General features: G+C 47.3%; 2 protein-coding genes across 7 annotated transcripts; both read left to right on the top strand.

Annotated features, from left to right (window-relative positions):
• Positions 1-7,308: 7,308 nt before the first annotated feature.
• Positions 7,309-20,500, top strand: A4GNT (alpha-1,4-N-acetylglucosaminyltransferase). Of its 3 annotated transcripts, XM_070577555.1 has the most exons (4): positions 7,309-7,462; positions 8,765-9,197; positions 14,576-14,896; positions 17,812-20,500. In XM_070577555.1, exons 1-4 carry the CDS (start codon positions 7,341-7,343, stop codon positions 17,872-17,874), a joined length of 939 nt encoding a protein of 312 aa, XP_070433656.1. In that variant the 5' UTR covers positions 7,309-7,340; the 3' UTR covers positions 17,875-20,500. The 3 variants fall into 3 exon arrangements, with proteins under 3 accessions (XP_070433656.1, XP_070433655.1, XP_008517766.2); XM_070577554.1 differs by lacking the exon at positions 17,812-20,500 and having other exon boundaries at positions 14,576-17,337; XM_008519544.2 differs by lacking the exons at positions 7,309-7,462; positions 17,812-20,500 and adding an exon at positions 7,599-7,758 and having other exon boundaries at positions 14,576-17,337.
• Positions 20,501-21,607: 1,107 nt separating this feature from the next.
• DZIP1L (DAZ interacting zinc finger protein 1 like) lies at positions 21,608-64,068 on the top strand. 4 transcript variants are annotated; one of them, XM_070577551.1, is made up of 17 exons: positions 21,858-22,085; positions 24,124-24,200; positions 30,057-30,638; positions 33,927-34,020; positions 36,744-36,865; positions 37,555-37,716; positions 40,601-40,729; positions 47,133-47,195; positions 48,410-48,550; positions 51,182-51,212; positions 52,365-52,418; positions 54,747-54,880; positions 56,222-56,414; positions 59,195-59,411; positions 59,838-60,019; positions 61,123-61,262; positions 62,907-64,068. In XM_070577551.1, the coding sequence occupies exons 3-17, from the start codon at positions 30,138-30,140 to the stop codon at positions 63,066-63,068; spliced, it is 2,325 nt and encodes a 774-aa protein (XP_070433652.1). In that variant the 5' UTR covers positions 21,858-22,085; positions 24,124-24,200; positions 30,057-30,137; the 3' UTR covers positions 63,069-64,068. The 4 variants fall into 4 exon arrangements, with proteins under 4 accessions (XP_008517762.1, XP_070433652.1, XP_070433653.1 ...); XM_008519540.2 differs by lacking the exons at positions 21,858-22,085; positions 24,124-24,200 and adding an exon at positions 21,608-21,736; XM_070577552.1 differs by lacking the exon at positions 24,124-24,200 and having other exon boundaries at positions 21,865-22,085.
• Positions 64,069-66,337: the final 2,269 nt, after the last annotated feature.

Genomic DNA, 66,337 nt, shown 5'->3' with positions numbered 1-66,337 from the left:
TCTCTTCATAAGTCTGTGTTCATCAGTCATTGTGGGGATACTCAATTGTTGTCTTTTAAATTTTATTTTTTGAATTGCTTACATATTCACGTAATGAAGAATTCCAATAGTACAAGGTGCACGCTATGAAGATCTCTCTCCCATCTCCGTCTCCCAGTCACTCAGTTCCTCTGCCTAGAGTCAACCAACATTATCAGTAGAATTTCTCTTTATATCCTCTCTTTTGAGAAAGATAGTAGTAATCCACACATTCTCTTTTTTACCGTGCTTTTTTTCACTTAAAGTATGTATCTTGGAGGTCATTCTATGTCCACATATAAAAATCTTCCTTGTTTTTTAATGGGTGCATATCATTTCATTGTAATGTATAATGGATCCATTGTAATGTATAATGTAATCCAATGGATGTAATCTTAATTTATTAAGCCTGGCCCTTCTGATGGACATTATGTTGTTTCTAATTGTTTGGAAATAAAAACAATGAGAATGAAAATATATGTCATTTTGCTCATTGCAACTAGATCTCTAGGATAAACTTCTGGTAATAGGATTGCTAGACACAGGGTATATTGGTTTATAATTTTGATAAGTATAGCTTAACTGTCCTTTGCAGAGGTTGTACGAATTTATGTTCCCAGCAATGTGTGACAGTGATTGTTTCCCCACACCTTTTCCAACACCTTATATGATTAAACTTTATAGGCATTTGCTCACCTGGGAGATGAAAAATCGTATCTCAGGGCAGCTTTAGTTATCTGATGTATAAGGTTCAATGTCTTCCCTATATTTAAATCTATTTGTATTTCTTTTACTGTGGACTGCCTGGTCATAGCTTTTGCCTAATTTTTTACTAGATTGAAGTTTAATTTATTACTGATTTATAGGAGTTCTTATGTAATAGGGAATTAATAACTTTGCTTTTTGAGTAAGTCTCTGAGTTACTATTAAGGAGTCTGTAATCACTGGATCTTTATGTCTTTTTATAAAATAAAATTGGAAAATAAAATAAAACACAGAATGAGAACACCCCACAAAGCAAACGTATAGTTACTGAATTATTCTAAGGTGAACACCCTTGTAGCTACCACCCAGGTCACCAGGTGGCTAGAACTTTGCCATTCACCCCAGAAGTCCCTCCACGTGCCCTATCCTGATAGCAACACCCTCCCTTCCTCCTGGGGCTGTCAGTGTGGGAGGTTCTGATCCCAACTAGAGCAGATTTTTGCCAGGTGATACTGCAAGAGTCTTATTGAATTACGAATTGCCACAGGCCACATTGGATTCCTTGTGCCCAGGGACCAGCAAGTAAAAGGAGCAGTTACACTGGCACAGGTAATTGACCCTTATCAACAGGAGGAGGTCAGACGGCTTTTACACAATAGCAGCAGGGAGGCATATGCATGGAACCTAGGAGATCCACTGTGGGGCCTCCTGGTACCTCCTTGCCCTGTTATAACTGGGAACAGACCTGTGTGGCAACCCTGAACTGAGAAAGGGTGTGATTCCCAGGGTTCAGGAATTTCAGGGAGATGAGTTAAACAACCAGCTGTGCTACCAACACCTGATGAGGTGACCTCTGAGGGCGAGGTGAACTCAGAATGGATATTGGAAGAGGGAGTGAATGAATTGCGGCCCTGAGATCAACTATTGTGACAGGGGCTGTAGTTCATCCTTTTAACCTCCTTATTAGTTTCCTCTTGGGATGAAAGGTCCGTGGGAACCATGGAAGCCCTACTCCCCAAAACTATGTGGAGAATTAGGTCCATGCAGCTCAAGGGATGCACTGTGATGGCCATGACAATGTGCCTCACGGACCTTCAACTTGAGTGAGCATACTGACCAATGGCCCAGCTACTGCATCGCTGAATTGTGCTGAGGCCATCCCTCCCCTGGGCTCCTCCTAGTAATGACTGTGGGTAGCAAGAATACTGAGGTAGACCCGTTCCTGGGAGACACAGGACTCCTCTAGTGGCTGGCTTTGGTTTGAGGACTCCTTGATGACTTTGCTGAACCTTCCTTAGACAAGGCTAGCCTGAGCAAGGCAGCCTAGGACACTGCCACCCAAGCGTCTCTCAGATGTGCACTGTGAGGCTGACAGCTGTCCCAGTCTTACGCAGCTCCCTTCCTATTTTCTCACACAGGCATTTCCCCTAATAAAATCCTTGCACAGGTAATCTCATCTTGGTGTCTGTTTCTTAGAGGACCTAAACTAACATAGCTTGCATGTGGGGAGTAAAGAGAAAGAAGAGTCAAGAATGACTCCCTGATTTCTGACTTGGGTACTGGGTGCACGGTGATTGTCAGGCACTGCGATAAGGGAGACCAGGGATCTCAGTCTGAAGAGAAAAGAGGTAACAAGAGGATAGATTGAGGGGTGTGTGGAAGGACAGAAGGAAGGGAAGGCTGAGAGATCGCAGGCAAGGAGGACAGCTCCACCTGTAACAGGTTTCTCTTGCAGATGAAATTGCCTCTAATCCACTGGAGGCTTGGTCTCAACTCTCTAAATCTGAAGAGCAGCTCCAACCTCATCCAGGGCTCGAAAACAGACTCTCATGAAAACATATGGAAGGAGATGAGAGAGAACCGTGGGGTTCTCTGCGGTGGGGTTTCTATCTTAGTCAGCTTGCGCTGCTATTACAAAATACTGAAGACTGGTGGCTTAATCAACAGATATTTATTGGTCACGGTTCTGGAGGCTGGGAAGTCCAAGATCAAGACGCAGCTGGGTTTCTGGTGAGGACCCTCTTTCCTGGCAGACAGCCCCTTCTTGCTGTGTCCTCACATCACCTTTCCTTGTGAGATGTATGCTCCTGGAGAGACAGAGATCTCTCTGTCTTCCTCTTCTTAGAAGGGTCCCACTCTCCTGACATCATCTAAACCCAATTATCTCTGAAACATCCCACTTCCAAATACCATCACACTGGGGTTAGGGCTTTGACATAAGAATTTTGGTGGTGGTGGGGGGGGGGGGAACGACATAAACTTTCAGTCCATAACAGTTTCTTTCACCATACGGGGAAGTGCTCATTCTCACAGCCACTCAGTCTTTATAAAGGTCCCGTGTCATGTGGACACTTGGCATAGGTGGCTCTAAGATGGTTCCAATTCCTTACAGGAAGGGGAAACTAAACCCTAACTTATTATAGAACTTAATGCAAAGCCCCTCAGACAGCCCTCCACTCTCTGGCTGGTTCCACTGTTTTCCATAGGCTTCTGGCAGATCCTGTTCTCCAGCCGGAAGGAGCGGTGTCTGGGGCACAACTGCTTCACTGAGAATGATTATTCTCCCTTATCTTCCTGCCCTAACCCCTGAGTCCTTCTTTTATCTACCAGTAAATTTAAAAAGGGGGGAAATTACATGAGTAAGCATAGCAATTTCTAGAACAAACTGAGGAACACATTCTTGATAGCTCTGCAAGGTTTTATAAGCAGGAGCATGTTTGATGGGTATGGCCAAGTGGAGAACGAAAAGCATTATCTCCAGAAACGCAAGGCTAGAACCATTTTCTTAGAAATGCAGAACTCTAAAATATTGACATGGGATGAGGGGATTTTACTCTGGCACAAATTCACTGATTTTTAGTAAAAAATTTTCTTCAAGACTTGCTGTTGATAATGTCACTCCTTAATGCGCTTCCATGGTTCTCCCATGGGTCCCCCAGTGTTAAGCTCTGGTGATTTCTCCGTCTGCAGCGACCTGCCTCTGTCCAAGCCATCTCCTCTCCATTCATGCAAACCCAATACTCCAGTCTTTGTTCCTGCTTCAGAGCAGCGGTGAAAGGAATTGACAATGTTGATAAGATATCACTCTGAGTATTGGTTTTGCCTTGTTAATAGCTGAATGCTTTAACACGTTTATCGGTCCCACTCGCTTAATAAATACGTTAAAAACCGGAACTGTGGTTCTAAAGCCTCCAAAGTAAAGAAGACAAGTATTGTTGGCTTGAGTATCTCCTTTTTGCAATAAACTGGAATTCAAAGAAGCTACAGAACTAAAGGGTGTGCTTTTCACGTGTAATTCAACTCAACAAACATTTCTTGTTAACAATTCCTTTAACTTTTCCGTCTTGACACAGTAAATCCTTTATAGCCGAGGGAGCCTAGGACCAAACACTGAGCTGCCTGCAGTTGAGGTTATCACCGGAACTGTGGTTCTAAAGCCTCCAAAGTAAATAAGACAAGTATTGTTGGCTTGAGTATTTCCTTTTTGCAATAAACTGGAGTTCAAAGAAGCTACAGAACTAAGGGGTGTGCTTTTCACGTGTAATTCAACTCAACAAACATTTCTTGTTAACAATTCCTTTAACTTTTCCGTCTTGACACAGTAAATCCTTTATAGCAGAGGGAGTCTAGGCCCAAACACTGAGCTGCCTGCAGTTGAGGTTATCAGAGGTTATCCATAGGGCTGGAGAGCTGGGGAAATTTCTGCTCTGGTTCTGTGGTTTACCTTCCTGTGTTGCATTTCCTTTGCACTAGCTACAAATATCTGAAGAACAGCATTGTAAAATAGAAAGAACACTAGATTCGGAGTTTTTTGCCATCCTGTTCATTTATTTGCGGCTACATCAATCTACATTTCCTAAGGCCTCATCACTCAGCGACAACAACCCTAATCCATTGGATTGACCAAGTCTGACCTACATTACAAAGGAGGAGGTAAGATCTCTCTCACAACAGGCAGAAACTCCTAAGAAAGTAGACAGTATCTGGATGCATATGTGACTGTCACCAATGTATTCAGATCCATCCATTGCTTAAAGATAAATCACTACTCAGATACCTACAGTGGGTTCCTAGGAGTTGCTTGGCTGGTTGGAGAAGGCCTGAGATTGTGTGGTGAAGATGTTTGGAGGAATTTTGAACAGAGTTAATGTCACAGAGGGTCAAAGAGCAGGGACACTCCTTAGGTGATATGTAGGAGAAGCTGTGGGTAAGGGGCACCCAGAGTGAAGGTACTGATACAAGCTGTGGCCTATCCTTGGAGCCTCTGGGGATCCATGGAGTCCAGGTTAGGAGGTGCTGCTGTGGGATCTGCCCACACAGAGAGAGAGTTAGTGTGGCACCCAGTAGACAAGGCAGAAAGGGGAGCGGAAGGAAGGAAATTCAGTTCTGCTCATCACACCAGAGGGAAGGCTCAATGGATGGATCTGGGCATCCTGGGAAGCTCCTGGCAGAGTGGCCCAGATGACAGAAGGCCTCCTCGGAATGACTTGGGAAGGACATCAGTTGTGGTCCTAAAAATGCCCTAGGGATCAGTGACTGACTACTGGCTTCTGCGCATATCTCATCAACTCTCACATGTGGCTGAGTATTCCCTTTTTGAAAGTTCACTGGGAAACAGATATCATTCATCTGAAAACAGCGACAACAACAACAACAACAACAACAACAACAACAACAACTTAATGTTTGTCGTCAGGGAGTCCAAATACCATCTACAGTAATAGTGTTCCATTTTTCTCCTCTTTTCCTGGGTGGAAAGTGTGAACTGCTTCTTTGGTTTACAGGGTCCTTTCATCCTCACCACGAGCCTGGGCTCAGTTATTTTTGCACTCTACAAAGGAGCTGAAGATCCAGGCAGCTTAGGGACTTGCTCTGGTGCCCTCAGCCTGCATGGGTAGAGGCATGACTCCAAACTCAGTGCTCTTTCCATCCTACCCTCTACTTGGTTCTTGGTCGGACAGGTCCTACTTCTTGTGCTTGGGGTTTCACTGCATCATGAATGCTCCCTTTCATCCCTGTGACAAAGACCACCAACTATTTCACTGTTCTCTGCCTTGACCACTTGTTCAGTGGTTTTGGCCACTGTGCCAGCAGTTGGAAGGCACCAGAGCACGTGACCCACCTTAGACGCAGGCATGAGGAAGGTACCCCTCCCACAAAGGGAGCGCTCCAGTTACCCCAGTGCAAGGGCAGAACACTGCCTCCCCTCGCCTCTGTAATGAAAGAACAACCAATCTATCCAACGACAGGGGACTTTGGAATGATGCCAAGGTACCTGAGCCTAGAACTGATGAGGTCCAGAGAAGAAATTCAGCTCTGAAAGGAAGAGGTGTGTGAGACCCTATGAGCTATTCTTGGGCAGCCTCAGCCACGTAGAAAACGAGAAGCCATCTGTTGCTTCCCAACCTTCTTGGGAGCTTCTCAGTTGTAATCTGAAACTGGCCCCCGAATGTGGAGGGCAGGGAGGGACAGAACAAACAGGCAGAGCACTCCAGATTGGTAGGTGGCAAGTTTAATAAGCAAGGGAACTTACATCGTTTCTCTTGGCTGGCTGCAAGACAATGTACTCACCCACTTGCCAAATCTGACAAGTTTATATAGAGGCCTTAACAGGGCTTAGTCACATATGCCATCCAGATGGTCTCAACACCACATTTCTATGTCAAGGCTGTATCCTTGGGGTGGCTTCTGGGAATGGGGAAGGCAAACGGAACGCACATTCCTAGGACGTGGGAGGAGATGGGGAGCCTCCAATTGCCTGGGTCCAGCTCAAGTGTCAACCAGTGGTCATGTCTTCTCGATGACTTCCCCCAACACCATCAATGAGCGGGAAGGTTTAATTCCCTTGATGTAGGACTTGCTATGTCAGGATCCAAAGTTGCTCAGGAGGGGAACTCTCTGTTCACACAAGAACATCCAGGGGGAACCGGGATACCTGTTTATGGACAAAAGAAGGCTCTGGACTGAAGTTAGGTGGTTCCCTGAGCAGAGGATGGCTCCAAAGAGAATTACTAAGTGCTCATGTAAGGAGCAATGAGGAGCAGACCACAGGAGAATGCTACCCTGGGAGATGTAGGGACTGCCACATCAGTGGAGGGCGATGAAACTGACCTTGTGAGACTGGGAGGAAACTCATACCCCACAAGAGGGAACTTGGGGCAAAAGGACCCTTCCTGAAGCCACTGTAATGGACACTGGGGAATCAGTTCTTGTTCCAGATCACCAGGCCTTTGAACTACTGGGTTTTGTCCGCTGCTTATTTGTGGTGATGGATTTTCTTTTCTTTTAATCAAACCTTGCGCAACATTTGGACTAACTTACAGGGTTGTCTGGTGAAGAAACCTCCCCAAGTCTTTGCTATGATTTTGATTGAAGCTAAGTCTCTCAGGGGCACATTCTGTTGGTTCTAGGGTTGTACTATGACACAATTTTCTCCAGGTGTGAAATCATTGCTTTATAACCCTCCTGATAGATCCGTGAACAGGCAGGATTAGTGTGTGAGTCACCTCAAATATCATGTGAATCCCTTCTTGTCCCCAAGTCCCTGTGTTTAGAGTAATTTAGGAGAGGGAGGAGCTTCCTGGGAAAGTCTTGTGTTTAGCGTTGACCATCTGCCAATGATTTCCTTCCCAGTGTTGAATTGGGAGATTAGCTGGTGGTTTATCAGAAAGTATAGCAGGAAAAACTTATCATTGCTAAGACCTCAGATATTAACTAACTGCAAGTTTCTGGCTAGAAGGTAAGCTCTGATTCGTTGGTTTTGTATTTTCTAAAAGAGTTACATGCCATGCAAAAAACAGACCACTGAAGAACTGAGATCCCTGCTCTCCTGGAGTTATGGAGAGGGAGGTCCCGCAGGTGAAGGCTCAGAGCCTGGGCTGTGGTGACAGGTGACCCACGTTAGAGTCCCTGCTCTGCTCCTGGTTACCTGTGTGGTCTTGGCAAGTTATTTAACTCCCACCTTCGGATTGCTTCCTTGGTTAATTTTCATCTTAGTTCTATTAGTTTTTCAGTAAATTATCTTGGATTTTCTAGGTAGGTAATCCTATATTCTACAACTTGTGATATTTTTGCCTCTTCCTTTCTAATATTCATAGTAGAAATACCTGTCTCTTGTTTCATTGCATTGCTTAGACTTATCAGAACGATGTTGAATACTAACAGTGACAATGGACTTCTATATCATACTCCTGGTCTTAATGGGGATGTTTGAAATGCTTCATATTAAGTGTGATGATTACTGTGTGTTCTGGCAGACATCGTTTGTCAGCTTAAGAAAGTTTCCTGGTGCTTTTTAAAAACCATGAATGGATGTCAGATTTTATCCTTTTCTTGGCATCTATTGAGTCAAAATGACCATATGGCTTTTCTTCTTTAATCTGTTAAGATAATGCATTTCATTAATAGTTTACCTATTAACTAATTAACTATTTTTGTATTTTGAATCATCCTTAAATTCCTCAGATAAACTCTAGTTAATGCATTTTTCTTTTCCATATTAAAGGACTTGATTTGATTGTATTTTATTTTGTTGTTATTCGTGCTGTCGAGTCAATCCCCATCCTAGCGACTCTGTGTACAGAGTCTGTACAGAGTCTGTGAAGAGTACAGACTGCCGGGTCTTCCCGCGCCACTCTCTCACCTTCTGGTGCTCTATCAGACAATGCTCCGCTGCTCTTCACAGCGTCTTCATGGACCATTTATTCGGAAATGGGTGGGCAGGTCCTTCTTCTTAGTCTGTCTTAGTCTGGAAGCACCACTAAAGCCTGTCCACCGTGGGTGACCCTGCTGGTATTTGAAACACCTAGAGCACAGCTTTCAGCATCACAGCAATACCCAGCCGCCACAGTATGACAACCCACAGACGGGTGGTCCAGTTCCCTGACTGGAAAATGAACCTGGGCTGTAGCAGTGAGAGAACAGAATCCACCACTTCTTTTAAAAATCTAAGCTTATAAGTGATATTTATGTATCATCTTCTGTGCGCTGTCTTGATCAGGTTTTGTGAATATCATTTTTAATTATCTGTGTTGATTCGAAGGAACAGGCTGAGAGAGGAGGACATGCTGAAGGAGCTCCAGCTCTCCCTGTGGGTCGTCCTGCTGCTTGCCTGTGGCTTCCTCTACCAGCTCACCCTGAAGTCCAGCTGCCTCTTCTCCTGCCTGCCTCCTTCCAAGGCCCTGCGGGATCCAGAAGCCCTCCTGGGCCAGGGACGCAGCATCGTGTTTCTGGAGACCTCGGAGAGAATGGAGCCATCCCCGCTGGTCTCCTGTGCTGTGGAGTCAGCTGCCAGGATTTACCCTGAGCAGCCTGTGGTGTTCCTTATGAAGGGTCTCAACGATTCCACACAGCTGCCCCCAAACTCCACTGCCTCGGCCTTTTCCCTCCTCTCAGCGATAGACAATGTTTTCCTCTTCCCTTTGGATATGAAAAGGCTGTTTGAAGACACGCCATTGTCTTCATGGTACGCTCAAGTAAGTGCTCAGAGAATCTTAGAATGTCAGTGTTGGGAGGGACCATAGAAAATGAATCCAACCTACTCATTTGATAGATGGGTAAACAGGGTAAGGACTCAGTGTTGGAGATGAGACTAGAACCCAGATCCTTTGACTCTTGCCTGCCTTCTTTCTACCATGTTGAGTCCTGATTCAAGTAAACAGGAGAGATTGACATCAGGCTTATCTGTAGCCTGATGTCTTTTGTTTCCAGCCTTATTTCTTAAGATCTAGGTTATTTTTGAGACCATTTTTTTCTTTTCATTCTTTAGAGGGCAGGCAGGGTATGGAGTGGGCAGCTCTTTTTTTTTTTTTATTGGTGAAGAAGAATGGCACTGAGCTAACATTCGTTGCCAATCTTCCTCTTTCTTTTTTCTCCCCAAAGCCCTAGTATGTATGTTGTATATCTTAGTTGTAAGTCCTTCTAGTTCTTCTATGTGGGATGCCGCCACGTCATGGCTTGATGAGCGGTGTGTAGGTCCACGCCCAGGATCCAAACTGGTGAACTCTGGGCTGCAGAAGCAGAGGGTGTGAACTTGACTGCTACACCATGGCATCAGCCCTGAGACTATTTTTTTTTTTTTAAAGATTTTATTTTTTCCTTTTTCTCCCCAAAGCCCCTCCAGTACATAGGTGTATATTCTTCGATGTGGGTCCTTCTAGTTGTGGCATGTGGGATGCTGCCTCAGCGTGGTTTGATAAGCAGTGTCATGTCCACACCCAGGATTTGAACCAACGAAACACTGGGCCGCCTGCAGCAGAGCGCGCGAACTTAACCGCTCGGCCACGGGGCCAGCCCCAGCCCTGAGACTATTTTTAATGGAATGAGTCTCTATGTCTTTTCCAGGTGTACAGAACATCTATTTTGTCAGTTTAAACTGACAATTTTAAACCCATCTATGCTGGACTATTTTGCACCTGAACGGGCACTAGGCAATATTTAACTTGAAAATGATGTAAATAGAAAATTCATGAAGGATCAGGTGGAGTGTTGCTATGTGAGATTGGGTTATGTTAAGATATGATCAAGAAACTCCTGGAGCTCTTAGGAATTTTGCAATCTTCATCTTGGTAACATCGCATAATAAGGAAATAATATTTCAATTACATATTTCTCTCACAGAGGACCCACAACAAGGTAAAACTTAAGGAAGTAATAGCCCAAGCACTCAATGATTCCATAATGTGGGCTTTAAGCATGGCTTCTTATAAAGACTACCACACAATATGGAATTAAATACTCTTACATTATAACGTAATTAGAATTATTTTAGCTATGCAACCCTGGCCCCTGCCACATCTATATGGAAAAAAAAGACCTGAAGAAAATACACAACACACAGTGCTAGTAGGTGTTTCAGGGTGACTGGATTAGAAGTGAATTTAGTGACGAGAATATGTTAATTTTATAAATAAAATTATTAAAAAAATAAAAAGTAATTTTAAAATTGACATCAAAATAATACCATTTGCTTGCCATGTAAAGTCCTGTCTAAGTTCTAATCACAGGCTGGACCAAATGCCAGCAAACTCTTTCTCTGTAAGGGGCCGGATGGTAAATATTTTAGGCTTTGCAGGCCAAGAGGCAAAATTGAGGCCATTAGGAAGGCACATGTATTAGTTTCCTGGGGCTGCTGTAACAAATCACCACAAACTTAGTGACCTAAAACCACAGAAAGTTGTTCTCTCACAGTTATGGACGCCAGAAGTCCCAAATCAGTCTCACGGGGAGCAGATAGCAAGGTGCTGGCAGAGCCCCATTCCCCAGGGAGGCTCTGGGGCAGAGTCTCCACTCCCTGCCTCCACTTTTACTTCCCCCTTTCCTCGTGTGTGTGTGTGTGTGTATGTGAACTTTCCCTCTGCCTCTCTTTCTCTCTCTCTTTTTTTTTGCTGAGGAAGATTTGCTCTGAGCTAACATCTGTGCCAATCTCCCTCTACTTTGTATGTGGGATGCCTCCACAGCATGGCTGATGAGTGGAGTAGGTCCACACCCAGGATCTGGCCTCTGGAACCTGGGCTGCTGACACAGAGCGCGCAGAACTTTAACTACTCGGCCACAGCTGGTCCCTGTCTCTCTCTTTAAAGGACACTTGTGATAGCATTTAGGGCCCATCAGGATAATCTCCCAATCTCAACATCCTTAATTTAATCACATTTGCAAAGACCCTTTTTCCAGAGGTAACATTTACAGGTTCCAGGACTTAGGACCTGGTATTTTTGAGTGGCCATTATTCAGTCCACTACCATATTTATATATAAAAAGGATAGCTGTGGTCCCATCCCGCCTCATTCACTTGGGGACCAGGCAGGCTGTCCTGGGTGGAGGACACACTTGCATCTAGTTGCTGTCAACTGGAGACATTTTCTGGACTAAGCGACAGCCTGAGTGTGTGTGTTGGCGGCAGTGGTCAGTTTTGCTCTTGGCCCTGTTTCATTTCTAGATCCTAGTGTGCCCATCTCTTCTCTGAAGAGCCTGAAATCTCAAATTGGGACCCATCAGGAGGAGGTGGAGTGACCTGCCGGGTGGAGATTTCACCTGCAGTTGTCAGCAAGGGTTCCCAGCAAATAGGTGGTGACCAGTGTGGCTCTGGGCAGCGGCAGAGCAGGCCGAGGGCCAGGGGGGCAGGCGCTGGCAGTGAAGAGGGACCGGGTGGAGGGGACATGCAGGCTGGGTCCCTGTGGCTCTCAGTGCTAGCCTGCTAGACGGCGCTCTAGGACTGCACAGGAACAGGCGTGTGCTGGCTCCAGGCCTGGTTTCCCGCACGCCTGGGCTACATTAACTTTACCTGCACTGGGTTTTGCTCCTTGGAAAAAGAAATCTCTACTCAAATTGTTTTGGGAGATGTTGCACACCGCATCCTTTTCTCACAGACTAATCACGCACATGAGGAGACGGTAGGCTCTGTGTAGTTCTGAACTAAAGAAACTTTAATTTGATTCAACCCAGGATTTTCCAAATTTATTTGAGCATGGAACCCTCTTTCAGCATGACATAAATATTTCCTTGGAGCTAATGTTGTGTGGAGCACAGTTTGATTTGCTCTGAGCTGTGCCTCATTTTGGGTCTTAGGAACAAGGTGGGCCCTGGGACACAGAGTGTCTGCCCCATCCGAGCCTGCAGGGACCACATCAGGCCATGTATCCACAGCGGTCACACCAGCATACCCTTGGGGGGCTGGGCTGTGGCATGCTCTGCCCCATTGAGGCCACCTCAGGATAGCTGGGGACCAGCTGTTAGGGATGACCCAATGTGCCATCACCTGCTGGTGACCCCTGGGTTTGCTGCACTGGTTTGGCAACTGTAGGCCTTGAAGATGCCCAGGGAGGAGTACTGTGGGGTGCTGAGGGGATAAGCATCCAGACCCTAATCCCCTTTCTGGTGCTCCACCCCATGGGGTCTCTTGTATTTTAGGTTGATGGTAGCCCAATGCCCATATCAAGCCGGGCTCCCTTCTCCTCTGATTCTATGTGGCTTTTGATATCCTTCATCTCTGGGTCTGTTCATTAACAATCACCAATTGACCAAATAATCAACTTTACTTATTTTTACCAAAACCTTGTTTCTTTTGAATGATTGGATCTCTGGAGCCAGACTGCCTGGGTTCAAATCCATCCTCTTCCTCTTTTACCTTGGACAAATTATTCAACTTCTTAGTCCTTTTAGTTTTTCACTTGAAAAATGGGATTAATCATAATACTGATCTTTGAGGATTTGCGTAGCTTATAAAGAGCTTGGAACAGTTTTTCATAAAATTTAGCTATTATTTTTTATGAGGTTTTCAGCAATTGTATGCAGCACGATGATGTTAACAACTTGTGGGAAGGTTCCTGCAAAGTATTAGTTGACCTGCTCTCATTTGGCTTCATCGCAGAATTTTAAAGAATGTTCATTTTGTGATAAGCCAAGGATTGTTGTTTAATCTTTTAATCAACCTATTTCAATTCAGAAAAATCTATTTTGCTTTCTGTATTCAAAATTTTAGCATCCCACTTGGGAACAATGCCATTTTCTAATGATTTATTTTTATTCTTTTAAAAGTCATTTTCTGTTTTGCTCACATTTTAGCATCTGCAGCCATCCTTGACTCCTCTCTCCCACTCCACGTCCCGCCCATCAAAATCTGGACGGGCTTTGTCTTTATCGTGTACCCAGCATCTGACCACTTCTCTCACCTCCTCTATCATCCTCCTTCTCCACCGTAATCTCTTGCCTGGATTATTTCAACAGCCTCCTAACTTGCTTCTCTGCTTCTGCCATGGCCACCTCCCAACCACCCTCCCCCACCCACCATCTGTTTTCCACACAGTGGCCAGTGTGACCCTTTTAAGACTAATTCAGATCACATCACTCCTTTCTTTTGAGCCTTACAAATCATTTCGGGCTTCACCCCAGCCTACGTGATCTGCCCTCCCTCCCCACCCCAGCCCTCTCTGATCTCATCTCCCATCCCTCTCCCGTCACCACTCCGTTTTGGCCACATTGCCTCCTTCCCGTTCCTGTAAAGAGTGAGCGTGCTTCTGTCTCAGGGCCCTTGAACTGGCTGTTCCCTCTACCTAGAACCCACTTCTCTAAGATGTCAGCAGTGTTCACCCACCCACTTCACTCAAGTTTCTGCTGGAACTCAAGATAAGATAGAGCTCTACCTCGCTACCTTAATAGCCCCTTCACTCAACTTTTTTCCCGTCATATCCCTTATGAACACCCAATATAATATATTATATACTTATTTGTTTATGGACTATCTCTTCCCAGTTGGAATTTTGTCTGTTTGTTCACTGCTGTGTCCTTAGTAATTATAATAGAGCTTGGCACATAGTAAGCAGCCCCTCAATGAACGTTATTAAAGAAATTAATTAGTGAACAAAGGCATGCATGCATGCATTTTAAGATTCTTTTACCAATTTCTCAAAGAGCATACATATTGACCCATTCTATAGTTTCCTAGCTTATTTTTCTTTATAGTTTTTAGCATTTTTAGGATGTTAAGAGTTCTTTCTTCAGAGTTTCATGTTTGTGGTTAATGTATACCCTGCTGAAAATGACTCACACAGTTCATTGTGAAATCCCCCCGGGGTTCTTCTTTCCCCTTCCATTGCTTTAATTATTTTTATTATATTTTTAACAATTTCATGAAATCTTTAAAAGCTGCTAAAACCTTCCCATCGATACTGATTGCTATAAACTTTTTACTTAAAGGCAACTTTTTTGGGTGGAGGTGAGTTTGGTAAATTTGCAAAATTCGGCATTCGGGAGGCTGGCTTGCTTCCTCCTCCCCAGCTACCCTGGGGCTGCCCTCGGCTGTGAGCGCCTCCCTCTGCCCCTGCTGCTGGCGGCTGATTTGCACTTGCTCCTGCAGGTCAACAGCAGTACAGAGAGACACTGGCTCTACGTCAGCTCAGATGCGTGCCGCCTGGCGGTCATCTGGAAGTACGGCGGCGTCTACATGGACACCGACGTCATCTCCATCAGGCCCATCCCTGACGAGAACTTTTTGGCTGCGCAGTCTTCTAAGATCTCTAGTAACGGGGTGTTTGGATTCCTCCCCCGCCACCCCTTCCTGTGGGGGTGCATGGAAAACTTTGTTGAACACTACAATTCAGCCATTTGGGGCCACCAGGGTCCCCATTTGATGACGAGGATGTTGAGAGTATGGTGCAAACTCGGAGACTTCCAAGAGGTGAGCGACCTCAGGTGTTTGAACCTGTCCTTCTTACACCCCCAAAGATTTTACCCCATCCCCTTTCGACAGTGGAGGCGCTACTATGAAGTCTGGGACACAGACCCGAGCTTCAACGACTCCTACGCCCTGCATCTGTGGAACTACATGAACAAGGAAGGGAGGACCGTGGTTCAAGGAAGCAACACGCTGGCGGAGAATCTCTACCGGAAGCACTGTCCCAGGACGCACAGGGTCCTGATTCAAGGCTCAGAGGGGTCGGTCACCCAGGAGCTGGGTCCAGGTGATACGTAGAGCCGAGGCTGGGTTGCTCCTGCTACGTCGTGGAACTGGGCAATTTCTGGAGTGCCAGGCTCTCACTGGATCTCCACTTCCCCAGGGGTGTGGGGGTTTACTCACGATATCAGTTAGGATTAGCTTTCTCTGTCTATAATAGAAAAGTCCCAAAGACCATTGGTATATAACATATGGAGGTTTATTTCTCTCTCATGTAGAAGAAGTCTGAAGGCAGGCAATTCAGGGCAGGTGTGGTCACTACAGTGCTCAGGGATCTAGGCTTCTTGCATCTTTCTGTTTATCATCCTTCATGTCCACAGCCCGTGGTCCATATGGCTGCTTGATCTCCAGCCCTTCATGTCTGCATTTCAGGCAGCAGGATGAAAGAAGGAGGAAGGGAATACCTCCTCTGTTTTATGAAGACTTCCTGCACCTACCATACAGCACTTCCCTTTACATCTCACTGGTCAGAATGTAGCTGCAAGAGAGGCTGGGAAGTTTAAGGAGGAAGAAGAAATGGGGTGTTGGGATAGGCAGCTACATGTTACATTTACTTCTGCAAGATTAATTCCAGCACCTGTTAGAGAACTGACTGAGGAAAAAAGAGACTTGATTTCTAGTACTGATTTTGACAGTCATTAATGCATTCAGTCAATAAATATTACTTGAGCCTCTTCTGTGTGCCAAGTGCTAACTTAAGAGCTGAACATACAGCTGGATCAAGCAGACAAGGTCCTGTCTTAGTTCTGGCTGCAATAACAAAGTACCATAGACCAGGTGGCTTATAAACAACAGAAATTTATTTCTCACAGTTGTGGACGCTGGAAGTCCAACATTAGGCTGCCATGATGGTCTTATTCTAGTGAGGATCCTCTGCTGGGTGACAGCACACTTCTTGTTGAATCTTCTTATGGTGAAAGGAGTCAGGGGAGCTCTCTAGGGTCCCTTTTATAGGAGAACTAATCCCACACGTAACGACTCCACCCTCATGACCTAATTTCCTTCCCAAAGACCCTGCCTCCTAGTATCATCACATCAAGAGTTAGGATTTCAACACGGGGAGTTTTGGGGACACAAACATTCAGTCCATTGCAGGTCTCTAGTACTTATATTCTGTGACTGTCCACATCCCCCTGGGATAGTCTCCTCCCCTCCTCAGGGGGTCTGCTATTCCCTACCACACCCCAACTGGCTCAAAAAAACAAATTACAAATTCAAAAATTTAAAAACTGCTGCCCCTTTTACAGTCACATAAAACTTCACCTCCTCTTTCCAGGAGGTATGAGAATTAATATTTCTTCTACAAATACTCATCAGCCAAGATTTTCTAGAACTTTCCTTTTGGTAGTTTGCTTTATGGGAAAAAATAGTTTATATTTTTTTCCAAATATAAAATTATGATGCTTTTTCAAGCTATAGCCACCCATCCCCTTTCATTCTGGTATTTCCCCCTTTGAGAATCACTGCTCTGACAGTCTTTGTAAAAATACTCACAAATCATGTCTCCTGCCCCAGCTTTATTTATTCCCAGCTGCTGGCTCTGGATTCTTAGCTATCTGACACCACAGTTAGGTTTTGAGGCCTGCTGCTACTCCCCATGGCTGCCCTCTGAGTTGTGTCACCAGAAACCCTGCTGGTTTTCAGCTCTCCAATGGTCTCCCCAGGGGAGCATTCCTAGGGCTAGCCCTCTCGAGGAGGGGTAGGGTCCCACACACTGGATCTCATTTCCCCATCTGGAGAACGCACGACAAGGGGTTCTCCAACTAACGTTCCCAACCCCTAGGGTCCTGAAGCATTTGGTTAGAAATATTTCAATATTTCAAAAGTGTATCAACTGTTTCATGATGGGAGCAACTAGGTCAACCTGAATGTCCCATTTCTATGTGCTGGGCTGTGATTATATGAATTCAGTATTGATAATTTGACATTTATAGGGAGCTTTAACTGTCAGCAAAATGTTTTTGATTAATAAAATATAGGAAATAATGATGCATTAATTAATAAATGTAGTTTATTTAGTAGAAAAGAATACTCAAAACACGGCGATGAGGGGGGATTGGGCAAAGTAAGGAGCAGAGGTGGTAGAAGGATGGGATTTCTGGGGCTCTGGATGAGCCTGGATTCCTTCTGGCCTTTTGTGTGTCTGGGCCGCTTGTTTATGTCATGATACATTTTGAAAATAGGCCATGCTGGTGTTTCCCCCATATTAATTTTTTTCAAATCCTGCATTCCTTCTTTGACTTTCAAACTAACAAGATTTTACGGAGAAAAAAATTGGCTATAGAATGTTTCATTGTAGGGTATGTCATAAACTATTTGAATCAATACCCAACTGGTGGAAATTTAAGTTGATTCTAATTTTAATAGTACATGTAATGCTGTAGCAAAAGTCCTGGTTACCACATTTTTGAAGACTTTAGGTTTTGATATGTGCTGCCAAATTGTTTTAAAAAAGGCTATTTGAAATTGCCCATTTCCCATCCTTCACCAATGCCAAAAATCTATTTAATTTTGACCAATATAATAGTTTAAAAAGTGTATCTCATTGTCATGTTAATTTTGGTGGGGTTGAGTGTTTCACATGTTTAATTGGTAATTTATATTTTCTTTCTTTCTTTCTTTTTTTTTTTTTGAGGAAGGTTAGCCCTGAACTAACATCTGCCGCCAATCCTTCTCTTTTTGCTGAGGAAGCCTGGCCCTGAGCTAACATCATTCCCATCTTCCTCTACTTTATATGTGGACGCCTGCCACAGCATGGCTTGATGAGAACGGTGCATACATCCGCACCTGGGATCCGAACTGGTGAACCCTGGGCCACTGAAGCAGAACGTGTGAACTTAACCACTGTGCCCCCCGGTGGCCCCTATATTTTCTTATTCTGTGAATTGCCCAGTACCTTTTGTCCACTTTTCTGATGGGTTGTTTTTCTATTTCTTGATTTGTAACCACTTTTTCTGTACCAAGGACACAAACGTTTCATTATTTTGTTGCAGTTTTGCAGTCTGTCCTAGCCCGCCAGGCCTTGGGTTTGTTTCCAGACCGAGAGAGCAGGTCCTGGTTCTGCTGACTCTGCGTTTTCATTTTGCAGGTGAGGAGATCGTTTTCCTGAGAAACATCTCTTCTTTAAGTGCACAGACTTCCTCGGAAGTGAGTTTTTCAGGGACTGGGCTAGAGCGTAGGCTCTGCTTACAGAAGAGGTCCCCCATCAGCTCCAGCCTTTTTTTTTTTTAAAGATTGGCACCTGAGCTAACGTCTGTTGCCAATCTTCTTTGTTTTCTTCTTCTTTTCCCCAAGTCCCTGCCCGCCCCAGTACACAGTTGTGTATTCTAGTTGTAGGTCCTTCTGGTTGTGCTATGTGGGACGCCACCTCAGCATGGCCTGATGAGCGGTGCCATGTCCGTGCCCAGGATCCAAACCAGCAAAACCCTGGGCCGCTGCAGCTGAGCACACGAACTTAACTACTTGGCCCCGGGGCCGGCCCCCAGCCCATTTTTTGATATGTGAGAGGGCAAGCCTTCTTCTGTTGCCAGATCCTCAGATTTTTCCAAAGAAACCAGCAAAACGGATTTTTATGTAAAATCCCCCTCTGCCTATATGCCTATGTATACATCAAAGCTGTGAAAACCCAACAATATACCCTTGACCTAACCTCACCTCAGGGACCGTTAGTGGCCAGCATCCTAGCCCTGGGGGACCTGTCTGTACACCTCAGATGCCCTTCAGGAAAGTGGGATCCGGAGCTGGCTTCCAAGGTGTGATGCCAGCAGTTGACAGCAGAGGGCACTCCTGCTGTGGGCTGCCTAGAGTCCCGAGTCCACCTCTAGTCAGCAGACATGTCTCACTGTTTCCTGATAGTCCCTAAATGTAGGAGGGAGACCAGCCGTGCCGGGCCTGTGCTGGGTCAGAGAGCAAGGGTCTGGCCCTGGCCTGAGGGAGGGGTGAGGGGCTACGGGGCAAGATGGAAACTGCAGGTATTGGGAAGTCACCCTCCTGCCCTCCCACCCAATAGATTCTGCCCAGACGCTTAGGGCGAAAGGACTGTCTCCTGGACTAGCCATCTAGGGCCAGTCTCCTTTGGCCTGTTCCTGTGTTACGGGCTAGATGCCTGCCCCCATTGGTGCCAAATCTTGTGTGTGCTGTAGCAGAGGTGGCGCAGCACAGGGTGACAGCTTCCCAGTGTCCTCCAAAAACGCTTGGTATCCTCGGGCCCTAGAACAGAGCCTGGTGCATAGAAGGCACTCTGCAAGCCTTGGCTGTATTGCAAGTTGAATTGCGGCCCAGAAAGGGAGGGTGTGAGGGCTCTGCCCATAGGAGGTCTTGGTCAGCCGAAGATGGAGTCGTTCGCTTTTGGCATTAGCAACAAGGTGGGTGCAGGTCAAGTCCACTTTCTCACAACCACCCCGGAAAGAGGGCACCCCATTTACATATGGGGAAATTGAGGTGAGTGGAAATGACACAGATAAACACATACGGGTCCCTCAGAGCTGCTTTCTGTACACTTCAGGGACACGGTGGGAAGAGAGCTGACGAGCGCATGCTCCAAGCCCCCACAGCTTTCACACTTGACTGAGCTCTAGAGGACACCCCACTGACAGCCGGGCCCCAGGCTGAGCCTGGAGATGCTTTAGCTAATTTGGTTCTCATAATGACCCTGCTAGGTACAGTTTCTTTTTCCCATTTTACGGAGAGGTTAAGTGACTTTCCCAGGGTTACACAGCTTGGGAATGTGGAATGTAAATGTGTCTTTGACTCCAAAACTTGGACTCTTCTCTCCCTTCCAGTGGGCAGCAGGAACCCCTGGAGTGAAAAGGGTGCCCTGACCAGGAGAGGAGAGGGGGAACAAGGTTCCCCATCAGGGTGGATGCTCACAGACATCCTTACTTGATCCTGGTTACTGTCCCAGCCACTTTTATTTTAAATTTTAAAAATTGTGGAAAAATATACATACCATAAAATTTACCACGTCAACCATTTTCAAGTGTACAATTCAGTGGCATTAAATACATTCGCATTGTTGTACAACCAATACCCCTAGCTATCTCTGGGAACTTTTCACCATCCCAAATTGAAACTCTGTATCCCTTAAACAATAACTCTCTATTCCCTAAACCAGCTCTCCCACTCCTCCCACCCCCAGCCCCAGGGTAAACACTATTATACTTTCTGGAACATCTCTATGAATTTGACTATTCTAGGTACCTTGTATAAGTGGAATCATATAATATTTGCCCTTTTGTGTCTGGTTTACTTTACTTAGTGTAATATTTTCAAGGTTTCTTCATGTTGTAGCATGCATGCATCAGAATTTCATTCCTTTTTAAGGCTGAGTAATATTCTTTTGTATGTATGCACCACATTTTTTTTATCCATTCAGATGTTGATGGACACTTAGGTTGGGGTGTTTCCACCTTTTGGCTATTGTGAATAATGCTGTTATGAACATGTGTGTACAGACATGTGTTTGAGTCCCTGCTTTCAGTTCCTTTGAGAATATACCCAGAAATGGAATTGCTGGATCATATGGTAATTCTATGTTTAAGTTTGTGTGGAATCACCACTCTCTTTTCCACAGCAGCTGTACCATTTTATATTCCCACCAGCAATGCACAGTTTCTCCACATCCTTGCCATCACTTGTTCCCATACGCTTTTGCTTTGGCTGCCCCAAGATACAGAGTTTGGCAGATTGAGGCTGGGGTGGGAGGAAGACCTTAAAAAAATTTCCCAGAAATCTGAATCTAATGAAAGCCTTGACTGGCTATAGGAAGGGATCAGGGACTGATTATCAGGGAAGAATTCTCTGGTCCTGGGTTTCACAGCTGGATCCACAGGGCAAGCCAGAAGGTTAGGGGGTCGGAGGGTGGTTACCATTTGACCAGGCCTGGGACTCACCCAAAGGACTAGCTCTGGCTGGGTTGGAAACCAAGAATCTCCGTTCAGTTTAAGGCAGGTGGGCTGGGCTGTCTGCCTGGGAGGCTGCAGCTTCCCCAGCTTTCAGCAGGCCAGCGGCTGAACTGCGGGCAGTGTGTGTGTTTTGTGTGTGTGTGTGTGTGTGTGTGTGTGTGTGTGTGTGTGTGTCTAGACAGAACCACGTCCAGCCGCCCTGGGCTCCACGCGGCCCGGCCTGTCAGCAAGGCCTGGGAGCCATTCACTTGGATCCTAGATTTTCCTAACGGATTAAACGTGGCATTCCCTCCTCCTCCCTCCGTAACAGACCTAAAAATAGCTCCTCCCAGGGGGCTGGGGAGAGGCTCCACCCTCGCCGGGGCGGGGTGGACCGGCTCTCGTCGGGGCGGGAGGCGTCGGAGACCCCAGGCCGAGCCGCGGGCGGTGAGGGGTCCCCTTGCCCGTACCCAGGGCGGCAGCGCCGGGGGGCCGGCCGGCCTGCTCCCCGCGCCCGCGGCGTCCGGGTGCCCGAGGCTGGGAAGCATCCCCGGGCCGCGCGGCGGGGCGGGTTCCGGGAAGGGCTGTGGCGGCGCGGGGCGCTGGGGCGAGCCGGGAGGCCGGGCCGGGCGAGAGGGGGGCACCTCCGGACCTCTGCCGCCTCCCGGCTCCGGACCCCCAGGTGAGCCGGGCCGCTGGGAAACTATGCCAGGAATTCGGCCCGGGAGGGGCGCGGGCGGGCGGTGCGAGGGCCCCTGGATCGGGCCACGGGCGCGGGGGTTAAACATTAGCGGCTCCAGCCCGGGAGTTGCGGCCGCCGCGCCCCGGCTCGGCCTCCAGACGCGCCGCTTCCCGCGCCCCGGCTCGGCCCTGCGCCGCGGCTCCTTGGCCCGCTCTGGAGCGGGGTACCCCGGGAGGGGAGCAGCACTGGCTGAACCCCAGGTCTGGGCTTCGCTGGGAAGACAGCCCTGGATTTCTACTTGCTGAAAAAAGTAAAATGATTTGGGGGCTTGATGCTTTGAGTTCTGCAGGTAAAGGGGGATCTTTTGCTAACAAGATGGTTTAAAAAGCAAACACATTGGCATCCCGTTTCTTCTCCTTGTACTCCTGGGCTGGAGTTTGGGGGGAGGCAGCAATGGTGTTTTCCCCAGGTACAAGTTCACGGGAGACTTGCTGTGCACAGGACAAGGGGCCAGAAGGCGGGCAGAGGTGCGGGTCTGGAGGGCTGGGCAGGGGCTGCCATCCAGCCAGCGCTCCTAAGGGCCGGGCTGTCTGCACCTGCCTTATCTCCTGGAGTTTGATTTCTAGCAGGACTTTTGAGAGTGGTGAGTGTGAGGTGCTCTGTCTGTGGCCTCTTACACTCGTGTCTGCAGACAGCTGGCGGGGGGAGTGTCATCCTTCTTGGTCACAGTGCCTAACACCTCCTCCTGGAGCTGAGGACCCTCCAGTGAGAACAACTCCACCTAGAGAAGGCTAGTCCTCCAGTCAAGTGGTTGAGAAGTGGTCTTTTGTCTGTCTTGTCAGCACCCAGGGTCTGGAGACATCTCCCTCATATGGAAATGTTTTTGGACACCATCCACCTTGATAAAATGATCCCGTGAAGTTATATGCTTCTGGTTGCGAACAGAAACCTGAATTCACTTGTGGAGCATAACCGGGTCCTGCCACAGAGCTGGAATTTGGTGAAAAGGCTTGCTGTTCAGCTGAAACTGACAGGAGTGGGGAACGGCACAGTTTGGTGGGCTCTTGTGAACCTCCTTGTGGGCCCCTTGCAGCAAGGGCAGTCCTGGTTAGCAGGGTTAACCGCCTGCCGTGCCACTTGTCCCTGGCCTTGCACCTGTAGCGAGGATTTTGTGAGATTCTGATGGCTCAGGCACTAGAGATGGAGAAACTCTACCAAGAGGCAATGGCTCCTCCAGAGGAAAGAAAACGCCAGAATATTCTAAGCTGGTTTTGTTTGAGATGTGAAAAGTGGTGTTGGTCTTTGACCGTCCTGCACCTGGGAGGATCGGTCCTGTCAGTATGTAGTCTCCTTCTCTAAAGTACTCCTGAGCGATGTCGATCAAATTCCTGCTCCCAGTTTTTTATTTTGAAGAAAATCCTCTTGTGGCAAAAACTTAGAATAGGTTCCTGACAAAACCGTGGACGATTTCTTTTAAAAATATCTCCTTAAGGTTGCTAGGAATGGAGGCCAGCTGTCGGGGTGGAGTGTCTCTCTCTCTTGATACTTGATGGTTCTGGGAGTGCGTGAAGGCAAGAGTGGAGAGGGGGACTTCTTTCTTTGGAAAACAACAGAATCAGAGAACAAAGCTAAGGTCTGTGACGGGCGCGCTCCGGAAGAGCTCCTGGGTCACTCACCTCCGTTGGGGTCTCTAGCGCTCTCTTGACTACCATGTGTGCACAGCCTGTTTGCAAACTATGTGCAGGTTTCCTTGGCAGCCACCACAATTAGCACTAATGACACGCCTGAGCTCCCGGGGCAGGTCCCGCTGACTTTGGCTCAGAGCCAGGGCGGGCTGGTAAATGATTGCCTGGCAGCCACCTCAGAAGCCTGGCTCCTCCAAGTGCTCCTCTTGGCTGCATTCTTGAGGAAGCAGCAGAGACAGTAAGGTGGCAGCAGCAGTGGTATAGACTAGCTGCCAAGTTACATTAAATCAGTCAGAATTTTATTTAAAAAAATCAGCTCTTTGGTTGATTTTGTGGAAGTTATCTTTAACAGATCATAGGTGGGCAGCTTTCAGTACCATAAAGTCTCGGGGAATTGTTTCACAGTGGATGGCTGCCTTGTGAGGTGGTGAACACCTCATGGCCAGGGGTATGCAAAGCAAGGGTGGTAGACGGGCTTTCGTTCTTGGCTGTGGGACTGTCCAGGTAGAAACCATCTCTGTGACAATGAAGTGAGTTTGGAATGCTGGCATAAATACCATTCTTTTGTGTCCCACTAATTGTGACATTGGTTTAGGATTGGGAAGTTTCCGAGGACTCCATCAAAACATCTAGAGATGGTTAACACAGCTTCAGGTTTCCTGATGACAGAGAGTCATTTCTGCCTTGTGTTTCTATTCCCAGATGTGGGAGAAGCAGTCTGCTGATAATTCGGTCTGGAGAGAGCGTGGTGTTCCTGCCCCCGGGGGTGTGGTCTCCAGGTAACCCGCAGCACTCTCCTTTGGCTTTGTCTTCAAAACTGAGTCGCATTTGGCTAAGCTCTGCCAACATACAGGGAGAATTAGGGTTTCCAGTGCCGACCCTCTTGTGATTTGTTGTCAGCTCTTTCAGTCCTTGAAGTTTAGTCAAGAAATCTCAGGTACTGTAATTTCTGTAATGGGAAATAATCTATGTATCGTCATCATCATCATTAGGAGGTAGTTTGGCATAATTTGAAAGCTTTGGTGTCAGACAGAACTTGATTGAATCTTGGCTTCTTTACGTGGTAGCTGAGTGAGTTGGGGCAGGTCCCTTAGCTTTTCTGAGCCTCAGTTTCTACATTTGTCAGATGAGGCAAATCGTAGCTACATACAAAGCCAGAAATAGCACTTTCACAGCCTGGCACAGTGCCTGGCACACAGATACTTAGTAAACGATGGCTGCTATCGTCATCATCATCATCTTCAAATTCCCACAGTTCTGCTCACCTTTTGATGTCCGAGCCCTGGGCCTTCTGAGAATTGGCCCCTTGGGGTTCTAGTAGAAGACAGCAGGGATACTTTTGGGGTTCAGTGAGTCCTCATGAACTCAGAGCCCTAATTCAGAATTGCGTATAACTGGGAGTCTGGCTGCCATCCTCAGTGCTATCAGAGTGTGCTCAGAGTGTAAACGTGCGGGTTTCAGAGCTGCTCAGGAAGCAAGCTCGACACTGCAGCCAGGTCCTCACAGGGGATGTGGGCGCTGGGGCTCCTCGCGAATCGGCCTGAGCCGACCCCCGAGGGCTCCCACGCTCCAAGCTTTCGTTAGTGGCCAGTGGGATTGAGCTATGGACACAGATGGTCAACAACCCAGCATTTTACTAAGGCTGAATGGCATTTCTCTCCAGCGAGTCCAAATTAAGGACTCCTAACTCATTCGTACTCTTTATCCTAATTCTCACTGGTCCATAGCCTCATTTCTCCAAGACCCCAAGAAGGTAGACTTTTGAGGCAATATTCTAAGATTTTGACAAACCTGCTCAGTTCAGTAGCAGTCTGGGCTGCAGGTAATATGCTAGGAGTGGAAATACAACAGATAGGTATAAGCCGTGGTCTCAGCCCTTGTGGAGCTCAGGGCTGGGGGAGTCGGTGGGAGAAGGGAGACAGAAACATCCTGGTGTGGCCCTCCTTGGTGCTCCCACAGCACCCGGCCTGGCTCCTACCCCGGCACTTACCACTCTGTAGGGTCATTTCTGTCTTTGTGGAGAACAAACTCTGGAGCCAGATGCCACCACTTACTGGTTGTGTGACTTGGCTCTCCTCGTTCACCTCGAAGCTTCTTCATCTGCCTACTGGGCTGTGGTGAGAATTAGATGGGGTGATACACGTAAAGCCTCCTGACTGTGTGTGGAGTACACAGTGCCAGACTGTTAACTGTTTTTATTAACAATGGCAGGGACAGTTGCCTGGGTCACCGTCAATTCTGAGTGCCAATCATGGTGCCTGGCACTTAGTAGGGGCTCAGGACTCATTTGTTGATGGGATGGATGGATGAATGTTGCACAGCTGCCCCAACCTCGACCAGAGTGTGGTGAGGGCGACCAGAGGAGTGCGTGCCTGTGCTCTGGGAGCCTAGGGGAGGGGCAGGGAGTTCTGATTGTGGGCCTGGGAGGGATTTATGGGGGCAATCATGTATGAGCAAGGCCTTGGAGCACGCATTCCCCTGCAGTAGGAGCAGAAGGAGGTGGTGGAGGGCCATCTCTACCAAGAGGCAGCATGCACAGTGGGGAAGAGCTCGGATTCTGTCACCCGGCTGTGTGGGTTTGGATCCTGCCTCCTGCACCTGAGGCAAGCTTCTTCACTTCCTTGTGGGTTAGATAATAATAGTCTCTCCTCAGCGCCGGCCTGGTGGCGCAGTGATAAAGTTTGCACATTCTGCTTCTTGGCGGCCCAGGGTTTGCCGGTTCGAATCCCGGGTGCGGACATGGCACCACTTGGTATGCCATGCTGTGGTAGGCGTCCCACATATAAAGTAGAGGAAGATGGGCACAGATATTAGCTCAGGGCCAGGTTTCCTCAGCAAAAAGAGGAGGACTGGCAGTAGTTAGCTCAGGGCTAATCTTCCTCAAAAAAAAAATAAAAGTATCTCCTCCAGAGGTGTTGTGAGGAGTACATGAGTTACTCGTTATAAAGTGCTTAAAGACAGGGCCTATAAATAAATAGTTCAGAGATATGAAAGTATGGACAGCGAGGAATATGGTTAAGTGAGAGACGCAGCTAGAGAGGTAGTTTGGAAACAGTTCTTAGAGGTCTTTGAATACCTTCTTAATGAATTTGGAATTAGCCCATAAGAACACATAAAATCCATTCCCATATGGCTGAAGCTCAGTGGCGGCTGCCGCTTTTAAACAGGGCATGGACTCCCCATTTTGCCACAATCCCCAACACTCCCTACCCCACACTCCCTCCTGCAGTGCTCCTGAATCCGTAAGTCTGGGGATCTGCATTTCTAACAAGTTCCCAGTTGATGCTGATGCTGCTGGTCCAGGCACCACACTGCCTAATTGTGTCTGGGACACTAAGATGGGGAATCAGTTGCCATTTGTCATCAATTTGTACTGTGGTTTCTCTTATAGCTGCTGTGTCCTGCATTTAACACACCTTCCTGGCCCTGGTGGAATTTGGATTTACAATTTCTGGCATAAACAGTGTTGGAAGGTTGGGTCTAAGTCCCAAGAGACATATGGGCCGGTGAGAAAGAGATTTGGGAGTGGCTGCGGCTCAGCCTAAAGCAGGACTGTGTAGCTGAAGCTGTGGTGTGTGTGAGCTCATCCCCAGGGAGAGCGTGCAGGGAGAGACGGGTCATGGGTGAATGGCAGAATGACGCGGGGGCACTGGCACACCCTGCCTTGCAGGAAGGGAGAAAGGATAGTAACTGTTCAAGGAAGAGGATGGAGGGAGCATTCGGAGCAGAGGGAGGAGAGTGAGAGAGCTGCTGATGGAGCGTCCTTGGCCTTGTTGTTAGAGACAGGACTGTGGGCAAACATCTGAGGCCAAAGTTTTAATAGTTAAACAGTGAGTTGTCAGGTGAGCTCCGGGCTGTGGGAGCACAGGGAGCGGGTGTCCTGTTACCCCTGCCCACGGCATGCCTGGTAACCTGCTGTTGCTCCAAGGCACGGCTTGTTGTGACGATTGTCTCTGAGGCTCCGGGGACGTGGTTGCAGCTTGGAGCTGAGCATGGTGAGTATCACGTCGTTCACCTCCTCCTTTTTGATAATGCGACACTTTGAGTAGAATTGTGCTGATCTTCTCCTCATGGCCATGGAGGGCATGCTTGTGGTTGGATGGTTTTGTTTTTGGAGCACATGTTGGGAAAGAGTCTGAGAAAGGGAAGCGTGGTTGCTGAAACTGAAAAGGGAGGTCAGTGGCCTCCTGTGGGCAGTCTTCGAGGCCTGGCTGCGGGGTTTGGACTTGGTACTGTGACAACAAGAAGCCATGCTGAGCTCCTGTGTTGGGGGCAGACATGTGGTTAATACACCTCGGTAACCTGGGCTGACCCAGGTAGGCATCCTGTAAATGAGGGGGGAGTGAGTGAATGAATGAATGAGTTTGAGGGATAAGCGGTGATGAGCTGATCAAAGCAGAGTTTTAGGACAAATAGCCTCAAGAATCGTGCTGGGTGGTTCAAAGTCCACAAGCTTTGGCGCCAGATGCACCTCCGGTTGTCCTTCAACGCTGACCTCCCTACCTGGGGCAAGCCACTTCCCCTCTCCACACATCAGTTTCCTTGTCGGTAAAATGAAAGAGTGGTACCTGTTTGTAGGTTTGTGTTTGGTTTGTGTCTGGCGCAGAGGCTGGCACACCTTGCACTGTGGCCGGTATTGTTACTGAGGGCTTCCCTCGCTTCTCCTTGGGTTCTTACAGCGCCCCAGGGGTAGGTTGGGGGGGGTCCTATCATGGGTACCACAGCCTTTCATCCATGAGAGGCTTGGGGGGTGGAGCCTTTCCTGCAGGCCCTTCCCCTCTGCAGACCTGGCCCCACCGCTTCCTCAAGGCCTTTCTCCATCCTGAGGCCAAGGACCTTTCTCTCCTCTGATTTTCTATTGCACGTAAAAGTCAGAATCACGTAATCTAGAAAGAACTTGATTAAATAGGTCACATATACTTCTTGTTGCCCCAGTCGGATTCTGAGTTCCTCAAGAGCAGGAATTGTATTTTTTTCTTTAAAAAATTATAAAAGTAATAGATGATGATGCAGAGAACTTTGGATAGTCTAGAGAGGTGGAAAGGGGAAAATAAAAGTCCTCAAACCTCCATTCCCCCTTCCCAGAGGTAACCATAAACAGCTAACAGCTCGTTTATTTTTCTAGAAATAGTCTGTGCTTATGAAATAATACAGATAATGAATCATATAGGAATCTAAATTAGTATATTTTATTTAATTATGACTATATATGAATAACAAATACGGATCACTCATGTATGTGTATATATATGTATATATACCGTATATATGTATCATTATCATCATTGGTAAATGTAAGTCCTGTCTATCTGTCTGTCTGTCCATCTATCTATCCATCTCCTATCCATGCACTATCCGTCTATTCATTTATTTATCCCCGTTTCTCATTCCCATTTTCCTCATCCCTCATAGGTAACTATTCTAAAGTGAGATAGATATATATATTCAGATAGATATAGATATAGATGAGATATACATATCTCCTTTATTTTTGCAAATTATTACTAAATGTGACTATATTAATATTTCATTTAAACAGAAATGGAAGCATGTGTGTATGTATATGTGTATGTGTGGTCGTTATTCCATATCAGTACATGAAAAGTGACTTTGTTTTGAATAACTGTGTAGTATTTCATTGTATAGAGACGGTCTGTGTCATCCCCTACTGTACTTTGCCTTCTTGGACTTTGCTATTACAGACAACACTACAATGAGAATTTTTGCACAAGCACCTTTGCACACTTGTATGAGTTTATCTGTAGGATAAATTGTAATTTCTAGTAGTGGAATGTTCATTTTAAATTCCTGTTGCTCTTGTCAAATTACTCTCCAAAGAGAGAGAACAGTTTCTGTGTCTACCAAGAGAGGGGAGAGTAGAAGCTGAGTCTTTTGATAACAAACTGGAGCTCTTTTCTAAACCATTAGGTTTGAAAAAAAAAAAGACCATCATGGACTGGGCACAATCTGTGTGTAGGGTCGCAGGCGCTCTCCTAAGCACCCCCTGGGCAGTGGCGGACATCAGTTCACTCACATCCCACTAGGGAGGACATAGTCACATGACCACACCTTATAGCCGAGGAAACTGGGAAATGTAGCCCACCACTATTCCACCCTGACCTTGTAATAATGGGAGGAGAGGATGGGCTGTGGTAGACGTTAGGCAGCTCTGCCACCCGAGGTGAGTTCTTGGACTTTATCCTGAGGTCAATGTCAGGCTGCAGAAGGACCTACTTATACATCTGACAGCTCCGCCCAACAAAGAGCTCGGGCAGGCACTCTTGCAGTGGACTGGGGCACAGAGATGTTCACTGAGGACCTACTATGTGCCAGACTCTATGCTGAGTGCTTCACCTGCCTCATTCCTAACCACAGGCTTGCAAAGTGGGCCCCGTGATCCCCAGTATACACAGGAGGCTTAAAGCTGTGAAGGGACTTGCCCAGGGCTGAGGTTCTGAGTCCACATCTGTGAGACTGGAAAGCCCACACCCTTGCTTGCTGGAGCTCTGGCTGTGTCAGGGCAGAGCAGCCTACTGCAGCTGTTGTTTAGTTCCCTTAGGCTCTTGCTGGCCACGTGTATGGTACATGCAGCCACACGCACCTTGCCTAACTTGGATTCACTTCTCATTTTCCAGGCCCTCTCTCAGCTCCTTTGTCTGCTGCCGTGGCCCTGGTGGCATCCTCCCTCGGTGATCAGCCCAGGGCTTCCCCTGCCCATGCAGTCCCCCGCAACCACTGCTGAGGGCCTCAGTGGCCCCCTCTTTGGGGCCTACACGCTCCCTACCTTCAAGTTCCAGCCTCGCCATGAAAGCATGGACTGGAGGCGTATTAGTGCCCTGGATGTGGACCGTGTGGCCCGGGAGCTGGACGTGGCCACCCTGCAGGAGAACATCACTGGCGTCACCTTCTGCAATTTGGACCGGGAGGCGTGCAGCCGCTGTGGGCAGCCTGTGGACCCAGCGCTGCTCAAGGTGCTGCGCTTGGCGCAGCTCATCATCGAGTACCTGCTGCACTGCCAGGATTGCCTGAGTGCCAGCGTGGCCCAGCTGGAGGCGCGGCTGCAGGCCAGCCTGGGCCAGCAGGAGCGTGGCCAGCAGGAACTGGGCCGCCAGGCTGACGAGCTCAAGGGTGTACGGGAGGAGAGCCGCCGGCGTCGCAAGATGATCAGCACCTTGCAGCAGCTGCTCCTGCAGACAGGCGCCCACAGCTACCACACGGTAAGGGATCTCTGCAGGGTGGGGAGTGGGAGGGCTTTGCACCCAGCCTCCAGGCCACCTGGGCAGCACCACTGCCGTGGGTCCCAAGGCCCTGTGGGCCATTTCACTGGTTAGGAGCAGATTTTAGAGACGCTGCTTGCGGTCAGAGAGCTCAAGGGTGTCTGACCAGGTTCTACAGTGTGTGTGTGATAATGAAATTATGCATTTGTGGCAGGTGTGTGTAGGAAGGATGTGTGTGCACAGAGTGTGTATGTGTTTATGGAGAGGGTGTGTGTCTAGCGTGTACCTGTGTGAAAGCATGGAGGGTATCTGTGTTTATGGATGGTGTGAATATGTGTGTGTCTAATCTGTGTATGTGAATGTTTGGAGGGTACATGTGTGTATGGTATGTGTGTATGTGTGGAGTGTGTGGTGTGTAATGTGTGCATGTGTGTAGAAGTGTGCATATAAAGGTTTATTTATGGTGTGGTGGTATGAATGGTGTATATGTGTCGAAGGGTTATGGAGGGCATACGTGTGTATGTATGAAAGGTTTGTGTGTGCATGTCGAGAGTGTGATATGTAAAGGGATGTGTAAGAGGGTGTATGTATGTGTGAAATCAGTGTGTGACAAGGGACTGGTGGAGCCAGGCCCATTCTGGAAAAGTGACTCCATTATTCAACTAAGTGACAGTTCATTCCCCACAGTGGCATTTGAGTATTTGCATGTATTTCCATAGAAAGTGTGGACTGGGGACAGTTGCCCTTTAATAAATTGTCGTGATGGCCAGGCCCTGGGCCAGGCTCTGAGGATGAAGGCACAAGTCATGCTGGTTCAGGTTTTCAAGAAATTCATAGTTTGGGGGTGTGTGGGATAGCAGGAATCATTATGATCCAATGTCAATTGATAGAATGATAGTTTATATAGTTGATATAATGTTGATTATGATAAAAAGGGTCAGAACCCTTTCAGTAGTAAGTGACAAAGCAGCAATCCAACCTCGCTTAGGCCAATAAGGAATTTTTTGGCTGATTTAACTTAAAAATCCAGGGTTATGGATTTTTTGTGTGTGATTTTGTGTATGGATTCAGGTGTGATTTGCCCCAGGAATCAGACGATGGCACCAGAATCTAGTTTCTCTCCCTGCAGCTCTTGGCAATTCTTCCTCAGCATGGGTTCCATTTCTAGAAAGATTCTGTCCCTGTGGCAGCGGTTGGGTCACTGTAGTGGCAGCTTCTCATTTTCTCAGATTCAAGGCTGGCATGGTGGGGGCCTCCTTTGGTGTCAGCAGCCCAGCCAGTGCTTCACCGTCTCTCCTATGTTTGGCCGTGCATGGGTCTCCGACCCATCTCTGAACCAATCACAGGTCCCGAGAATGTGGAGTTCAGAGTGGCTTTGGTCTGGGTCACATGTTCATCCATGGAGCTGGGGGTGGACTGGAGCCCGTGGATTCTCAATCCTCTGGGAAGAGGGTAATCACCCAGCAGGAAGCTGTACTGTCAAAAGTGAACACATGTCCTTAACCAGTGGAGAAAGTGTTGAGTACAATAAAGATGTGGCTGAGAAGCTGTAGGAGCACAGAGGAGGGAGGGGGGTGTCTTCTGGAGGTGGTGTTTAAACTGAGCCTTGAATGCTGAGCACAGTTTTGTAAAGGAGTGTTGCAGGCAGAGGCAGCGCGGGTGCCAAGGAGAGAAGGGCCCTCAGTGCGATGGCTTCGGAATGGCCTGAGGTGGGGTTGGTGAGGGGCTGTGGGCAGAGAGGTGGCAGGAGATGATAGCAGAGCCAGGTTCTGGTAGCCTTGAATGCCATGGTGAAGAGTGTGGACCTAGTCTGAAGGCAGTGGTGGTGTCCAGCATCAGGAGCCTGGTTTGTGAGTGTGCTGAGAGGTGAGAACAGGGAAACGGGGAAGGGTGGGATGAAGGAGGGGCTTACGATTTGGAATAAGATGCCTCATAAAATATTCCCCACCCACCCAACTCATATTCCTTCCGACAACTAGAAATTCATTTGTGTCCCTTTGGAACTCCAGAGTGGACCAAGTCTGTCAATGTCGTGTGTATCTCTTTGGATTAGGTTTGACTGTGGGTGACAGAAAACCTCAAATCATAGCTGTGTGACTGGGTAGAAGTTTATTTCTCTCTCATGAATAAAGTCTAGAAGTAAGTGATCCAGGGGTGGTATGGAATGCCACAACCATTGTGGACCCACTTCTTTATGTGTTGCTCTGCCAGCCTTGTCATGTGGCTTTTGCCTCATGGTCCAAGATGGCTGCCTGAGTTCCACCTCTCAGGTCTACATTCTATTCAGCAGGAGGAGGAAGGGTGAGGAATGTCATGACTCTTTCTTTAACGGCACCTCCCAAAAGTTACGTATCCACTTCTACTTACATGTCATTGCCCAGAATTTAGTCACATGGCCACACCTGGTTACAAGGGAGGCTGGGACATATAGTGTTTATTCTCAGTAGCCTCGTGACCAGCTAAAACTGAGGGTTTCTATTGCAAAGGAAAAAGGGAAAATGGGGATTGGGTAACAACTGGCAATTTCTTTCGCATTTGCGCTTCTGTAAAGATAGCAAATAATCTGCCCTCTTACTCTGATTGACTAGTCGTGGCAGCCTGCAAAGCCGTGTTGGAAGGATTTTGAAGTTTTACAGTGAAAAGATGATAAGATAGATAGGCAGCGTCTGAAATGCTTCAGGAGAGTGAAGTGGAAATGCAGGGGCTGTTATTTGCTGTCCTCTGCTCCAGTGGTTCTCAGCCTTGGGGTGGGACCTGGACATTTGCATTTTTAAAAAAACTTTTTATTCTGGAAAATTTCAAACATATACAGAAGCAGAGAGAGTAATATAATGAAGCTGCTTCTTCATGTTACCCAGCCCAGTAGTTGTCAGCTCATGGCCAATGTTCCTAACAATTTCTCCCACCCCTGGGTTATTTTGAAGTGTATTACTCATATGATTTTGTCTGTAAATGTTTTAGTACGTATCTGTAAGAGGCAAGGATTCCCATTTTTAAACATAAACATGATACCATCATCATGCCCAGAAAAACCAACTAAAATTCCCCAACATGGTCAAATACCCAGTCAGAGTTCACAGTTCCCCAGCACTGGTCGTGTGTTAAAGCTCGGAATACATAATATATGTATATTTTTTGGGTTGATGTTCCTGCTCACTCAGTTAGTCAAATTCTTCATTTCTGAAGCAGCCCAGGGGGCCCAAGGAAATGGGCGTTGCGATGTCGGGAGAATCCCAGGCTGACTCAGGTGATCTAATCCTGCTCTCTCACTGCTTCCCCTCTGTGTAGTGCCACCTGTGTGACAAGATGTTCATGAATGCCACCTTCCTCCGAGGCCACATCCAGCGCAGACATGCGGGCACGGCAGAGGGCATGGCGGAAGGTAGTGAGTCCAGGCAGCAGCCCAGGGCCCTCCTGGGACTGTGGAGGGACCTGGGCTGGTGTTCAGAGGGTGGGGGGCACATACACCACCAAAGCTGCCCTCAGAACCTCATCATCCAGTTGAGGATGGGGTGATCCCACCATCCATCATGGGGGGTTTCACCTGGGGCTGGGAGAGTTTCTGACTACGTGTGTAGGGAAGAAGGGCTGGGAGTCAGACAGGTAGGTTCCAGTCTTAGCTTTGTCTCTTTCTACGAGGTGACCATGGTCAGTGCTCCCCTGTCTGAGTCTCAGTGGCCTTCACTGTGAATGGGGCAGTCAGACGGAGTGACTTTGAAGGGCCTTTCCCTCCTGGCCTTCTGTGAATCTGCTCTTCTCTGATGCTAACTAGGAATAAGCTTAAATGGGGTTAAGGAGCAGCCAGACCAGTTTTTTGACTTTTTTATGTATGTGAGCTTATTATGACTCAATCACTTTAATTTCGTTGTTTCAAATTCCAAAACAAGTAACAAGGTTATATGTTTTCCCCACAAAGAGATTTGCGTACTTTATATCCATTTTTTGAGGTTCAATAAGAAATAGCTGTTAAAACATAAAACATAGATATGAAAATATAAATATAATGTAAATATAAAAATACTATTAAATAAAAATTTTTTCTTATCTTCCTTTATTTTAATTTCCTTTTCAAAGAACAGACTTAGACTTTGAAATAGCACCATTTACCTAGTTCCTATGCATTTATTATATATCTAATTCTTCTTGGTTCTGAATTGGAGGCTGCTAAAGAAAAATAGATTTTCTACTTCTTAAATAGTTTTTTTTCTGATAAAAATATGTCTTTGAAGAGATATTTGTATACCCATGTTCATAGCAGTGTTATTCACAGTAGCTAAGATATGGAAGCAACCCAAATGTCCATTTGATGGATGGATAAGCAAATGAATGGATAAGCAAAATGTGGTATATACATGCTAAGGAATATTATTCAGCCTTAAACAAAATGGAAATTCTGCAATATGATACAACATGGATGAATCTTGAGGACATTATGCTAAATGAAATAACTCATTCACAAAAGGACAAATACTGTATGATTTCACATATATGAGGTGTCTAGAGTAGTCAAATTCATAGAAACAGAAAGTAGAATGGTGGTTGCCAGGGGCTGGGAGTAAGGGGATGGGGGGTCATTGTTTAATGGGTACAGAGTTTCTGTCTTACAAGATGAAAAGAGATATGGAGATAGATGGTGGTGATGGTTGCACAACATTATGAATGTATTTAATACTGCTGAACTGTACATTTAAAAATGATTAAGATGGCAAATTTTGTGTTGTGTGTATTTTAATACAATAAAAAAATTGGGAAAAATGCCTTTGATATAGAAAATTTAAATACAGGAATGTAGAAAACCAAAAATAAAAACCATGGGCAATATCACCTGCAGTTAATATTTTGGTGTATTCTCTGTCACTGCTCTTCCGTTTACATATATAATTGTATAGCACGCAGTTTTGACTATCGCTTTTTTCCAATTAAGAATATATTACATTTTCCAATGTCATTAAATCATCTTTGAAAACATGATTTTTTTAATGACTGAATAGTATTCCATCATGTGGCTATCATGATTTATTTCACAATTGAATTATTTCATAATTTGTATGGGTTACTCAAAAATTTCCCTATTATAAATCACATGATGATCACCAATCTTGTGTATAAATCCTTGTGCATGTTCCTTACCATTTCCTTAATGTAAAGGGCTGTAAGGAGAGAGGGAAGATGGTCTTCAGGCAACTTTTGGGGCATTTCTGTTCATGACCTTTTTATTCTCGGGCAGCTGGCTCTCGGATACCCCAGCTCTGCTGTTCCATACTCACCTCAAATCACTTTATTAACCCAAATTAATTTTGACTGCATCTAAACATTGCTTGTTTCCAAAAAGTCCAATCTGAAAAAAGCCTTTTCAAAGAAAGGCTTAGAGTTTAATAACAGTACCGTCTATCTAATGATCACTAAATGTACTTTAAAGAGTAACGTGTTCGTGTACAGCTGGTGTCTTTTTCATTAACCCTTGGATCTTGGTTTATCAGTATGTGTTTTAGTTAAGAGTATTCTTTTATAATTCATTCTTTGTTTAAAATCTTAAAAAATTTAAAGTCTACAGTTTAAGCAACCTTGGCTGAAAGTTTCCTTCATAATTCATGCTGCCTTTTTTCGTTTTGTACAACTATACATTTAGACTATATTATGGAAAAAAGTGAACTTAAAACTAGAATTATTTTCCTTACTTGAAGCTCCTCGCTGATAGCTGTCGGGATGCATAGACCTGTTCTTTGGGGTCCTAACCAGTGTGTGCGTGCTATTTGCTATTCTGCTTCTGTTACTCTACTAATTTTGCGTCCACATTTCCGTGTGTCAGTACGGTCAAAACAGGTATTTTAAAGGACAATAATAGTAACATTTATTGAGCTGTCATGCCAGGCACAACGCTGACAACTTTGCTTTGTCACGTTTCGTCCTCATAACAGCCCTCTGAGGTAGGTGCTATTTTCCATTTTCCAGTTTGGGGAAACAGTTATGTCGTCTGCCCGAGGTCAGTGTGCAGTGGAAGTGGCAAAGCTAGCCTCAGACTAAGGTGGGACTGATTGCATAGGTGAGGAATGTACTGACTTTTGCACTTAAACTGGTCCCCCTCTTTTTGCATGGACTCCACAGGAAAACAGAAGAAGCAGGAACAGCCAGTGGAGGAGGTGTTAGAAGAGCTGCGGGCCAAGCTAAAGTGGACCCAAGGGGAGCTGGAAGCCCAGCGTGAGGCTGAGAGGCGGCGGCAGCTCCAGGTGGGCACGGAGGGCAGAGGTAAGGGAGGCTCGGCCGTGGGCGACCTGGGAGACCCATGATGCTCCTTATCGACAGGGCCCAAATGCTGGCTGGTTTCCCAGAGCCGGGTGTCAGAGCTAGGATCGCAGGTTCCTGGATGTGGCAGATGATTTTAGGTCGTCTGGAAAGGAAAATCCAGTTATTTTGGCAGACCTGTGTGGTCAAAAGTAGGGCAGAGAGTTGCAGTTTCCTGCGTTATTCAGCGCCCTCTGAGGGCGTTTGAACCTGAATTTTCACTTCTTACACCGTGCTCTTAGCTTTTTGAGGACAAAGACTGGATAAGCTCCAGAATCCAGCCCAGAGGAGGTACTCAGGAAATACCTGTAGAATGAAAATGCATAAACTTGCCTCCCTCGTTCCTTCATTTATTCATTCATCACTCATTCCCTCAGCATGCATTTATTGAGCACCACCTATGCCAGGCATTGTGAGGAACATAAAGAGAGAAAAGACATTATCCCCATCCTCAAGGGACTTTACACTTCAGAAAAGCCTTGTTCCATTCCATGTCCGGACAGTGGGGACCGTGGGACGAGTGTCCTTTGGGTCTCCATAGTGACTTGCGTGGACAAGGGGCCCTAGCAGTTTCTCAGTAAATATTTGTCATAATGTGGAATTAATGATTCTGTTGTTTTGCTTTTCTTTGTAGGAAGCAGAGATCACTCGTCAGAGGGAAATGGAAGCTAAGAAAGACTTTGATGAGTGGAAAGAAAAAGAGCGGGCCAAGCTCTATGGGGAAATAGACAAGCTAAAAAAATTATTTTGGGATGAATTTAAAACTGTTGCCAACCATAACTCTACGCTAGAAGAGGTACCCAATATGAAAGCCTTCTCAATGTTCTTTGGTGAAAATCTGCTTATTTGTTCTCATAATTCAGTTCTTAGTTTGTACTGGTTTTATTTCATCTGCCATTGGGAGCTAATATGCTATGAGGCCAGATACTAGAGGGCGGTGCCTGAGATTGAATACCTGCTCTATCATATACTGGCTGTGTGACCTTGGGCAAGTTACTTAACCTTCCTGTGCCTCAGCTTCTTTTCTGTAAGATAGGTTGCTGGAAGGGTTAAATTAGCACAGAGACAGCACTAAACGTTATCTGGCACACAGTAAGAATTGCCTAGATATCATGCTTATTTTTGCAAAGGGCTTTCATCACTGGACAAGAAATGAGGCAAAATTTAAATTAATGCATTTTTCTTCCAACAAATATTTGCTGAGCGCTGGTCACCTGCCAGGCAGTCTGCTGGGGTCTGTGGAGGTCACACTTGGTAGCTAACATTCACTGCCTGTGTTTACTGTTTTCCAGCCACACTGCGGAGCGCTTTACACACCCTCACTTCCGATCGTCGTAACAACCAAACAACCATAACATTCTCAAAGTCGGTACCTCCTTAGTTTATTAATTTATTTGTTAAAATTCTTTGTTTTGTTAAAAGCTTTTTATCATTCCTCCTTTACGGGTGAAGACAGTGAGGCCACATAGCTTGCCCAAGGTCACACAGCTTTAAGAGGCAGAGCTGGGTTCTGGTCCCAGCTCCTGAAACTTTGAAGCCCCTGCTGTTCTTCCGAAGGTGCTATCAAGTTTATTCAGGGAAACCTTATTAAACTGATCCCTGGACAGCATCTTCCCGTAGAAGCCTGGATGACTACAACTGTCTAAGGGAAAAAGTTTTGGGGAGGAATATTTTTGGAATGTGTGTAGCTCTAATTGGTCCTCCTAACATCAAGGAGAATCTTTCTTGTTTTTCAAAATGAACTGTCAAAGAGTGTTTCTCATAATCGTTTCATGTTTTTTCTAAAGAAACATCTAGACAACTTTTCCAGAGGGGGATTGTCATAGGATGCGCTTGGAGTCTTCAGTGATCCAGCGTCTTAATCTGAGACGGGAAGCTGAGGATGGAAGGCGGAGGGGTTGAAATGAGAGTCGTGTGTGTGTGTGTGTGTGTGTGTGTGTGCGCGCGCGCGCACGCGTGTGCGTGTGTGTGCGTGTGTGTGCACGTGTGATTATCTGTAGTGACCTGAGCCCTCCTGTCCTAAATGTGCCCCCCGTGTGGTCAGGGATGATCTGTGGAAGACAAGATGTTGCTCTGCCGTGTGAACCTCATGCTCCTAACCCCCAGCTCCATACCCACCATTCCTGAGCTCGTCTACACCTCTCCCGACTCCCACACTTCCCTGACAAGGTGCCAGCTGATGAGACATTTGATAAATAGGTATTGATTTGATTTTGGAGTTGTTCAGAAACCACCTCATCAAGAGTCAAAGGGTTGCTCTTGGTTAGAAATTCTGAGTTTTGGTAGATGAGGACATGATTCTTACCATCCATGGTTTCCTTCTGACTTGATCTCATTCTCCTAAACTGGAACATCCATTTCTTTGTGTGTTTCTCCTATCGGACTGCTTATGTTGTGTTTTTGTGTTTGTGTGTCTCCCCCGTCTCCTCTCACCTGACATTTTATTATTTTACTTTTATTACAGTTAGGAACCAAACTGGATACAAAATTCTCAGTGTAGTTGGATAATTATTTTGTTAATTTATTTTTAAAATTTTGGGGGTAAAAACATAAGATTCTATTTAGAGTGATTGTGAAACTCTGTAAGACAGGCCATTTTCAAAATGCAGGAGAAGATTCTCCTTGATGTTAAGAGGGCCAATGAGAGCTAAATATGTTTTCAAAATATTTCTTCTCAAAACTTTCCCCCGTTACAGAAATCTGAGTTTCCTTTGGCTCAGTTACCTGACTGAAGAGAAAACTTTAGATTAGATGTAGGGTAAATCCAGGAGTCCCCAGTTCAGGGAAGATACCATGAGGGTTTGTAATGCCAAGACAGCCAGCTCTCTGGTTGTCACGAGCAGCAGTGTGTAGACAGAAGTGACCCACTAGAGGCTGAGAGTTGGGCATACATCTGATAAAGCATTCGACTGTGAAAGTATTCGAGGGCTTCAGAAGGTGAACATTTGGACCTAATATTGCTTGAGCAGTAATCGAGAAGAGTTAAAGATTAGCAACAACGATGCCAAGTTAAACTCAGGGACTTGCAGTTCATTGAGGCTTCGATAGGGCTTCTGAGATTTATTTAGAAACAGAGATGGAGTTATTTGCTTTGTTACTGCAGGAGTGATATATTGAAAAATATAACCCTAGTTGGGTGTACAGGCGCCTTCTCTTGGATCCACTTTTCCTTCAGATCACACGCTGCTAGCTCAGGAATCACTAGGCATTGGTGACGGCTCCAAGCCGGGCAAAGCCAGGCCTTCTTGGTGACAGCCAGAATATTTCTGTGGGAGGAGGGCCAGGAGTCCTCAGGGAACGGTCTGGGGTGCCTGAGACCTTTCCAGAGGCTTACAAATCTGATTCTCTTCAGCCTTTTCAAGACTGAGGAGGAAATGGGGCAGCTGTCAGGCGAGCTTTGGGTTTGAATACAGCAGAATTTCAGTGCAATTGAAATCCCACTCTTGAATTCTCTTCTTCCATGGGAACTTGCTTCTCCTCTGCAAGGACTGAGCTCTCAGGAGAACTCTAGTGAAGGGGAGTGTGGACTTGTGTGATTAGCAGGTGTGCAGCTATCTAGCGGGGACAAGTTTGGGGTTTGTTGTTGGGTTAAGGTGTGCTCTTCTGACACTGCTCAAGGGCCAAAGACACCATCGTGATCAGATCTTCATCCAAATAAAACTATGCCCTGGCCTTTGCAGAAACTGCAGGCACTGCAGTCCCACAGTGTGATCGAGTCCCATCTGGGGTCGCTGCGGGATGAGGAGTCGGAGGAGCGACTCAGGCAGGCGCAGGAGCTCCAGGCGCTGAAGGAGAAGATGGATGTTCAGGTGAGCAGACACCCATGCCTTTCTTCCCCAAGCCAGCCAAGAGGCATGTTGTCTTCCAACAAAGATTCTTGTTCTGCCAGGATGTGAAAGCACAGAATAGGGTTCTTTGGCTTCTCAGGTGAGGCTGGTGATGTACATGTGTGCAATATCAGAATATGTACAGCTGTGTCTCTTATTTTGCACTTTTATCTTCATTTTGAGTCCAACCCAGTTGAAAACAACTCTTAGAAAGTGTGACAATCGCTTGGATTTGAAAATATTTGGGATGAATGGTGTGATGGTAAATATTTAACAACTGGCTCTCTGTAACTAAAAAAGCTTTGATTTGTAGCACTTGTCATTTTCCGTGGTATAAATATTCCCACCATGGCTGATTTCGTGCCACCAATGTAAGGTCACTGCATATGAATTGGGACAACTTGTGCACAATCCTCTCTCTTGAACTGGTAGGAGGTGGCCCTGGCCACTGCTGGATGAATCTTACAAACAGTCCAGTTATACATGGTCTGTATCATGGTGATTCCATGATGAGAAAGGGCAGTTGGCACAGTCATTAGATGATGTTGTGCTTCTGTTCCTGTCTTCCAAGAATGTTAACAAAGAGCTTAATGTCTAACAGTCAGCAGTAAAACGTTTCCACTGGTGGATGTTTCACAAGTTTCACATTAAAGAAAGCCATTCTTCTTCTATGAACTCTGTTTACATCCTTTCTTATTTTTCTGTTGACTTCCGTCCCAACTTGTGAGTTTATATAATGTATGGAAATTAAGCCAGTCCTTTGTTCTTGTTGTGGCTATCTTCTCCAATTTTCTGTTGGTCCTTCAACTTTGTTTATTGTGGCTTTGGCCATACAAAATCAATACTATTTATGTGGTTAAAATGATCAATCTTTTGTTTATGGCCACTGTGAGATTTAAAAAGAAAATATTCCTGCGTTTTCTTTTAGTGCTTTCGTGGCCTTATTTATTTATTCATTCATACATACATACCACTTTACTGAGGTACGATTGACATGTAAAAAGCTGTATATGTTTAATGTATATGACTCAATGAGTTTGGGGATAAGTATACACCCTTGAAACCATCACCACCATCAGGCTGTAGACATATCCATGACCTCCCAAGGTTTCCTCCCATCCTTATTATTGTTATTATTTTTGTGTGTGTGGTAATAACACTTAACATGAGATCTACTTCCTTAGCAAATTTTAAGTATACAATACAGTGTATATATATATATCTTGCATAAAAACTTTGTGCTCTTTGACCATAAGCTCCCCATTTTCTCCTCACCTTAGCCCCTGGCAGTCACCATTTTACTCTCTATTTCTATGAGTTTTACTATTTTAAATTCCACATATAAGTGAGATCATGTAGTATTGTCTTTCTGTATCTGGTTTATTTCACTTAGCATGCTGTCCTCTAGGTCCACTCATGTTGATGCAAATGGCAAGATTTCCTTCTTTTTTAAGGCTGAGTAATATTCCAGTGTATTTATATACTACATTTTCTTTATTCATTAATTCGTTGATGAATTATTAGGTTTCCATATTTTGGCTGTTGTGAATAATGCTGCAATGAACATGGAATTGTGGGTATCTCTTTGAGATCATGATTTCAATTCTTTTGGATCAACACCAAGAAGTGGAATTGCTGGATTATATGGTAGTTCTATTTTTAATTTATCTTAACAAGAGAAAAATAAACAAGTTTATTAACATGTATACCTCATATATACTTGGGAGATACCCAGGGAAAATGAGTAACTCTCGGTGTTTAATGTTTTGAGGAGCCTCTGTACTGTTTTCCATAATTGCTGTGCCAATTTACATTCCCACCAACAGTGTGCAAGAGTTTCCTTTTCTTCACATCCTCGCCAACACATATCTTCTTGTTTTTTTAAAATAATAGCCATCTCAGCAGGTGTGAGGTGATAGCTCACTGTGGTTTTATTTGCATTTCTCTGCTGAGTGATGATGTTGAGCACCTTTTCATATTCCTCTTGGCCATTTGTAGGTCTTTGGGGAAATGTCTATTCAAGTCCTTTGATCATTTTTTAATTGTTGTTTGTTTTTTGCTATTGAGTTGTATGAATTCCTTATATTTTGGATATTAACTTCTTATCAAATATATGGTTTGCAAGTATTGTCTGTCGTTCCGTAGCTTGCCTTTTCATTTTGTTGATTGTTTCTTTTGCTGTGCAGAAACTTTTAGTTTGAGGTAATCCCACTTGTTTAGCTTTGCTTTTGTTGCCTGTGCTTTTGATGTCACATCCAAAAATATATTGCCAAGACCAATGTCAAGGAGCTTTTCCTCTATGTTTTCTTCTAGGAGTTTTATGGTTTCAGATCTTACATTTAAATCTTTAATCCATTTTGAGTTATTTTTGTGTATGGTGTAAGATATTGGTCCAAATTCATTCTTTTGCATGTGTATATCCATTTTCCCCAGCACTATTTATTGAAAAGGCTATCCTTTCCGTATTTTGTATGCTGGGTGTCTGTGTTGAAGATTAGTTGACTGTATATGTGTGAGTTTATTTCTGGGTTCCATAGTCTATTCCATTGGTCTATGTGTCTGCTTTTATGCCAATACCATACTGTTTTGATGACTATAGCTTTATAATATAATTTGAAATCAGGAAGTGATGCCTCTAGTTTTGTCTTTTTGCTCAAGATTTCTCTGGGTATTTGGGGTCTTTTGTGGTTCCATATGAGTTTTAGGATTTTTTTTTCTATTTCTGAGAAAAATGTCATTAGAAATTTGATAGGAATTACATTGACTCTGTAAATTGTTTTGGGTAGTATGGACATTTTAACAATATTCTTCCAGTCCATGAGCACAGAATATCTTTCCATTTATTTGTGTCTTCTACTTCATTCATTGGTGTTTTATAGTTTTCAGTGGATAGATCTTTATATCCTTGGTTAAATTTGTTCCTATGTATTTTGTTGTTTCTGATGCTGCTGTAAATGGGATTGTTTTCCTAATTTCTTTTTTGGGTAGTTTGTTGTTAATGTATAGAAATGCAACTGATTTTTACATGCTGATTTTGTATCTTACAACTTTATTGAATTTTTATTCTAACGGTTTTTATTTGGGTGGAGTCTTTAGGGTTTTCTATGTATAAGATCATGTCATGTGCAAATAGAGAGAATTTTACTTCTTCCTTTCCAATTTGAATGCCTTTTATTGCTTTTTCTTGCCTGATTGCTCTTTCTAGGATTTCGCGTACTATGCTGAATAGATGTGGTGAGAGTGGGCATGCTTGTCTTGTTGCTGGTCTTAGGGGAAAAGTGTTCAGCTTTTCACTGTTGAATGTGTTACTCATATATGGCCTTTATTGTGTTGAGATACATTCCTTCTATACCTAATTTGTTGAGAGTTTTTGTACTGAAAGGATATTGGATTTTGTCACATGCTTCTTCCACATCTGTTGAGATGATCATATGATTTTGTCCTTCATTCTGTTAATGTGTTTTGCTACATTTATTGATTTGTGTGTGTTGAACCATCCTTGCATCCTGGAATAAATCCCACTTAATAATGATGTATGTTCTTTTAATGTGCTGTTGAATTTGATTTGCTTGTATTTTGTGAGGATTTTTGATCCATGTACATTAGGGATATTGGCCTGTAATTTTTTTCCCTGTAGTTCCCTGGTCTGACTTTTGATAAGAGTATGCTGACCTCATAAGATGAGTTTGGAAGTGTTCCTTCTTCAATGTTTCAGAAGAATTTAGGAATAATTTGCATTAATTCTTTAAATGTTTGATAGAATTCACCAGTGAAGCCATCTGGTTCTAGGCTTTTCTTTATTGGGAGATTTTTGTTTACTGATTCAATCTCCTTACTCTTTATTGATCTGTTCAGATATTTTGTTTCTTTATGACTCAGTCTTGGTAGGTTGTATGTTTCTAGGAATTTGTCCATGTCTTCCATATTATCCAATTTATTGGTGTATAATTGTTTGTAGTAGTCTCTTGTGATCCTTTGCATTTTTGTGGAATCAGTTGTAACATCTCTGCTTTCATTTCTGATTTTATTTATTTGAGACTTATCTTTTCTTTTTGCCTAGCTAAGGATTTGTCAATTTCATCTTTTCAGAAAACCAACTCTGTTTTGTTGATCTTTTCTATTCTCTATTTCATTTATATCTACTCTAATCTTTATTATTTTCTTCCTTTTGCTAACTTTGGGCTTAGTTTGTTCTTTTTCTAGTTCCTTGAGGTGCAAAAGTAGGTTGCTAATTTGACATCTTTCTGTTTTCTTAATGTGGAAGTTTATCGATATAAACTTCCTTCTTAGAACTGCTTTTTCTGCATCCCATAAGTTTTGATATTTGTGTTTCCACTTTTGTTTGTCACAAGATATGTTTTGTTCCCCCTTTGATTTCTTCTTTGACCGTTGGTTGTTCAGGAGTGTGTAGTTTAATTTCCACTTATTTGTGAATTTTCCTATTTCTTTCCTGCTATTGATTTCTAGTTTCATAGTATTATGGTTGGAAAAGATTAACTTGATCTGATTTCAAGCTTAAATTGGTAAGACTTGTTGCGTGGGCTGCCATATGATCTATCCTGGAGAATGTTCGTTGGGTGCTTGAGAAGAATGTGTATTCTGCTACTTTTGGATGGAGTGTTCTGTATATGTCTGTTTAGTCCATTTGGTCTATGGTGCTGTTCAAGTCCACTGTTTCACTGTTGATTTTCTGTCTGGATGATATATCTGTTGTTGAAAGTGGGTATTGAAGTCTCCTACTATTATTGTATTGCTGTTTATTTCTCCCTTCAGTTCTGTTAATATTTGCTTTATATGTTTAGGTGCTCTGATGTTGGGTGCATATGTATTTACAATTGTTATATCCTCCTGATGAATTGACCCCTTCATCATTATATATAGACCTTCTTTATCTCTTGTAATAGTTTTTGACTTAAAGTCTATGTTGTCTGATATAAGTGTCATTACCCTTGTTTTCTTTTGGTTACCATTGGCATGAAATACCTTTTTCCATCCCTTCAGTTTTAGCCTATGTGTGTACTTAAAGCTGAAGTGAGTCTCTTGCAGGCAGCATATAATTGGATCTTGTTTTTTTTTTTTTTGTGGTGAGAAAGATTGGCTTTGAGCTAATGTCTGTTGCCAATACTCTTTTTGCCTGAGGAAGATTATTGCTGAGCTAACATCTGTGCCAATCTTCCTCTATTTTGTATGTGGGATGCTACCACAGCATGGCTTGATGAACAGTATGTAGGTAATTGGCTGGGATCTGAACCTGCAAACCCTGGGCTGACGAAGCACAGTGCACAAACTTAACCACTATGACACTGGGCTGGCCCCTGGATCTTGTTTTTTTCATCCGTTCAGTTGCTCTTCATCTTTTGATTGGAGAATTTAATCTGTTTAAATTTGAAGTAATTATTGATAGGTAAGGACATACCGTTGCTATTTTGTTAATTTTCAGACTGTTTTGTGGTTCCTTTGTCCCTTTCTTCCTCTCTTGCTGTCTTCCTTTGTGATTTGATGATTTTTTTTGTAGTGGAATGCTTTGATTTCTTTCTCTTTCTCTTTTATGTATCTGCTACAGGTTTTTTCTTTGTGATCATATGAGGCTTGCATAAATGTCTTGTAGTTACAGCAGCTTATTTTCAGTTGATAACAACTTAACTCTGATTGCATACAATACTCTACACTTTACTTCTCCTCCTCCATACTTCCTGGTGTCCACAAGCCGGCCAGCAGCATCTGCGGCCAGTTGTTGAGATCCATCTGCCAGCACCAAGAGCCAGTTCAGCTGTGCCGATTCCTTTAGTCCTGGGCGGGGTGAGACAGAGTGGGCCCCCTGGGCAGTGTTCCTCAGGCTGGGCACTCTCTCTCATTTTCCCCCATGGGAGAAATTGCAGGCTGAGGGGCTCTCTCTTACCACTGAGCTGGCTGCCTTGGGGAAAGGCTGATGGTAAGGTGATCTTCTTACCTCTGCAATGCATCTGTTCTTGGGTTTCTTGCTCCACTGTGGTGCTGACGCTCTGGGCTGGGTTCCTGGGCTCCCATAAAGGTATTGTCATCTGCCAGTGGTTCAAGGGCTGGAGCATCCTATTCTGCCATCTTGCTGATGTCACTGCTATTTTAAGTCTTTGACCCACCTAGAATTTATTTTGGGTAAGATATGAAATAAGGATCCAAGTTCATATTTTTTTCCAGACAGTTAGCTATTTGTTTGAACATCACCTGTCAGTAACCCATCTTCCCCCAGACTAAGATTCTGTTTTCCCCCATCTTTGTCTGGGCTTTCTGTCCTCTTCACTGCTCTGTCTGCCTCATCATGAGCCAGCACTTTTTCATTCCTGTAGCTTTGTATTGTATTTTAATATCTAGAGAGGCCCGTTTGATAAACCTGTTCTCTTTTCAGAAAACAGAATGGAAGAGGAGAATGAAGGAACTGCAGGAACAGCATGCAGCTCAGAAGAAAGAGGTAGGTGTCGCTGGCTGGTCTGGGGGAGCTTGGTTTCCCGTGACCTCCTCGCATCCTTCGGCACCCCCATCCTTCACCCCGACCTGAAACTGGTGGGCGGATACTTTATCGTTGATACTGTTCCTGGCTGCTGGCCCCCATCAATACACAGAAGGAGTCAGTGGCCCAGAGAGCAGCTTCCCTGGCCAGGAGCAGCAGCCTCCAGGCCTTCCCTCTGAACCCACCACATCCTTTACTCTGTGGCCCCCTCTGTAGCGACCCCTTCAGCCCTCCAAGGAGGGTTATGCGGTAAACTCAGATGAATTGCCTGGTCTTTTGTGTTTGGGCTCTTCTTTGAAATCCCACCCAGGAGGGAACCAGGAGGCTGTGGCCCTCGGTGGGAGTTCAGGCGGAGCCCACATGGGAGAGCTCAGATACTGAGATCCGTGAACAGAGAGTGGCAGGCCTCAGGGCAGGGCAAACAGCCTCTGTAAAAATGTCCCTGAGGAGGTGGCAAAATGAGGAGGAAGCCGATGACCAAGAGCCCAGGTTCTGCCAGCAGAAACCTCACATGAAGGGGCTTGATCAGAGGCTGGCATGTGGTGGACACCCTGTGCCCGTAATTCCCACCTGGTGGGCTTATTTTATTTGAAATACTTAAAAATGGGAAATACATTCAAATTTGTTCCAAAAGTAGAAAAAATATATTAAGGTACACTGAGTGAAGTCTGACTTCCACCCTGTCTCCATCTACCTGTCCCCGACTCCCACCCCACAGGTGACCACTTGTATTGCTTTCCTGTGCATTCTTCTAGAGTTTCTTTATGCAAATATACATAGATAGTCTCATTTTCTCTCGGCTCTTACACCGGAGGCAGCATGTTACCACATTTTCTTCACCTTTTGTTTTCACCTAAAATCATCTATGTGATGATTTTTAAATGGCCTCCATTTACCTGCCGTCCTTCAGTGGGGCCACCCCTGGCAGAGAGCGTTTTTGCCCTGATCCTGGGTGCTTGCATTCAGTTCTGACTTCTCCTCAGGCACAGCTTGAAAATGTCCCCTGGAAGGTGGTCAGTCTTGTTAGGAAGCCACCTGCCTGGGTCTGGAAATGCTGTACCCTGCTTTAGGTGGAACCCCAACCAGCGTTTGCCCGCAGGTGCAGGCACGGCCAACTCTGGGCTCTCACAGATCCCTGCAGACATGTGACTGACCGACTGCCCTGTGCCCACCAGCTGCAGGAACAGAACGAGAGGCTCCAGGCCTCCCTGTCTCAGGATCAGAGGAAAGCAGCGGCCCAGGCCCAGCGCCAGATCAGCGCCCTCCACGCCCAGCTCCAGGAACAAGCCAGGCTCATCGCCTCCCAGGAGGAGATGGTAGGTCTGTCCCTCCTCCCAGCCAGGCCCTGGTCCCCTAGGCCTCTTCCTGGGAGGATATCAGATTCTCTGGACTCATCGGCGCTAGTTCCGTTAGTCAGGCTCTTTAAGGAACCAGAAGAGTCCTCAGGCTGGAGGGGCACAAAGTGGAGAGGATCGGCCTGCCTCCCTCCAGGCTGCAGATGTGCTGTTGTCCTTGGGGTTGTGTAGTGGCTTCACAGTGACACCAGAGACCATATATGTGCCAGCACTTGGTCGATACTTTGCTTTTACTTCATGATCTTCAAGGTAGACATCACCGTCTCCCCATCTTCAATTGACAGATGACAAGGCAGGCTGGAGAAGTCAAGCGCTCGCTTAAGTCCACACAGGGCTTAAGTGACAGGGGTGAGAGTCACCCCTAGCCAGGCAGGTGGAACGCAAAGCTTGTGCTCTTTTCACTTTGTTCTCAGACACAGCTTCTCAACCAACACCTTTTTCGTAAGTGAACAGCCTCTGATGAGGTTGTCAGGTAAACCAGTGTGATGGAAAGGCACTTACTCACTGAGCAGCCTCTCCTGGAATTGGGCCCTGTGACTCTTCACCTGTTGCTGGTAATTCTCTGCCCAGCCCGGGCTCAGCTCCCCATTCTGAGCCCCAGCTTGGTGGAGAAGTGTATCTCTCCCCAGCTGGGCCCCTCCTGTGGTCTCAGGTCCTTGTCATGGTTCTGACACCACCTCCCACACAGCTTCCCTGGGCTGAGAACCCACTGACCCATCTAGTCCATTCTTCCTGCACCCCAGCCATAGTGCACCCAGTCAACGTATCTAACCCACTCCCTTGCTGCTTTTCTTTTTACTGTTCCCCTTAAAACACTTAGCTCCTCACTGCTGGGGCCACCTCAGGTCCAGACTGGAGGTTTCCTCCTTACGTTACCCAGAGCTCTTGTTTGCAGATGTTTCAGTTAGGAAGCCGCTGGCTAAACATAACAAAATAGGTTAATAGAGGTTTATTTTTATTGTGACACCAAAAGAGGTGACAGTTGTTGGCCTTAGTTTGGTAGCAAAATTATGCCATTGGAAATACAGACTGTGTTTTTTTTTTTTAACCATCTTTAGCATGTTGATTTTTGCTCTCATGCTTGACTCTGATAGTTGCAAGATGGCTGCTGTAGCCCCATCCATCACGACCATATTCAATGGAAGAAGTTGATGAAAAGGCCCCTTCCCAAGACTTCTTGTGTTTTATCAGTTAAACCTGTGTTACATGGGCAACTATAGCTGCCAGGAAGGTTAGAAACTGAATAATTAGTTTTACAGTCTCTAGAATAGAGGTGGGCAAAGGAGGAAACAGTTGGAAATGGACATTGGATGAGTCATTCATCAGCAGGTAATAAAAACGAGTCAAGCTTAAGCAGAAGAAGGAATTTGTTTTAAGGTAGACAGGGTATCTCACAGAGCTCAAGGCAGGGGAGCAGCTGAGTCCTGGAGTAAACTGGAACCGGAGGCATGAATGTGGTCAGGATTTTCCTCTGCTCTGTGTCTCTGTTCCTTTCCCTGTATCTGCTTCAAGTTTTTCTTTTACTCTGAAGATCAGCTTCCACTCCATATCTGTCCCACATGGCGAAACAAACAAGCAAACAAATAAATAAACAAAGAGAACCAAAACCAGTTGACTGCCTATAGCTCTTTTTTTTAATGACCACATTCAAAGCAAGCCATATATTTTTAATTTTAATTTTATTCATTTATTTTTTTAAAGATTGGCACCTGAGCTAACAACTGTTGCCAATCTTTTTTTTTCCCTTCTCCTCCCCAAAGCCCCCTCCCCCCCCCAAGTACATAGTTGTATATTTTAGTTGTGGGTCCTTCTGACTTTGCTGTGTGGGACGCCGCCTCAGTGTGGCCTGATGAGTGGTGCCATGTCCGCGCCCAGGATCCGAACTGGCAAAACCCCGGACCGCCGAAGCGGAGCGTGCGAACTTAACCGCTCAGCCACGGGGCTGGCCCCTGCCCATAGTTCTTGACTTCACATGTTACCAGTCTGGAATTCTCTGCCCAAAGCTGGACAGTCAGCCATGGCTGAGGTCTGGGGTCACGTTGTCCTAAGTGGCTGCCCCGTCTGCAACTGTGTGGAAGGAGGAAGAAGAGGCTTTCCTGGAAAAGGGGAGTTGAGCCTGGAAAAGGCTTTCCCTTCCTGGAAAAGGGGAGTTGAGCAGACAGTTCAGTGACCATCAGCATCATGCCTCCTTTGTCCCAGGGGGCGCTCAGCTCAGATGTCTGCCTTGCCCTGGCTGTCTTCCTCTAACTGTACCAATAGTACTGACTGTGTGCCTGTCCCCCTCTGTTTGCCGGGGGCTCCTGCCCTTCAAACCATAGTCTCTGAAGAGGGGGCATTCTTGCCTCCCCGCCATGGGAAAATGGAGCAGGGTGCCATCCTGGTTGTTGCCATTCAACCTTGGTGCCATCTTCTCTCACTTCTGGGTGGCAGGAGATGAACTGGGGGTTGGGGCAGTGTACTCTGAGCTCCTTCCAGTTCCCAGTAGGTAGCCGGGACTTAGTGGCCATCCCTTCTTCACGGTGCTAGGCAGACCCGCTGCTCAGAGCAGAGTTCCTTGCTGGCCGTAACCTGTTCTCTTCCACATCTTTGCAGATCCAGACCATGTCTCTCAGGAAAGCGGAGGGTAAGTCTCCACGGGGTGGTTTGGAACAGTCTTGGCTGTTGTTTGGCCTCCTCTCTCTTCTGTCGCCCACCAGTCAATTTATAGGATGAGGATGGGTGATAGCTGCCCGTGGACATGTGGTGTCAGGTTCTCTGGCTGGGCGAGGGGAGTTGAGAAGAGAGAAGACGATTGCTTCTGGGACAGACAGGGCTCCAGCCTGGTGTTTGTGCTGAAGGCATTCTATGCAGCGGGCAGGCGTCCTTGCCTGGCTTGCTCTTCTCTGTGGGGTGGTGGAGACGTGGGGAGGGTGGGGATCTTGGAGGCAGTGATGGGTGCAGTGGGGTTCCTGAACAAGCTCTTTCTAAGTCACATGCCTGTGGTTCAGGCCACTGACCTTTGCTTTGCTCCCAGCATGTAGCAAGTTGACCCCAAATCTATGTGAATGTGGCCTGTTTGGGGTGTACATGCCCCTCCTCTTGGGTACTCTGGTGTGCTGGTGTGTGCGCATGTGTGAGTGTGTAATGGAGTGCAGGTGTTGGTGTCTAGAGGGAGATGGTACCTTACAGGGGACTGCTCCTGACCCTTGACCAGCCCCTGGAGGAAGCTGGCCTTCCCACTCTACCACCTCCCCTGGCCTGGCCCTTTAGCTACACTTCTGCTTTTTCCTGCAAACCCACCCATCTCTGCCCATCCCCTGCCTCAAGACCAGACATTTCTTTCCCAGCCTTGCAACTAGTTCGGAGATGTCCTGTTCCTGTGGGCCTGAGCTTTCTCAGTGCCATGGCTGGGATGGGAGCCATTAATAACCACTGAGTGCCGTGCGCTGCGCCAGGCACTTCAGGTTCCTTCTCTCCTTACCTTGTCCCCACGATTTCATGTGGGCTGGGTATTATTATCCTAATTTTCTAGATGAGGAGACTGAGACTTAGAGGGGTTCAAGGACTTGCCATGTCACGCACAGCTAGTGAGGGGCAGAGCTGGAACGTGAACTCTGATCTTTCTGCCTCCAGTGTCCTTGGTTGTGACCACTGCTCCATCCTGCCTCTCTCTGGGAAAGAAACAGCTGAAGGGCTTGCTCTTTCTGGCCACCACTCACATGGTGTCCCATGCTTTTCTCAGAGTCAGGGATGGGGTCCAGGTATTGGAGCCACTAACTGTTCCTCCTCTCCTCAGGGATCTGCGAGGGCCCGAAGGCTGTGGACACAGAAGAGGACTCTTCCGAGGAAGGTGGGACCTCATTTTCTTCCCTGGTGTCCACTGCAGAAAACAGGTTCACTGCCCTCTCATTGTTTAGTTTGGCTCTACTTAAGTGTATCTGGCCCACTGAACGGGGTGCAGGGAACTAGGGACGTGAAATAAATATTTCTTAAGCACCTTGTGTGTGCCAGCATGTGACATGCGGGTACTAACATGCAATCTGCTGGTTCACTGATGGGGAAACCCAGGCTCAGAGAGGGTCAGTGACTTGCTCAGAGTCACAGAGCCAGCAGGTGGTGGAGCCAGGATTTGGGGGGGCATCTGATGCACAGCCTGTCCCTTGTGCCTGCCCCACCGCCTCTCCCCTGGTACTGTCTGGAGCAGTGGATGAGGAGTCACTGCATTGGCTTCAAACGGCCTTTGCTGTTTTGTTCTGTGTGGTGCTTGTGCTGCAGACACATTATGCAGGCCTAACTGGTGTGCAGGCGTCCGCCTCGGCTCTCTCTTCAGAGCACCGGGTCCCGGCTGTTGTAATTCACTCCATTCGGTGACCGCCTCCGATTTGCAGAGCTCTCAACCAGAGGTCTCGAGGGCATGCAAAGGAGAAGCGAAGAAAATAGCAATGCTCCCTAACCACGGGGAGCTCCTGGGTTGGTAGGGGAGAAGGAGCTTCCAGGGAAGACGAGCGAGTGCGCACAGCCAGCCTGCTGACCCGGGCCTGCCCGCACCAGCCGGGCTGGGATGGGACAGTTCAAAGTCAGCAGCAGATGCACCCGGGAAAGGGTTTTATCTGTGTCACCAAAGAGTTCATCATGAGTATTTTATTTTGTTTTTTAATATAATATTTTTCTGTACTTTTGAGACAGTAATCTATGCTGATGGTCAAAAAAGGGGAAAAAACAAAAGAAAAGAAAGACTGTGAAAGGATGTGCTGTGAGAAGTGGGGGTCCCTCCTGCCGGGCTGTCCAGTTTCCACCCAGACAGTCCACTGTTAGTGTTTCTCGTGTATCTTTCTGGAGATACTTGGTGCAAATCCAAGCGCACATGTGTATGCATTCCTTTCCTTTTTCCCAAGTGGGAGCACACTTTACATGTTCTGCAGTTATTTATTTCCTTAGCAGCTTATTTGGGAAGTCATTTTATATCCCTTTATGTAGAGCTGCTTCGTTATTTTTTCAGGGCTTTGCAATATTCCATTGGATGGATGAAACTAAATTTATTTAAGCCCATGCTGTGGCTCACGCTGTGAGAACCACTGCTCTAGAACAATCGGTTCTCAGGCTTGGCTATTTGTTTGAAGATCTGAGGAGCTTTAAAAATCACTCTTAAGGCTTGGGGCCCACCCTCAGAGATTCTGATATTGTTGGGCTGGGCCCTGGGTGATTCAGGTCTGCAGCCAGGCTTGAGATTGCCACCCTGGACACTGAGCTCCTTGAGAGAAGAGAGATGGCTTTCTTCTGTGTCCCCAGCACCCAGCTCTGGCCTGTTCACACTCATCTTACTTGTCAGTAAATGTCTGTTGAGTGCATCACAGGGCTGGTCCAGCCCTGACCACAGTGGCCCCCCAGTGGTCCTGAAGGGTGCTTCTGGGGGGCCTGTGTGTCTCACCGTGGGTGGCCCCTTTGCAGCAGTTACCACATTTTATTGTAATTGCTCACTTTGCTGCCCTCTGGGTTGGTATTTCTTAAGGTGGGGTCTGTGGCTCACCTCTGTCAGAATCATCCAGGCAAGTTAAAATGCAGGTTCCAGGGCCCTTCCCCAGATCTGTGCAATCAGACTTTCTGGAGTGTGGGGCCAGGGAAGGTGCCTTTTGAACCCAGGTGATTCTGATGTTTATGGCAACTGGAGGGAGAAGCCCTGATCTAGACAGTAGACTCAAAGGGAGCAGGGACCTGTCTATTGTGTCCACCATTGTATCCCCTGGACGGGAACAGAATTGGCGCAGCAATGGGATGAGGGCATCAGGTGGGGCCAGGGCTAGGCTGGAGTTGGCAGCAGGCAGGGCCTGGAATCTGGGGTCAGAATGGAGTCCAGGGAACAAGCTGCAGTCAGGACTCAAGTGAAGTCGAAAGCCCAAATGCCCCATTATTCTGGGACAGGATGAGCCCAGATCTTGCAGGTCCAGACTGGCAGGCGATGAGAATCCTGAAGGTGGGTGGGGGGTCTGAGGCAGTGGTACCCAGGAGCAGAGACATCCCAGCTTCTGACCCTGGGACAGACACTTGGGTAGGGTCAGTGGCCCTGGGCTCACGGGCTGGAGACCAGGATCACTGGCCGAGTGAGGGCCAGGCAGGTGCAGTGGGGCTTTAGGAGTGGATGCTGCAGGTGCCCAGGCTGACCTAGGTGACTGTGCTGCAGAACTGGAGGCCTCCCGAGATGGACAGCAGAAGGTGCTGGCAGCTCTGAGGCGAAACCCCACCTTGCTGAAGCAGTTCAGGCCAGTCCTGGAGGACACCCTGGAGGAGAAACTGGAAAGCATGGGGATAAAGAGGGTAAGCCCAGGGCTACTGTTGTAAGGGCCAATACCCACCATGTAGGCAGGGGCTGTTCTTAAACTGACAAATGATCAATTATTCTTTACTTTATAAGCTTATTCATCTTATTTCTTCCTATTGGGGTGCCTTTGGTGTCCGGGAATATAAAGCCCCACAGCTTCGCCCTCATCTCCCAGTGCAGTGTGGTCTCTTCTCTGTCTCCTCCAACAGCCTCTTGAGATCAGCCCTACCTGGCTGACACGCTACCCTGCGTCCTGAGCTCTCCGTGCTCTCCACTCACTGGTTGCTTTCTTCTGTGTCTCTAGTTAAATTTTCTTGCAGAGGGAATTTAATTGGTTCAATCTGACCTCTGGATGGGTCCCTTGGATGGAGAGTCCATCGTCCATGGCACACGTGGCCACGCCCATCCAGCAGGCGGCTGCGGGTGGGACAGGCTCTGAAAGCTGGGTCTGGTACAAATTAGTATTCGAATGCCATTGTTCCTTCATGCCTGTGTTTAACCAGAGCATGCATATTATCGTGAAGGGCATTAATGAAATCTGTTATTAAATGAAAACATACCTTGTTACTAAAGTAGCCGAATGATCATGTCATTGAAAATACTGTTGTGTAGAGTAAGATTAGAAAAAAAAAAGGACACCTAGGTTTAATTTCGTAAGGATACTCACTCATCTTTGGCGGTTTTCAACTCCTGCTTAATCTAACTTTGGGCCTATGTTCAGACCCGATTAAAACATTTCTTTCTAACCTGAATGAATCCTCATCTGGGATTCGGATGCCTCCTAAGACCCTCCCATGGGCTCTGGGTGGATGTCAGAGCCCAAGCAGCTTCTAATAGGTCTTTGAAGGGTACCTGGCTTTTGTTTTTTGTAGTTGATTTTTTCAAGCATTGTTAGCCACAGTGCATAACAATAGTGCCTGGGTTACGAAAAGGAGCACGTCATGCTCCCCCATCCCAGGATTCAATTGGGTGGAGGAAAAGCATGTCCTGTCTAAGTCCCCTGTGCTGTGGTGTTCTGTCTAAGTCCTGTCCAAGCCCCCTGTACTGTGATGTCCCGTCTAGACCCCCTGTGCCGTGGTGTTGATGGAATTGTAAGCAGCCCTTTGCGTCATCCCGCTATGTGCATTTTGACGGGGCTCCCGGACCCTAAACCAGCCCACTTTCAGCAGGACGGGAAGCTACTGCTCACCCTGCTGTGATGCTCATCTCATCCTCCTCCAGAACACTCCGGTGCTGATGACAGTGACTTCCAGGCCAGCAGCAGCAGGTTGAGAGGCTTAGGAGAAGGAGGAGAAGGGGAGCCCCTGTCTCCAGAGGGGAACTTCTATCTCTTCTAGGGTGCCAAGGGAATCCCTGCGCAGACTCTCAGACACCTGGAGTCCCTCCTGAGAGCCCAGCGGGAGCAGAAGGCGGGGAGGTTTTCTGAATTTTTGAGTCTGAGGGAAAAACTCGTCAAGGAAGCCACCAGCAGAGTGAAGGAGAAACAGAGGAACAGGGCTGCAGGGTCCCAGCAGGACGGCCAGGCTCCAGGTAAGCTGGTGAGAGGCTTGCTTGGGGGCTGTGACCTGGGAGGGTTTGGTTCTTGCCAAGGCTTATTTGCATGTGAGCAGGGTGTAATCCCTGCCCGCACCGGGACATGGCTCTGAAGGACGAGATGATAGGGTCCTCACAGGGGACTGAGTCCAGAAGTCTGGGGTGAGGTGGGGTGGCCCGGGCCTGGGATGCCTCAGGGAAGCAGAGGAGAGCCAGTGCTAGAGCTCGTGGCCAGCCCTGGATGTCCCTGCTCTGACGTGCAGCCTCGCTCGGCAGCTTGGTTCTGCTCTGCTTTACCACAAGTTGAACTTTGCTCCAGCAGGGTTTCTGGTATTTCTCTCTAAACCAGGCATGTCGGTGCTAGGAGACAGGCCCTGGGCCTGGGAGCGCTGGGGCTGCAGATGGCGGCAAATATTCATCAGATGAAAACTTGCTCTGGGGCAGTGGGTGGGCGTGGGGGCTGGGCCAGTTCTGCATGGACAAATCCTCAGAGCTCAGACGTGTTCCCTGGGCCGAGTCACTGCTGCTCCTCTGCCCCCGGGGCCGTGACAAGGGAAGGCCTGTGGTTCTCGTGGAGGATTAAAGTATGTGGGCGAGGGCCTCCAGCCTCTGTCCTCAAGGAATTTAGGGAGAAAGGGAACTTGTGTTCCTAGGTTCAAGAGCCCCCCATTTCTGGAGGATTCCAAGATCCACTGGGCTGCTGTACCTGGAGGCCTTGGGGCGGGGGGGGCAGTGCTTCAATGAGTCTGGGCTGCTCAGGCAGGGGGATGCCCCGGCTGCTTTCACTCGTCTTCTCAGTCACGGACATACTCAGCCAGAGGAACATCACTTCCTCTGTCCAGGCAGACCCAACCTGAGCTCTTTGCGCAGAGGAATTTTCCAGATTGTGGTCCACATATCTCTAGGGAAATGAGAGATAATTTTAGTTGGTCTATGGACCAATAATTTTAAAATTTAATCTTTCCTTTTCTCCATGTGAATTAGAAAAACTGTTACTAACATAGTCTTGTGAGAGCATGAAATTATTACTTGGACAAATATGAAGCAGGTATTTTGTGGTTGAAAGTAGCGTCGTTTAGTATAAAAATGTTAAATAGATAAGAGGACCGTTGGTGTGAGGAAATGGTGGAAATCGTGTTGGTCTGGGAAACTGTCCTATTTAGTTTAAACGTCTGATCTTAGAAGCTGTAAGGAAAGGGCGGTTCTTTGTCGTGCACAGACATCGCAGACAGAAGGGTATCTGTCCTGTTGGCTAACCCGCCTTGCACACTTCAGCTTAAGCTCCAGGCCTTTGCTCTCTTGCTCAGGTGTGCACTCCTTCCTTCGCTCGCTCATCTAGTTCAGGACTCACCGAGGCTCACCTGAGCCAGGGCCGCCACCTCAGCTGGGGAGCTGGCCGGGACAGTTGTGTGATGGAGACAGGCCCAGGGCAGTGGGAGCTCCCAGGAGAGGGGACAGGCAGTCAGGGAAGATGAAGGGAAGCACCCCTGAGTCCTGGCTTCCAAGGAGAGGAAGGTATCTTGCTCCTCCAGGTGCCACCCTCCCCTCTAGCCCTTGCTCCTGTAGTCAGGAAGCCCTCTTGTCTCCTCTCCCCTTCCTGGTCTTGGGGTCCTGTCTTCTCCAGGGCATGTCACTGACATGTGAGGTGAGCACTGTGACCTCTCTTTCCAGCTCTGTGCTACACGCTTCTCTTTCCAGGTCCCCTGTGAGTGCCTTGTGCATGCTCACCTCCTGTCTCTGCTCAGACGCGGCCTCCTTTGTTCTGGGGCAAAGCCGTGGGGTGTAGAGGGGCGGTGGCAAGAGCCGTAGATTTGGGGTGCCCTGGGTTTGCATCTACCACTTGCTCCCATGGAATGGTGGGTTTTCACCGAGTCCCTTAATCTCTCGAAGCCTCTGTCGAGTAGGGAAAACGATGCTCTCCGAGGGTGTCTGCAGCTAAATGGAGGTTGTGAAGTGCTTATTAGCTCTGCGTTTGTACACGGCAACTGTAGCTATTGTGGTTATTCTCCCTCGGCAAGTTTGTCGGCCTCCCCTTTCTCTTCCGTTGACGCTCTCCTGGAAGGTCCACTTCTGAGTAACGGCGTTCTCTGAGAGCAGTGTATTTCAAATGTTTTTTGACCTTGAGCTAGAGTAAGAAACACATCTTACGCTGTGACTCGATCCACACGTGTAAGACTCCCGCTGTGCACTTTCTCTCCTCTTATCTTTCCATAAAACAGTTGCTGATTCTGGACTCCCTCTTCTTCTCTGTGGGTCTTGATGCAATTTGGAAGAGAGAGGGCGTGTCTAGTTGCCTGCAACGGGCCGTTCTGGGAGGAGGTTGTGTGGGTCTTGATAGCCCATGTGGTCCTGCGGTGACCTCTGGCGGCAGGAGGGCCTTCCTGCAAGGCTGCCCGCACACCAGCGACTGCAGCTTGAGTGGGTAGAGAGGGTAGACGGCCTTAGCGAGGTCGGCCTCTAGGATTATGTCGGGGGTGAGCTGCAGACAATGCTGGGTCCCACTGCAGACGTGCAGCCTCCTGTGGGTCTCCTAGAATGATGACATAACCCTGGAACATCAGTTGCTCTCCTGGTCTCTGATGAAACCATGGGTCCCAGCCCCAAGTCTGGCGAGCAGCGGGACATCTGGGGTGGGGGAAATTATTAAATCTGCTGTGGTTATACTGCAGCGGAGTGACTTGTCCATTTCTAGTGTGTCGGAGCCTCTCTCGGCATCCTCTGAGGCTTGAGGGCCCAGGTGGGTATACTCTGAAAATCATTCTTATCTGTGTTTCTAGCCAAGAGCCAGCAGAACCTTTTGTTCACCAAAGAGGTCCAGCCAAAGGGCAGGACCCTGCATGTGACATTGCTGTCCAAGCTGGCAGAGCCACCCATGACAACTCCTCAGAGCCGTGGCAGCCATGGCCCTGGCCTCGTCCAGGTGCCCACCCCAGCTCCGCGCCCCAGAGCCCATGGATCCTCTGGCACCCCTGCTTCCCCGGGGCCTGGGCTGAGGTGAGCCCTGGACTCTGCACCCTCCCTGGGTTGGTGATGTGGCTCCCGGCCTCACGCATCCCTGTTCTGGGCTCTCCAGAGGCTTCTGCAGACATGTGAGGGGCACAGAGAGAAATGAACAGGAGGGGCCTCAGGTGGGGTTCAAACTGAGCTCATAGGAAGAGACTGGGGCCCTTTGGTCCCAGCCAGGACAAACCTCCCTGCCCCTTCCCCATCTCTTCCCGGGCAGCAGCTGGCACACTGGAATAGCTGGGTCTTCATCTTCTAAGGGAGGAGCTGGCGTGGCTGCTATGCTCCAGGATGACTCCTGGCTGTCCAGGGAGGGAGCAGGGCTGGCTCTGGGCAGACCAAACACACTTGCAAGTGGTGAAATGTGTTTCAGTTTTCCTTCTGGCCCATGTGTCCCTCGTTTCTTCTCCATGGCAGTACGCCCCCGTTCAGTTCTGAAGAGGACACTGATCCTGTGCAGCGTGTGTCTCTCCAGCCCCCGAGAGTTCCTTCGAGGATGGGGTCCCGGCCAGAGGATGACTGGGACTGGTCTGACACCGAGACGTCGGAGGGGAACGCCCAGCCCCCCGGCAAGGGCTCTGGTGGGCTGGCTACCTCAGGTGACGAAGGTTTTCTTTAAAAGTATTAATGAGGCCTGTGGCTTCTGGTTTCAGTTGCATTTTCTAGCCAAGGCTTAGTTTAAAAATATGGAACTTATGGTTCTGTCTTTTTGAAGTTGGAAAGTGGAAGCAATGGGGTGTGAGCCCAGGTGTGTGCAATCTGCAAAGTCTTGATGGATTCTGCTGTCCTTCATCTTGTCCACAGCATAGCCCAAGCCTCCTAGTCCATCAGAGTCTACCAGAACCAGATCTTTGGAGAAGTGTTGACAACCTGCCTGGCAGGGTGATAGGGTGGAAAAATCTTGGAACCGGGAGTCAGGAGTCCTCGGATGCAGTTCGGGCTCTGTCACTTGCTACCTGCTTGTGCCTGTAGGAGGGGTTTCGCTTCCTTTGTTGTAGAATGATGTGTCTGGACAAGATGATTCATGGGGGTGAGGAACACAGTGCTTGGTACGTAGTAGGCCCTTAGCAAACATTTCTTGAATGAACCAATGAGCCAAGGGCTGTTTAGCTCCAGATGTCGCTCAGGCCCTCTGACGTTTGAACCCAGAAGGCCTCAGTTAGCTCCTTGCTTCTTGATCATTCCTGAGGTCCGCACATCCACCTTGCCTTTGCCATGTCACCAGGAGTCCTTAGACGATGTAGGTCACTGCTTTGCTCCCTTCCTGTGCAGAGTTTGCAGAAAGACTGGCCACAGCCCTCCTGTGCTAATTTATATTTATGATATTTCTTCTTGTGTCTGTGAAGACATTGAAGGAGGATGTGTCTGCATATTAGTTTTGCAGTTCATGTACCAACGGAGCAGAGGTTCTGCCTTAGCCTCCTATTAAGAAGGAAGAACAGCTGCCTAAGATGTAGGCCCTGTCCCAGCCCTCAAGTCTGCACTGTTACATTTCAGGATCCTCAGAGCCTCGCGTCACCGGCACACGCGGGCCTGGGCCTTCTCTCTCTCTTTGCCCCTCTCCTCGTGATTGTCCTTCCCTCTGCCTTCTGACCTTTGCCACACTCCCTCTGTCCACACCAGAGCCTTGCCATGAGCCACAAGGGTGAGGCATTCATTCTCTGGGCTTTTCTCGCTGACACAGCCTCTGGTTGCCTTCCAGAGACACTGGTGCAGTCGATGGTCAAGAACCTCGAGAAGCAGCTGGAGGCTCCGGCGAAGAAGCCTGTTGGAGGCGTCAAGCTATTCCTAATGCCCGATGCTGGGCCACAGAGGGCTGCCACACCAGGGAGGGAGCCCCAGGTAGGGTGTAGGATGCTTGGAAGTTGCCCTGAAAGTCCGTGCAGAGCCAGCTCTGAGTTTGGGGGACCTAGGGTGGGGATTGGGGGAGGGTCCTGCAAGTGTCAGTCTTGGCTCTAGAGGGACGTTGCAGGTGACCTCACTGTCTCCTCTGCTCCTGTGCAGGTGGAGAGATGGCCTCTTTCAAATGCTTGTTGCTTGTGTGCATGTTAATATGAAAAGGCCTTTTGGTCCATTATTCAGGCAACTACATGGTAGGTTGTTTCTCCTGGCCACTCACACTCCATTTCCTGCCTCTGGTAGAGCCTGGATACGGCTCTGGGTCTGCCTTCCTGCCATAGCTGCCTCTTCGGGCTCTGGCTGATCCCACAGCAGACCCCTCCCCATTCCTTCACTCCTCCGAGGACCCCAACACAAGGCTGTCTGCAGAGCAGATTTCTCCCCAAGGATGGGGCATTGGAGTGTCATCATATAGCACATCAGAGTAGGTGACAACATACAGTGGGAACAACGGCACACCTTTGTCCTCATCACTGAATGTCTTGATGATCTTGCTCTCTCAGGCTCTAGCTGCCGTCAGATTTAGAGCTCACATGCTCCGCCTCCCTGACTCTTATCATGACCAGACACCCTCACTGCTCCCTGTCAGGGACCAACTCCCACATTCCTGTTACTTTCTTAGGCAGAAACATTTAGAGTTCTTGTTACTTCATGTTCCATTCTCACCTTTGTCATTCCAAAAGGTGCATCCTGGGATGACCAATGCTATTGCTAAAACCCAGAAGTAGTGGGCAAGCAGTTCTTGGTTCTCGGTAGCATACTCGCTCTCTCCTTTACTACATAATGTGTTTGGTTGATTGCACAGCTCATGTACATTTGTGAGTCATGAGTCCAAATGATTAGAACAAATATTCATTCCTTTCCCTGTGTTGTGAAAGAGCACCAGCAAAGCAGGGGAAGCGCTGTGCAGAGCCTGCTGCTGCCCTGGGCCCCCGGAGGTTTCTGACTGGGTGGCCTTACATTCCAGGAGAAAATGCACAGGATGCTTATGTCAAAGCCCAGGTGGCCTGGGCCTCGTCCCGGCATGGGCACTGAGAACTCCAGACGGGTGACTGTGATCCTGGTAGCCTGCGTCCTTTGCTGACTCTGGGCTCTCCCATTGGCCGCAGCCCAGGCCCCTTCCAGCTGCAGGGTCCTGGCATCTGGAGCTCCCCTCGCACTCCTTTGGTTGGATTACCAACCTGGCCTGACCCAAGAGAAGCAGTCTGAGAGGAGGTCAGGTGGGCGCTTTAGCCCCTGGTGCATTCAGCTCAGGAATTCAGAAAAGTCAAACCTCTGAGCTTCTAGCTCTGAAAATTTGGGCAGTTAAAAAGTCTAGACAAAATTTAAGTGACAAAAGCAACCTGATCTACACAGGGCTTTCCGAGGAGCTTCCCTTGGTCTGGCTAGAGGAATTTCAAGAGTGCTTGAAGTCACTCTAACCCCTGGTCCCTGACGCAGGTTCTCAAAGAGAGGGAAACCTGAGAAAGCAGGAGGGTGGTGTCCCCCTGCTGCTTTCTTCCTGGTCTGCATTTTGCCCCATGTCCATCCTGCGTCGCCATCCTCCCTTAGCAGAACGCATTTTCTTCTCCCATTTACCTCCCGCAGCTGTCTGACGATGAGAGTGACTTGGAGGTCTCTTCTTTGGAAGATCTCCCCCAGGACCTGGACCAGAGAGAGAAACCGAAGCCCTTGTCTCGTTCAAAGCTCCCAGAGAAGTTTGGCGCCAGCTCTTGGAGCCCCAGCCGACCCAGGGTCCCTGGCTGGTGATCCTGCCCCAGAACCTGGTGGGTAGAGGACCAGCCATGTCGCCTGGCTGGGGCCAGCTAGGTCCCACCCAACAGAAGAGGCTGCTGGGCTTCTTGTCTTCGCCAGTAACCGAGAGGTCTTCTTCCTTGGAGAGAAGCACAGCGGAAGACGGGTATAATTTCTCCCTCCCCGCCTGTGAGGGGTCCTGCCCCAGAGCATCAGCGGTGCCTGGCTGGGTGCCCATGGGTCCTCCCACAGCTTGAGAAAGGCTTATAACAGGACCTCTGAGCAATTTCCTTCCACCACCTCAATGTTTACTACTTGGTCTCTATTCCGGAGCGTTTGTAAACCTGTGGGAGCACTGTGAAGATGAATCCTATGTGGGGTTCTTTTGGTGACAAGTGCCTCAGTCGGTCATTCAGTGATTGATCCAAAGTCATTTACTAAGTGCCTGCTCTGTGCCAGGTCCCCCAGCTTCTCACTGCCGAGTCGAGGTGCAGGCAGAGATGGGTGGGGCAGAAAGTACGGGACAGTAATCTAGTAACAGAGATTGGGGTGTTATGGGAGCGTAGACGGGACCATCCAATGCAGCCTGGGGTGATCTTGGAGAGCTTCCCAGAGTTGTGATGTCTAGCACGGCAGTGGGAGGGAGGGCCACTTGGCTGGGGCCTCATATCCCTAAAGGACCACAAATTTTATTTTATTTTATCTTTTTGCTTGAGGAGGATTAGCCCTGAGCTAACACCTGTTGCCAGTCTTCATCTATTTTGTATGTGGGTCACTCCCACAACATGGTCACAAACGAGTGGTGTATATCCGCACCTGGGAACTGAACCAGGGCTGCCGAAGTAGAGAGCGCTGAACTTAACCACTAGGCTGTGGGGCCGGCCCCAGGACCACAAATTTAATTTTTGATATTATTTCCAAAATTAGGTTATATATATAGCCACTGTATTTTTTGTAATGTGAAAAGCATTCATTTATTATATGTGGACATTTAAATATAACACAATGTTTATAACTCTGGTATTTCTTCATTATTTTTGGAGCTTCTGTGGGGGCAGGGGTGGGGGTGAAGCACCCTGCACCCCAATCGTGTCGGTTTACATCCTGTGGGTGCAGTTGCCAAGAGGGAGTTAGGAGTGTGAGAGGTTTGTTGAGGAGCCTCACCTGTGAAAGGTGCAGGTGGAGGAAGCAGGCTTGGATGGGGAAAGGCCTCAGAGTGCGATGCAGGTCTGACTACGGTGGGAGGAGAGGAAGGAGGAAGCAGGAACAGGCAGGAAGAGCCCCAGACCACCAGGCAGAGCTGAAGTCCACCAACCCAATGAGAGCTCCAGGGCAGGAATGGCCCACCAGGGAGTCCCCAGTGGGCAGAAACGGCCAGGCCCTGGTGCCCCCACCCTGCTCGGCCATTGAGTAGGGCGGCCCATGAAGAGGGAGACCTGACCTGAAAGCTGAGACGAGCCCTGTCAGCCAACTTCATTCCTTGTAGTTGAACAGCAGTTTTTTTTTCCTGGAGGGAGACCCAGCGGTGCATCTCCACGCCTCACAAGCAGAGGGAATAGCGTGCCAGGACCACGTTGCCAACACCCAGCTTTAACCATTATCAACTCAACACACAGCCCGTCTTGTTTCATCCATCTCTCCCCCCACCTCAGGTCTCTCCTCCCCAGCCCTCCGTCCAGGCTTCTTTTGACCTCTGGGTGGTCCTGACACCTGGGCTAGGCCCTGATGTCCTAGGAGGAAGAAACAGGGGAAGTGAGGGAGGGAAAGCCTTGCCTGGAACAAAGGGGACCTGCGCGTGGGGAGGCTTGAGGGGATCATGGGGCTGTTCAGTGAGGCCGGAGCACAGCTTATGAAGGGCCTTATGGGGTATTTGGGGCCAGCACAGCCCTGGCTGGCTGGGGGGTAAATCCCTTTGTGTATCTCATAGCTTTGAACAGCTGAGGATGTGTAGGGTGGATGATCCAGTGGCTGTGTGAGAAGGGACAGTGACTGAGGAGTGGTGGGGCTTCATCCTCCTCTCAGAATTCTACCCACAAAGCTGTGTTTTCCTATTCACTAGGTTTGGTTTCCCTTCCCGTGCCAGGCGCCCACATCACGCATGCCCCCTGAGGTCTCTGCTTGTGGCCTCAGGGTTGTCTCTGGCGCTGTGGAAGGCTGCACCGTCTACTTGCAGGTACAACCGGAGGTGTGGGAGGGCTGCCACTACCCGGGCGGCCCACAGCCAAGGTGGGATGGGAGTTGGTGAGTAATTGTGCCAGCATCCCTGTGCTTTGGTGGGACAATTCTGAGGCTTGTTCTGCAGTTTCTCAGAGCATCCCCAGGGGGAGTGAGCCCCAGCTCCCAGCAGCAGTTACTGCTTGTTAACACACCCTTTATCGGCCTTTCTCCCTCCTGCTTCATTTTTCTCACTCTGTCACTTCTGCTTCTTCTCTGAAATAAATTAACCTGTACGGTGTACCTGTGTAACGTGCAAACACTCACTGGTGAAAATTGCCGATGAGAATGACTCTGTTCTTGAGTGTTCATTATTAAGTTATGTGTTTCCAAACATATTTTTCTATCTGCTGTGAAGATTGACGTATTAGTTTTGCATTTCTATGCTGTTTAGCCCTCCCCACTTTCACATACATTTTAAAATCCTCTGGCAAGATTTATAAGAAGTTTGGAACATATGTGTATTAGGGTTCTCCAGAGAAACAGAAGCAATAGGATATATATGGATATATATAAGAGGGGATTTCTTATAGGAATTGGCTCACGTGGTCCTGGAGGCTGAGCAGTTCGATGCTCTGCCCCCTGCAGGCTGGGGAGAACTTGGAAAGCCCTTGATGTCAGTCCTGGAGTCTGAAGGCCTGAGAACCAGGAACTCTGATTCAAATGCTAATCTATTTTGGAAGCACTCTCAGGGACACACACAGAAATAATGTTTGACCAGCTCTCCGGGCATCCCTTAGCCCAGTCAGGTTGAAATGTAGAATTAATCATCATGCTATGTAACATATTACATTATTTAAAAATGATGCAAACAATAAGATTGATCTTGAAAAATTAGAAAAATACAGATAATCAAAAAGAAAAATAGGGGCTGGCCCCGTGGCCGAGTGGTTAAGTTCGCGCGCTCCGCTGCAAGCGGCCCAGTGTTTCGTTGGTTCGAATCCTGGGCGCGGACATGGCACTGCTCATCAAACCACGCTGAGGCAGCGTCCCACATGCCACAACTAGAAGGACCCACAACGAAGAATATACAACTATGTACTGGGGGGCTTTGGGGAGAAAAAGGAAAA

Source organism: Equus przewalskii, chromosome 15 (genome assembly GCF_037783145.1).
Source record: "Equus przewalskii isolate Varuska chromosome 15, EquPr2, whole genome shotgun sequence".
NCBI lineage: Eukaryota > Metazoa > Chordata > Mammalia > Perissodactyla > Equidae > Equus > Equus przewalskii.
Note: the sequence above shows the minus strand (reverse complement) of the source record. Positions and strands in the feature narration are given on the sequence as shown.

Coding starts and splice junctions, on each gene's coding strand:
- A4GNT (XM_070577554.1), top strand. CDS start 7,341: ATGATTTCCTTCCCAGTGTTGAATTGGGAGATTAGCTGGTGGTTTATC. Junction 7,463..8,764: donor TGCAAGTTTCTGGCTAGAAG/GTAAGCTCTGAT, acceptor GTTGATTCGAAG/GAACAGGCTGAGAGAGGAGG. Junction 9,198..14,575: donor TGTCTTCATGGTACGCTCAA/GTAAGTGCTCAG, acceptor TTGCTCCTGCAG/GTCAACAGCAGTACAGAGAG.
- DZIP1L (XM_070577550.1), top strand. Junction 37,717..40,600: donor ATAACTCTACGCTAGAAGAG/GTACCCAATATG, acceptor TGGCCTTTGCAG/AAACTGCAGGCACTGCAGTC. Junction 52,419..54,746: donor AGAGGACTCTTCCGAGGAAG/GTGGGACCTCAT, acceptor ACTGTGCTGCAG/AACTGGAGGCCTCCCGAGAT.